Raw genomic sequence first — 60,948 nt, 5'->3', positions numbered from 1 at the left:
CGTGAATATTAGTTTTTCAAAAGACTGGAGTACATGTAAAAGAAGCCCAAATGAACAAGCTGTAGAAAGTCCGGTGGTTTTGAAATTTTACAGCTTTGAGTTATCAGTGAAGTGCCACCACTCCATCACCCCAACCTTCCTACAATACCTCTGGATCCAAGATATGTGCAGTTCTCTGTTCTTCAAGTTGAACAACATACAACGTACAACTGTTTTTAAATTTGTTGTAATTATGCTTTTATTTATTACTTTGCTTGTATTGAGTATTAATAAGTTTCTTGTGATGTATGGGGTAAAGGAAAGGATAGAAGAGCTGCAGGTAAGCACCTACACCGTATACCATCCTTTTAGTCTTTATTTATGGCATATTATAAATACTCCCACCAGGACACTGAAATGCTCAAGCACAGGCACAAGCTGCCATGACTCACTAGAAGGAGATGCCTGAAGGCTATTGACTTGTGAAAATTTGTGTTGATGTTTAAGTTGTTGGTACTGGAGTGCTTTCTCAAATTGTACTCCTTCGTCACATTTACCAATACATATGCATTTACCAATACATATACACATTTACCAATAAATATGTCAGTGCTAAGGCTGTCTTTAGAAAACTCTATCCATATTTCATGTGTTGTCCTACTTGAGTAAGCTGTGCACATCAGGGGTGCTCCACCCTACTAGGGGTGAAGTCTTTGCCTTTTTGAGTAGTTGCCTTGACAGGACTGTGAGGCTGAAAGACAGTGGAAAGCCCCTTGTCATTTGTCTACTCCTTGTTCTCTGAAGCCTGTGTTTCACAAATGAGGTGTCTTGGGAGCACCTAATTAAGCTTGGTTACCAAGGTAAGTGCTAACCAGTGGAAGTTAGTCTGGCTGTAAGGAACAGCCTCTGTTCGCTCCTCACTAAATCAAAGAAGGCAGCAAATTCAGGTGCTGTTGTAGAGGACATATATATAAAGCTGGTTGTGCTGGAGTTTTTGAAAGCCTCTGCTGTCATCATAGGCTTGGAGCACTGAAGTTTATGAATGTTACTTAATGTGCCTAGAGGACAAAAAATTGTAATGCTCTTGCACAACAGCTGTGACTCAATAAATATGTACACAGGTATTTAAATATTTAGTGTGGAATCCACAGAATAATTATTACAATACTTTAATTTTCATTTAGTCATATTACTAATATGTAATAGTATTTATAGAACACATTGAACATTATTTTTTTGAAAACTGAATTTGAGAACCTAAATTTTATCAACTTAGTGATGCAAAAAATAAGAACAAATAATGTATAGTTTTATTACAGTGTACATAAAATCCTGATACTAATGATCACAAAATACATAAACAATTAAGCTCAATTTGTTCCTTAGCCTGTGACAAGTATTATTAATATTATGTGGAAGAATTGGCAAAAAGTTCTGCCCCTGCATTCAAGACTGACCGATCTAAAAGTTGTTTAATGACTTGATATAATATTTGGATGGTATTCTTGACAAAACAGTTGCGCTGGATTCTAATATTATTTGATATTACCAGAACATGTGTTTGACAGCTTGACATGGTTATCTGTATTACACTATGATGTGGCTAACATTATATTGTCATACAGTGCAGCTACAATTTTTCCAATTTTTGTGAACTGCATAGCTAATTCTTAAAATACATTGTACACTATGTAGCTTAGCTTACAAACACAACTTGTAACAGAAAACTTTAACTCATTTTGTTTGAGACTCCGAAGTTTTGCCCACCAAGTTGCAATCGCAGTAAGCACTTAATAATGTTATGACTCAAGTTTAACAAACATAAAAGAAATGATAAATAAAAATCACCAGCCATTGCTTTGAAATGCTGCACCTATAGCCATTTTTTTGGGCAGAATTTCTACTCATACTCAAAAAATCAATAAAGATCTGTAGTTAATAGTAAAGGGCTACTATTAATACTTTTAAACTTGTAATGGCAGTACAAATGACCAAATATACTTCTCCAAGTTGGTCTTTTAAGCTTAATTGATTATGTCCACACGTTATGTTATGTAGCAACAATATGAAGCATGTGAAAGGTCCAGTTCATTTTTGCAGAGGAGAGTTCATAAAATAATAAAACAAAAACAGGACAGCTGGTCATTTTAAAGTGGGTGATGAGGTAGGTGGCTATGTTGCAGTAAGTGACTAGTATTTTATGTTGACATGGAATTGATGTTAAAAGCCTGTGAACATATCCATGTGTTTAGCCTGTACTTTATATAGTCATTACATGATGAGATTTTGAATTCTTTTCAAAACCCATCTCGTGCTTCTCATCCTTCCCGCTGTTTGGCACAGCAAATACCATTGTTTAACAATAATATGCATAAAACACCATCACCACAACCTGTAAACAAAATTTTATTTGATACATTTTATAACAGTCACTGCCATTTTTGTAATGACAACATATAGATAGCTTTACCACAAAACATTCTTGTTCCAGACATTTTGTTTCTGTAGACTATGCATCATTGCAAGTAGGCATGCTAGTTTCATTTTACACTTTTTGAGTAATGACAAGTGACTAGTGAGTTGTGATTTTAAAAATCCAAAATTCAACTGTTACTTTTGAATGATTACATTGCTCTTGTACATACCCTGTGCATCTTTTTTCTGGATGGCTCGGTAAATAATTCTATTCATACAGATACTCTTGTATCTGAATGAAGCATATTAATCTGAAAAACCTTACGTGGTCAATTTGTACCAGTATTTAGGGTTAGATGATCATGTTATGTATCTTAACTATACTTGCTTGAACAATGGAGGATGCAATTTATAGTTTCCTTTACTATTTTATATGGTCTTTCTTAAAGATATCACAGAATCCAAATGACCATGCCATCGTCAGTGAGTGAGTGATTTAACCATTCATTCGAGGCTGACTTTCGGTCACTTTATGGATCATCATTCTCCATGCTTTGCGATCTTTGACCGCTTCTTTCAATTCTTTCATGGGTATGTTCGTGTCGACCTTGATTATGTCCAGGCAGTATGTTCTTTGACGCCCTCTTCTTCTCGTCCCACTGACTATGCCAAGCATTAATGTTGTTTCCAAGGAAATAGCTTGCATGATATGACCAAAGTAGGGGGTGCGGTGGCGCAGTGGGTTGGACCGCAGTCCTGCTCTCCGGTGAGTCTGGGGTTCGAGTCCCGCTTGGGGTGCCTTGTGACGGACTGGCGTCCCGTCCTGGGTGTGTCCCCCTCCCCCTCTGGCCTTACGCCCTGTGTTGCCGGGTAGGCTCCGGTTCCCCGTGACCCCGTAAGGGACAAGCGGTTCTGACAATGTGTGTGTGTGTGTGTGTGATATGACCAAAGTATGAGAACCACTGCTTGGTGATTTTGCCCTCCAACGATATCTTTGTTTTGACTCGCTCTAGGATCGCAGCAATATAAATATATATAATGACCTGCCATTAATTGTGAACAAAGAATATGACTGTACTACAAGTCAAGTATTTTTGGAATACCTGACAAAATGTGATGTGTATAATATTACAGTATCCTAAAAAATGTAATAAACTAATGAATTAATATATAATATTTTGTTCATGGGGGGGTGCGGGGGTGCAGTGGGTTAAGCCGGGTCCTGCTCTCTGGTGGGTCTGGGGTTCGAGTCCTGCTTGGGGGTGCCTTGTGATGGACTGGCATCCTGTCTTAGGTGTGTCCCCTCCAGCCTCGTGCCGTGTTGCCGAGTTAGGCTCCAGCTCGCCGTGACCCCGCTTGGGACAAGCAGTTTCAGCCAGTGTGTGTATGTGTATTCTGTGCACCTTGTATAGTTAACATGTTAGTTTTCACAATTTAAATGTTGCTGGTCCAGGGGTGGTATTGCATACAGCATCTCAAGATAAAAGAACAGCCTTTTCACATACAAATGGAACTCCTATTTTATCACAAGTACCATCTTTATCAAGGAACACAAAGACAAAACAATCAGTACACATAATCCCAAATATTAAGAATTGGACCATTTTTATGCTATTAATACCCAGGTTACATAGTGGTGATTTCTTATTTCCTTTAAAGTTAATATATTATGTATGCATAAACTAGTTCTTTGCTAACATTTTTTCAGTTCTGTTGTCAGACTTTGTCATATCTCTGAAGGTAAAACTGCTTTATAATTGCAGAATAATCAGAAGACAGTGAACTAGATGTAACAAGATGAACAACATGTAGGGGATTCTGTCTTTTTGAAACCTCTGTTTCAAGTAACACTTCACATAGCTGACATTCTACACCACTGAATCTGCTCTGAATCTCTCACTGAATTGCACATCCAAATTTTTCTCAGAAATGTACTGTGACCTGGTGTCATGGTCATTGTCTTTTACGTCTATAGGTTAAGAATAATAATTTCATTAGTCATAACTATTCGGTGTGGTAAACGTATTGGAAAATTTGCTGCAACTAAACTAAATTAAAATGTAATAATGAAGGAATAAAGCATTCTCCTGTAGTTCTTACATTAATACTTTGTTACATTGTGGCAGCAGAGGGGCGCGGTGGCGCAGTGGGTTGGACCGCAGTCCTGCTCTCCGGTGGGTCTGGGGTTCAAGTCCCGCTTGGGGTGCCTTGCGACGGACTGGCGTCCCGTCCTGGGTGTGTCCCCTCCCTCTCTCCAGCCTTACGCCCTGTGTTGCCGGGTAGGCTCCGGTTCCCCGTGACCCCGTATAGGACAAGCGGTTCTGAAAATGTGTGTGTGTGTGTACATTGTGGCATCACTCCAAGCAGAAACTACCATACATATGTGTTATGACCATTTCTCTCGAGTTACCATGAATTCTTACAAAATACAAAAATACGATACACAGATAGTTCACAGGATTATTGTCAGTTCTCTTCTTTCTGCCTCATGAACATTAATTCTGGTTGCTATACAATAATGCATTCAAAGTTTGTGAAACTGATGAGCTAAATAAAGTAGAAAAATTAAGGCATTGTTTTCATCTATAGAAACACATAATGGAATTAAGAAAATTTAAACATTTGGCAAAGATCTCAGATTTTTTCATCTGCTTCTGTCAAGCTAGTTGATGATGTGTAGCTTGATTCGAGTTACAGAAAGTCTTGGTGGAGTGTTTGGAACATTATAGTCTAAATTACTACGCAACATGAAAAGGCAAGGAAAACGCTTTCTAACACTGAACTGTCTTGTACTTGCAACAGTGCTTCACATTCAGAATGTCCTCCAGGAAACCTACACACTTGTCTCTCTATAATGACATGGGGAGGGGTGTGGAGAGGGCGTTGCTTTGCATACATGCACATACACATACAAAGCAACGCCCTCTCCACACCCCTCACCATGTCATTTTAGAGAGACAAAGTATTATTTAAAGTATTACATTAATAATTTAAATCAGAGGTTAGGTACTAGTGTAGCTGAAATAAAAGCCCTAGATTGGAGCCAGCTGTCAGGCTTGGTTCCAAAAAGTCTCATAAGAGCTGAAACAAAGGATGAGACTCCAAGTGTCTGAATTTTCTCACTGGGAAGTGTGCAGACAAGGTCTTGCAGGTTACTTATATGTAAAAGTGGTAATGTCAAACCTATATTGATTTGGTTTGTTCAGATCCAGTTTTTTTGTCCCTGAAAATTCAGACATGATCCCAAACTGAATCGTTCCTTTCCTTGCAAATTTGCCATATGTACACAAAGCACCTAGGAAATGAGATAGCCAATTGCTGTAGAATTTTCTGCTACTGTTCATGTAAACTAAGCCCTTGCAAACAGTTTCAGGAGCAGTGTCTTGTTACCTCAGTTGGCATCCCAGAACTTCAAATACAGAGTGGGGGATCTTCTACTATCCATTGTATGTAGTCATCCAGTGACTGTCAGATTGCCAAGGATGTCTCAGAGTGAGGTCTCCAAACAGCAGGACCCCCGGCAGATGTAGTAGCGGTGCATCTCTGTGGAGTTCCCACAGCCCTCAGGCTGGTGTACGATGAGGACAGGGAAGAAGTGGGCATCCCAGTAGGTGGGGGGGTTTTCGTTGAGTGCCAGCTGGCTAGAATAAGAGTGGCAGCACTGCTCATCTAGGCAGCAATGATCTGTCAGTGTGCTGCTTTGGCTTCTCCACAGGCCCATGGTGCACCGTGACCCATGCATACGGCACAGTGAGAATCGGGATGTATCAAGGGACAGTTGAGAGGCATGCGGAGAGAAGATTGATGAGCAGCTGGAGCTGACTGCCTGCTCTCTCCTGCTCTGGAACTGGGAACAATGCTCACAGTCCTGGATCAGTGTCCCATAGCTGCGGGTTACATAGCTCTCCCGCAGGAAGCAGCTGGAGGAACCAATCCTCCCTGAACCAGAGCCTGAGCCACCGAGGTCCATCAGCATGGCTTCAGAGTAGCTCGGTATCAGTTGGCGGTTGGATCGAATGTGCCACTCCAGCTCTGTGCTGTCTACTGTTTCTGCCCGAAGAAGGCTGTACCTACCATTTTGTCTGGGCAGTTCATCCCCAGAGAGAGAAGGACTACTGTTAGTGTATTCCAGACCAAAGAGCTTCTCTACATGGTAATGTACATACGCTGTGCGATACTCAGTGAAGACTCGAAGAGGCCAGGACAACATGAGCAGTGCAGCCAGCCAGAAAGCCACATGGGACACATACCAGGGTAGCCGTTCAGGGTCCACATAAGCTATCAGGTGTTCCTTGAAGTCCACATTCTTGAGCTGCATCCCCTCCCGTGCCTCCATATAGTCATCTAGGCCCTCAATTTCAGAGAAGAATCTGGCTCGCTGGTTGAGGTAAGCATTCTCTGGAGCAGTACCAGCAAAGCTGAAGCACTTGGTGAAGCACAGTCGGGTCGCTGGGTGCCCCTCAAGGCCTCGCAGGTCCCGTGATACATCCTTAACTCCACAGTGGCCGTAGTCAAACTCTCCTTCAGCCACATGTGTATTGACACGCTCATGGTACACTTGTGTGGTGGTGTAGGCATCTCCGTTGCGGTAACGTGTGACCTGCCTCGTTCTCCGGACAAAGTGGTAGCTGATGGCCTTCCACCAGACACATGGCTGGGCTTGCCGCATGCGCAACACCCGCTCGTACACGCTGTCCACATCAACCTTACACTGTAGCTCGCTTCGTGCTTGGCAGTGCCAGCACTCCACTAGGTACACAACATAGAGCATCAGCAGGAAGGCCAGTGGTATGTAGACATAGCCATCAGAGCAAGGGCTCTCGTGGTAGATCATAGAACGGCCCCTCATGCCGCCACTGCGGGGGGAGGACATAGATGCTGTTAGGGATGAGGTGGCAGAAGAATCGAAGCTGAGCTTGCTCTCTCGAGTGAGGTGGCACCAGGCCACAGCTCCTAGGCACCCATACATGAGTAGTGAGAGGAGCAGGCAGCGCCAGTGGGTCTCGCGGCACATGGAGGCACTGAGGGACTGCTTTATGGGCCACTGCTGTGGGAAAACACAGAAAGGCAGGGGTTCCCTTATTGCTTACTGTGGTTAACACCCAGTCATTTCTCAGAATCACATTTGAACTGGAGGGTGAGTTAATAAAAACCATAAAAGTTACATTCAATTCAATTTATTTTTATAGAGTGCTCTTCTCACGCAGTGACACAGAGCACTTTAACACAGGCATAAGGCAAGAAAAACAAATACAGATAAGAAACAAAGAAGACAGTTAACTAATGACTACCATAATATAGTACTTTTATAGAGCTACTATATAAGTATGAGCGGGGGGTGCGGTGGCGCAGTGGGTTGGACCACAGTCCTGCTGTCCGGTGGGTCTGGGGTTCGAGTCCCGCTTGGGGTACCTTGCGATGGACTGGTGTCCCATCCTGGGTATGTCCCCTCCCCCTCCGGCCTTACGCCCTGTGTTACCGGGTAGGCTCCGGTTCCCCGTGACCCCGTATGGGACAAGCTATTCTGAAAATGTGTGTGTGTGTGTGTGTGTGTGTATAAGTATGCCTAGTGGCCATGGAGGAAAGGAACAAAAACTCCTAATTGAAAGTTGAGGGAGAAAAAAAAACATCTGGGGGTCCAAGTGCCAGTGATTGCTCACCCCTCCTGGGCATTCTAGATTTTGATAACATGATTGCAAAACCCTGAGAACACATCAACGCACTTAAAATAACTGCATTTTTGAAGTTCATTACATTTATGTACAATTAATATTTTTTTTCTATATTTACATTTATTCATTTAGCAGACACTTTTTTCCATCCTGAAATACATCTCATAGAAAATACTGTGTGTGCAGAAAGAGAGGCTTAGATGCAGTTGCATGATTCTTATGTACATCTAGTTTGCTTCTTTCCACCATATGAACCAATGTACATCACATGAGTAGCTGCATAAAACTTTATCTGAATATCGACGATTCCTAATCACTTTCTTAGTAATAATTTTTAATATACAACCCCAATTCCAAAAAAAGGGACAGTATGGAAAGTGCTAATAAAAACAAAAATGAGTGATTATCAAATTTACTTTGACTTGTATTCAAACAAAAACAGTATAAAGACAAGGTATTTTCCTGTTTTACCTAATCAGCTGCATTGTTTTTTTGTAGGTATACGTTTATTCTGAAATTGATGTCTGCAGCACATTCCAAAAAAGTTGGGACAATTAAGTGTTTACCACTGTGTAACGTCACCTTGTCTTTTAATAACATTAAGTGTTTGGGCACTGAAGACCTCAGCTGGTTAAGTTTAGCAAGCGTAATTTTCCACCATTCCTCCACTATACAGATTTTCAGCTGCGCAACTGTAGAGGGACTATGTTGCCGCATTTTGTGCTTCATAATGCGCTGCACATTCTCAGTTGGAGACAGGTCAGGACTGCAGGCAGACCAATGTACCCGCAGTCTCTGCTTACGCAGACATGAGCTTGTAATCTGGACAGAATGCGGTTTGGCATCATCCTGCTTGGAAATGCAGGGACATCCCTGGAGAAGATAGCATCTGGATGGCAACATATGTTGCTCCAAAATTTGTACATTATCTTTCTACATTAATGGTGCATTCACAGAAATACAAGTTACCCATGCCAGGGGCACTGACACACCCCCATACCATGACAGATGCTGACTTTTGTACCTGATGCTGTTTACAGCTTGGATGGTCCTTTGCTTTTTGGCCCAGAGAACACGACGGCTGTTTTTTTTCCAAAAATCATTTGAAATGTCAACTCATCGGACCACAAAACACGGTTCCACTGTACTACTATTCATCTCATATGAGACCGAGCCTAGAGAAGTCAGCGGTATTTCTGAACCATGTTGCTGTATGGCTTTTGCCTTGCATAGTAAAGCCTTAACTTGCATCTGCGGATGCAGTGGTATATGGTGGTGACTGACTGCAGTATTCCCGAGCCCATGTCATGATACCCATTACAGACACATGACAGTTTTTTAAAACAGTGACATCTGAGGGATCGGAAATCATATGCATTCGGAAGTGGTTTTTGGCCTTGCCCTTTAACGCACCAAGATTTGACCAGATTCCTTGATTCCTTTCATTATATTGTGCACTGTAGAGGGTGAAATGTCCAAAATCCTACCTATTTGTCTTTGGGGAAAGTTTTTTCAAAGTGCTGGATTATTTGTGACACATCTGTTGAGAAATTGGTGAGCTTTGACCCATCCTTGCACTTAAAGTACTAGGCCTTTTTTGGAGGCTCCTTATATACTGTAACATGACATCACCTGTTTCACATCACCTTGTTATTTCAACTTGACACATAGTTATTAATCCTAAATTCCCCAGCCCAACTTTTTTGGATCATGTCGCAGACATCAATTTCAGGATAAACGTATACTTCTCACGCAGTTACACAAAGCTCTTAAACACAGGCATCAGGCAAAGAAATAAATATATCAGACAAAGAACCAAAGACAGTTAAGCTGCATTGTTTTTTCAAGACAGTAGTCATTAGGTAAAACATGACATACTTTATACTGTTTTTGTTTCAATCGGTGCTGTGGAGTTGAAGTTGGAAGCAACTATTGGGTTACTTGAGTTGGAGTCAGTAAAAATGTACCCACTCCGACTAAACATAATTTTGTCGAAGTCGGTACATTTTATGTACATATCTATGTAAATTACTAAATATAATTTATGCCGACATATAAGTCGATCCGGTGTATAAGTCGATCCCCAAAAATTAGAGTAATATAGGTTTGGGCCTATATTCAACGAATAAGTCAACCCACAAAATAACATTCAACGTTTTGGCAGAGCTGTGGAGTCGGAAGCAATTTTTGGGTTACTGGAGTCAGAGTCAGAGGTTTTGTGTACCAACTCCACAGCTCTGGTTTCAATAAAAGTCAAAGTAAATTTACAAATCACTCCTTTTTGCTTTATTAGCATTTTCCATACTGTCCCAACTTTTTTGGAACTGGGGTTGAAAACATTTACATTACATTACAGAAGTTATTGAATGACCTGATTTACAGAGATTACAATTCATTGCTTATTAATTAGTAACAAGTATCCATTATTTTACAGGACAAACATTTTTATAACTTCAACTAATTCCATTTAAGGCAAAAATGTCATCAAATGTCATTAGTCAAAATGCCCTCAAACAGTTTCGTGCTAAGTCTTGGTCAAAAGCCCTCAGAGATTCCTATTCTCATGACTACGTCTGCACCTCAACCAGCAGCACCTGGTCCAATTAAGCACCTGACTTCAATCGGAGCTCTCAGCTATAAAAACAATTCTCAGCCTCTTCCCAATTGCAGAATCTCATTTGAGACAACTGTCCCATCTGTGCTCTCCAACCTACCTTGCCTTGCTTTTTCCATTTCCTGTTCCTCATCGTTCCCCAGTCCTGCTCCATGTCTCTTCGGTAACGACCACCCACCTTGTCCCCCGACCATGACTTCTGATCCTCGCCCTTGTCCAGTTCACCGATTGACCAACCATTCGCCCGAGAACAAGTCTAATGACAATCCTGCACTTGGGTCCAGCCTCCTCTGAATCCTCTGTTTTCTATGACACCTATGTTTGACATTATTAAATATTTTACATTTTACTTGTTTTTAAAATGCAAAGAAAATTAAGTGTGGACCACACTACTGGGCAGTGAAACCTTAGTGTACTATAATGATAATAACATTCTGTGATGAAAAGTCACATCCAGCATGTTTACTTTTATCTACGGCTGGAGCCTCCAGATAATGTGTAATTTACCCCTTATGTGAGCCAGATCCTCAGCCCCACACCCCACACTGTCCAATACATCACTTAGTGTTGCCACATCCATGACAACAGATGGGACGAGCACACCTGCAGCGCATCAGGGAGACAAGGCATAAAGGGCTGCTCAGATGCACCAGCTTGCGGAACCTCATTTGAGCCACCACAATCCCAGCAAATACTCATCGTACTTCTTGACTCCCTGTTCCTCAGTTGCCCTGTTTCCTGTCTCCTTGTACCCCTTGGATCGATACTTCTGGCTCCCTGATTTTCAGTACTTTATAACGGACTTCATCTGTGTGGTTTGCACTTGTTACTACGGCTGCGCCTCGGTGACTTCTGCCTGTCTCGATTTCCACTCTGCCTGCCCTTTTGGATTTTAACGTTGCAATAAACACCAGCAACTGGGTCCGACAACTCCACTCCGTGTGTTTAACCATCACAAGTATCACAGACAACCACAGTAAAAGAACAGCTAGTAACCAGTATCAAATAGTTGAATTCAGAGGATTATTTTGTTAGATCCATTAAAAAATAGAAGGTAGTAGTAAGTATAGAAAGCTAACAGTGAATTTATGACTATGTGTCCAACTACCATTTAATTCTCTATAAAAAAAATCTAATTTTGTAGATATTCAAAACATCTCAACAACAATATATTTCTGGCACTGAGAGAATCCATAATGTCCCAGTGCTTTGCTGGCTGTACCTGATTTTCATATGTGATACTGACTTTAACAGGACACTAGAAAAACTACTTCCTGCTTAGTCTAGGCCTGATTCTGCACACAAGTCAATAAAATGACTATGATCAATGATTGATAAAGTATTGTAGAGATATTTTTAAAGTATAAACTGCTTCTAAGGAAAAAGAGGAGGATGTAATGTAAACAACTGATCAACTGCATAAAAGGAACTGGTAATTTTACTAATTTAGCTGATTCTATTCTCCAAAGCAACTTAAAATTATTTACTCATTTGTACAGCTGAGCAATTTTATTGGAGCAAGGTAGGGTATATACTACAGCTAGAGGTGAGATTCAAACCTCTGACCTTTAGGTCTAAAGGCAGCAGCTCTAATTATAACACTACCAGCTGCCCTATTACAGATCAAAGTGAGCACAGCTCTGCAAGTTATCTTATAAAATACTAAATGCTAATGCTAATGCAAATGCTAAATTCCATAAACAAGATTGGATTCCATTGCTATAAGTAGACAATAAAGGAAGATGCCTTTACCAGATGTCATTTTTATCCCTAAGGTGTTTATAATGGTGGAACCAGTTAGCATGTCTACAAGTCACATTAAATTTGGTCACTTGAACAAGACATACAAATGCAACTTTTGAATTTTCACTTGACTGCTAGACAAGCAAAATAAACTTAGATGTACTCCTTAATTTATGAACTACCTAAATAAGATGTTCTTGCCGAGTGGTATTTACCAGTTAAGTGTCCCGAGGGACCAGGTGACTAAGGATTTAGAATGAAGTGACAACATACACTAGTGTTTAAAAGTTTGGACTCGCCCAGAAATTTTCCTGTTTTTGAAAGAATTAATACTTTTGTTTTAAACAAGGTACCATGTGGCATGCTGAGGTGGCCAGGGAAGGGGGCGGAGAGAGGGACAAAGTCACCACAGCAGGGGCTAATCATGGGGCTGGGGCTATTTCTTCCCCTGTCTCTAATAGTGGGATGGAGGAGGAGAACATGCACATGAGCACGAGCCTGCCTACGCCTACAAGTACGCGGACAGTGTCAGGGTGACCGGTCCACGGCCCCTGTCCCAAACAGCCCCGGAGAAGCCCCATCCTACCTGCTCCCTGTTCCCTCTTTTTCTCCCCTTCCTTCCCCGTGATGGGGTAACCACAAATAAACCAGACGAGCACCACATCTGCAGTCTCTGGCATTTCGTCTGTTACATACCGTTAAACTGATTTAAAAATATAGCCAAAATATCATTACTACTGTTGCAAATGACTACTACTGCATAATGTGTCAGACTGCCAAAAAAACTTTTGGTTTCATTCAAAGATGTACCCAACTGCCTTGAGAGAAGAGGGCGAACTGGACCTAACCAGGGTAGAAAAAGAAGAAGACCCAACTGCATAAGTGGACAAGTATTATCAAAGTCTCTAGTTTGAAGAACAGATGCCTTATGGGTCCTCAGTTAGCTGCTTCCTTAGACACACACACACTGTCAAAACCGCTTGTTCCAAACTGGGTCACGGAAAACCAGAGCCTAACCTGACAACACAGGGCGCAAGGATGGAGGGGGAGAACACACATCCAGGACAGGGTGCCAGTACATTGCAAGGCACTCCAAGCAGGACTCAAAGCCCAGACCCACCAGAGGGCAAGACCCACTTCCTTAAACAGCACTCGCAAAATACCAGTGTCATCTGTAAGAGTGAAAAGACAACTCTGGGATGCTGACATTAGAATAAGAGTTTCATAGAAAAAGTCATATCTGAAATTGGCAAATAAGAGGAAAAGGTTAAAATGGGCAAAAGAATGCAAACATTGGATGGTGGATTACTGGAAAAGAGCTTTATGGACAGATGAATCAAATTTTTATGTGTTTGGATCTCGAGGGAAAACGTATGTGAGATGCAGAGCAAATTAACAAATGCTGGAGGAGTGCTTGATGCCTTCTGTCAAGCATGGTGAAGGAAATGTAATGGTATGGGGCTGCTTTGGTGCTGGCAAGGTGAGACATTTACACAGAGTGCAAGGAATAATGAATTACAAAGGTTACTGCTCTATTTTAAATCATGCCATCCTCTGTGGTCAGGGCCTGATTGGTGCTAATTTCATCATGCAGCAGGACAACTATCCAAAGTATTCTTCTATGCAAAACTTACTTGGCGAAGAAACAGGAAACCAGAGTACTGCCTTAGAAGGACTGGCCGGCACAACTGAGGATTATTTGATGAATGCAAAGTGTAATGCAATTTTATTTCTATGAAAAAAAAAAAATTAATGACATTTTCAATGTATTGACTATCATTTGTGATCAATGCTACCTTGGTGAATAAAAGTATCTATTTCTATGAAAAAAAAAAATCAGGTGCATAGCTTCACTATGCTGCATATCTTTATGTAGAACTACGTGTAGGCGGTGAGCCCCGACCCACTCGGCCCAGATATCAGGTCGGTCACTGCTTCATCCACGTCCATAGGCTCGTGCTGCACGGCGATGTCGGGTGCGCGAGAAGTCGATGGTTGCGGCTCCGAGGCCGACTGAGTCGATTTTGCAGCCTCCTGCGCCACCTTCTCCCAGGCAAACTGCTCACGCTTTCGCTGAGCCGGTGTCTTGGCTGGTGTCTTTCGAGTCCCGGAGGCCTCGGCTTTCTCCCTAAGTGCAGCTCATTGGTCGCGAAAATACTTTGCGTCGTGTTTCTTGGGCATTTTTGAAATTTTTAATTTGATGATCCGCCTTTGGGCCCCCTACCTCGGTCTAAATTTAGGTTTTCCTGCCGGCACGATACGCGTCTGACAGCGCGGTTCTCTCGCTACGAACTGAGGTTCTGACGTCAACGCTAGTATGACATGTGGTTCAAACGTGGTGATATCTAGCGCAACGCATGGCAACTCCTTTAACATCCATGGCGTGTGCTTGTGCACGCACACAGACAGAGACAGACACAAAGGGTAATTTCCAGAAGGAAACTGAAGTTAACAGAGAAAACTGTGCCCAGGCTGAGCTGGGTTTGAACAAAGAGACCCAAACCGTGAGGCACCACTGTGCCACCTTGCTGCATAAGGACAATAGAAGAGAAGAACAAAATTTTAACAGAAAATAATAGTATGATAATGATAAGGGAAAAAAGGGGAGTAGAACAAAGAAGTATACAAATGTTTTATGTGTAAGTGATTTTCAACAGTTTTAAGCATGGGTTTAAAAGCTGCCAGGGCAGTTCTGTTCTAGACTTGGTTGTGACTGACATTTTCTTTGCATTTAATTGATAAGGTAGGCAATTTTACATTTGGTGGAACAAAAGATAAACCTTTCCTGGCTCAAAAACACATTATCTTTTTTCCCATTTAAATTAATGACGATGAAGAATTTTCACACACATACATTGGCTGAAGCCACTTGTCCCAAGCGAGGTTGCGGTGAGCCGGCAATAAAGGATGTAAGGCTGGAGGGGGAGGGGACACACCCAGGACAGGATGACAGTCTGTCACAACGCTTCCCAATGAAGAATTCTTTTCATGTGAATTCACTTTAGAAGCAGATCTTCAAGAGTGAATTAAACTCATTACGCAGAGAAAGTCTGTACAGATAAACCTCTACTTATGTATATTTGACTTACGTAAATCCGGATTTAGGTAAAAAATTCGTGGCATACACATTATTATATTGATAAAACTTTTATTTTACGTAGCCAGACAAGGCAGGAAGTTGCATCTTCCCAGTTCTTGCGAACGCATCTCCTCTCGTTAGTGTAATGCTTTTCTTACATATTTTCTACCCTTTTCATTTACAATGCTTGGTGGTAAACATCTGATTGAAGAAAAACAAGAACCATCTCGCAAGTGTACAGCTATTGATTTGGAGATGAAATTAAACATACAGTAATAAGGAAGTATGAAGGCGGACAAAGATTATAGTCCATAGCACAGGAACAAGGTTTAGCCGTATCGAAGGGAATATGATAGTGAAGGATGCTGCTCATATAAAGGAGCCCGTTAAGGGAACAGCTAGCATGAAAACAACAATACTGATGAAGAAACATCAAGGTGCAATACTGAGATGAAAAAATGATAAATTATGCAAAATCAGCATGTTCTTGTGTGCCAGCATACTACTAGATATAAGGTAATCACGCAGAGTATAATACTGTACACAGTAGTATAAGACCGTATGCAGTAGTTCATTTTTTTTAATCAAATTTATGCTTTATAGAAATGTAAAAATTTATTTAATTGACTAGGCCTGTGTCTTATTACAGTATTTAATATGTCTGAGATTTACTAGAGAATAATATTGTGTAGCGGGTGCGGTGGCGCAGTGGGTTGGGCCGCAGTCCTGCTGTCCGGTGGGTCTGGGGTTCGAGTCCCGCTTGGGGTACCTTGCGACGGACTGGCGTCCTGTCCTGGGTGTGTCCCCTCCCCCTCCGGCCTTACGCCCTGTGTTGCCGGGTAGGCTCCGTGACCCCGTATGGGACAAGCGGTTCTGAAAATGTGTGTGTGTGTGTGTGTGTGTGTAATATTGTGTAATTTTTTTATACCTGTGTTTGCAACAAACATGAAGGAAATGAAAAGGCTTGGCTCTGTAACGGGGTGGGGGGGATCCGACATACGTAAATTTTGACTTACGTAAGGGGGTTGAAGAATGGTCTATTTGCGTAAGTCTACTTCTGCTCGCCTGGTGGTCCCACGCACAAAAAGTAAAGAACAGAGGTTCACGGTTCTGGCTCCGTTATGGTTGAATGACCTCTCCCCCTCTCACTCAGAACTGCAGAAACTGTGTAAATTCAAGAAGAGTCTGAAAACACAACTTTTCTGGACTCACTTCACCCAAGATCTCTCCAGCTCATGTATGGTGTAAATGTTCATGCACCATTTAAACAATGATTAAAGCTTAAGCTTTCAAATGCACAGCTGTACATGTACCCCCTATGGCGCAGTCTAGCAATATTTGGGAGAAGTATTTTCAAAGTACAGGCTGTAGTGACTCTATACCCTAGGCCTCCGTATTACTTGTAATCTCTCTGTGGGGGCAATCATGCCAGTCTCTGTCTCCAAAGGAACTGCAAAAGCTCTGGAGCAGGAAAGTGGCCACTTACACACTCTGTGTGTTGAGAAATGAAGCAATTGGTGCTATCAGACCTTGTGTTTTGTGGCTCCCTGGCTGTACCGTGCCAGAATGAAGGACTGCCCCATACACTCTTTTGCACAGACAGCACATCTCCGAAATCTCTATTGCTGGCAAGAGGACAGGGTTTGTCAACCATCTAAGGGCCTGCAAACTGTTATCCCACGCTGGTCAGCTTCATCCCAACTCCCACTTTCGTCTATAAACACTGATTGGGAGAGTTTGAAGCTCCAGACAGAACTAATACTTAAGGGTGAAGGGCTAATATAGCAAGAATGATTATGAGAAATGTGGCATAACGACATGACGATGACAAACATCATCAGTGATACTGGACAGCTCCGAACTGGTCTTTAGAAAATCCAAACTGCAGCTGTAGCAGTTAAGTACACTGGCCAGAAATCCTCCCAACATCACCTGTAAAAAGGTATTCCTTTGATGGCCAAGGCATAAATAGCTGGAAACAACAGGTAGTTGTTGTTTTGCAGTTGTTAGCAACAAACATTTATATGACTAATTTATCTGCTACTGTTCTCCAAAGCAACTAACAATGATTTGCCTTGTTCTCCAGCCAGATAATTTCCCCAGAGAAATTTCAGAGTATCGTGCTCATGGGTACTACAGCAGGGGGAGGAATTGAAATGTGGGCCTTTTGATTGGAAGACAGTTCCCAAACCACTGGTCTGCCATTTACCCCAAGTAGCACAAAATCATACCCAAGAGATATTGAGTTGGGAAGTCAGTAGAGAAGAGAATAGAAAAGGAAAAGCTTGGTGCAGTGTGGTTTACTCCCCATGGTAACAGGCAAAGTGGTGAGGAGACTAATGAACCCCTGAGCACTGTGTTGCTTCAAAAGGGTTGACTTTGTTAACATTTGAGCTCTTTTAACAGCTCTACTCATAACTTCTTTTACGATTTACTGCTGTCATATCACTGCATAGTGGTTGCACTTCCAAGTTAGTTAAATAAATACTACTAATAAGTAAGCACTAACACTGTTAATAATACTAAAACAAAACAAGTCATGTGAGCTGGTGGATGGTGCAACCCAGGGCAGGAGGCGGAAGCGGCAAGATATTCAGCTCTGCCGGACCCACCCCTGTCCTAAGAAAATAATGATGCTCAGCTGCCCAATAAACCAATTTTTTGAAAAATTCTGCTGTTCAGTACTCTGGTCTTACCTATGTGACCACCTAAGCCCCACAACCGGCCAAAGTAGTTACCAGTCAAGTGTTTCCCTGTGTCCAATTGCCTGGAATTGTAGCAATCTCCACATGCTACACAGTAAATTACCAATAAGCACTGATCACCTCACAGACATTAAATTTTATGTTGGATTTTAATCTTTAAATAAAAAAAGTTCCTAGAGTAGATCTGTTAACCCTCTACTGGTTAAAATCTGACTGCTCTACTACAAGTGGAGATGGGATTTGAACCTGCAACACTCATATCATACTCATATATTTTCTCCTCAAGCATTAAAGTAACCAACCACTTGTCCCAAGCAAGGTCGCAGCAAACTGGAGCCTACCCAGCAACACAAGGCACAAGGCCAAAGGGGGAGGGGCCACACCCAGGATGGGACACCAGTCCGTGGCAAGGCACCCCAAGCAGGGCTGGAACCCCAGACCTGCCACACAGCAGGTACTGGCCAAACCCGCCACGCCACCACTTTAAAGTAACTACATCTGAAATCCCAAAACAATTAAAAATTAATGTTTGTAAAATCGTGTGGGGGCGCGGTGGCGCAGTGGGTTGGACCACAGTCCTACTCTCTGGTGGGTCTGGGGTTCGAGTCCCGCTTGGGGTGCCTTGCGACGGACTGGCATCCTGTCCTGGGTGTGTCTCCTCCCCCTCCGGCCTTACGCCCTGTGTTGCCGGGTAGGCTCCGGTTCCCTTGTGACCCTGTATGGGACAAGCGGTTCTGAAAGTGTGTGTGTGTTTGTAAAATCTTTTGCCTACTACCTATGCCTTCTGCTTGCCCACATATTTTCTCAGTCAATCAATTGCATAGTATGGACTATAGACAACATGCAAAAACAACAGTAGACTGCTTCAGTAATTTATCACTATAAACATGAATGTAATGTGCTTTTAGCAGCAGTGGAATTACCAGCTCAAATACATGTGGTTTAACGTTAGTTTTATTCTGAATTAAAATATTAGCTTCCAAAACAAAATCTTTAAGAGGGATTTTTTTAAAGAAATAGCACTTTGCACTTTCATTAAAATATTCCTTCACTGATTTATGGAGGCAATTTGCTGCAACAGGTAATCAGCTTTGAAGATGCAGATACAGTGTTGACTGGTAGCTGCAGTGTACACACAGGACAGCGAAGGGTGACCAAGAAGACACTTTACATCGGTAATACATAAAACTTCCTGAAACCCCATCCACCTATTCAGTCTCAGACAGAACTTCCATCAACAGTTACAAAAATTAATGTAACCAAAGAATGTCTTTGATTAACCCACTACAATAGACACACACACACACACACACACACTTTCTGAACCGCTTGTCCCATACGCGGTCGTGGGGAACCGGAGCCTACCCGGCAACAGAGGGCGTAGGGGACACAGCCAGGACGGGATGCCAGTCTGTTGCAAGGCACCCCAAGCGGGACTCGAACCCCAGACCCACCGGAGAGGAGGACCCAGTCCAACCCACTGTGCCACTGCACCACCGCACCCCCTACAATACATTTCCTCCATAAAAAGTAGGGTGTTACAGTCATGTACATGCAGTACATCCTCAGGCAGAACTGCAGTAATTGCGACAATAAGACAGAGTGAAAGCAGAGCTCAGCATACACTCAGCAATCTCTGGAGCACAAAAACAAATTAAAATGGTCTGTGTGCAGCCATCAGCATTCAGCGTCCCTGAGAAGATGGGCTATCACTTCTATATTCCATTTCATTTTCTGTGAGCTGCAGTAGGATGAAAGGCTGTTCTGTGAAACTTCAGTGAAAAACATCACACCAAGATGAATGTGTGTTTCACTAAAAAAGGTACAGGTGCACAGCAGTATGCTCTTCGTAAAACTGCACTAATATCACTTTCTCAAACAGCCAAACCCTAACACTGTTTGAGTAAAGAGAATAAGCAGACTTCAAAATGCACAGTTACTGTATTAGGATTCTGCTGTAACCAGATTTTCCTTGCAGCTTTAAATAGCAAACAAAAATACTATACATTGTTCTGATAAACTGGTTTTGATTTTAAAGTAAAACAGAACTATAAATTACATTTAAACATTTATCTGATGCTTTTCTCCAAAGCAACTTACAGTATTAAGCTACTTACAATTATGTACCCATTATGTACCAAGGTGGGTAATTTTACTGGAGCAATTTAGGGTAAGATCCATGCTCAAGGGTACTACAAGTGGCGGTGGGATTTGAACCTGCACTTGCACCTTCACCATTCATTCATGCATCATACTCATATAATTTTCTCCTTAAGCTTTAAAGTAACTACATATGAAATCCCAAAAGAATTTAAAATTAACTTTTGTATAGGTAGTTGGAAGAAGATTTTACCTTTTGCTTGCCCACATATTTTCTTGATAAATCAATTGCACGGTATGGACTATGGACAACATGCGAAAACTTTACAGTAGACTGCCTCAGCAATTTATCAGTATAAATATAAACCACTAAATATTTGAGAAAAAATGTGAAAGGTGCCCCATTAGTTACTGATCAATTACTTTCTAATACAAAATGCTACAAAACATTTTCTGTACCGAAGCAAAAAATACAGTAGGCCTACATGTAATTCTGGAAATTTTGTTAAAAAAAAAAATCTTCTGGTTGAAGCACATCAGAAAGTGTCATGTTACACCCAAATAGAGTTGTGCTTCAGCTCTGGCACAGTGGCCAGTGCTTTTCCTACTTCCTGGTCATTTCAATCAGCATAATCTTTCAGCATAAGTCTTTTATTTGAATAAAGTTTTCTCTTTATGATTGTCATCATTGTCATATAGCTGCATGGCAAACACTTGTATGCTAAGCATTATAATTAAGTTGATTGCACACTGTGTACAATTATACTCCTGAAATGAAGGATAAACAGAGGGTCTTGTCTAAGGCTTCTGATGGCACTAAGGAATCTGCTGCTCATTATTACTAGTTATCATTACGTAGCCTTTATTTCCTCTGTCCCAGGTAGCAGATAGGGTTAGAGAAGCAGCAGCAATATGCCCATTTTTACAGCAGAGTGCATGAATGTAGTGTAGGTAGGAGGTTCTCGGTTCTGGCTCCATTGTGGTGGAATGACCTTCCCCTGTCACTCAGAACTGTGGAAACTCTGTCTATATTCAAGAAGGGTCTGAAAACTCACCTCTTCCGGATCCACTTCGCCCAAGATCTCTCCAGCTCATTTACGGTGTAATTGTTCACGCATCATAACTTCATGACTATCCCCTGATACAACCCTTATTCAGCCACTAGGCCGGCACTGTACTTGCTTATTTGTGTATTTTAGAATATCAAAAAAACAAAAAAAAAAAAAAAATGGTGGGAGGGTATCAGGATTTGTCTGTCCTGTGTTTTATGCACCTACTTAAACAATGCATCTCAGTGCAGCAAGTGGTAGGTAACAAACTAGGTTTACTTGAGACTTTCATATCTGCAGCTATGTCTCTTTCTCTTAATGTAATGCATAAGTTGTACTTCTGTTGAGATGTATGTCGCTGTGAACAAAAGCATCTGCTAAATTAATAAATGTAAATGTAGGTACATTACTCCAAGATACCCCAGCACGGCATGTGCCTTGAACCAGAACCACTAGACTACCAGCTACAGCTAGGTTAAGCCTGCTTAGGGTGGTAAAGACGATGCCCATGGCTGCAAGTGGTCAAGCTTCTGTGGTGATCCCTCGTGTGCTAAGGTAGCATCCTTCCCAGCAGAGCTTTCTTGGAGATTCTTTCCCTTGGAGACAACATGTCCATGAAACACAACCCAGGAAGGAAGTGCAGCAAGACAACCAGCAACAGCAAGTTTCTGCACCAACTGCTTTTGTTAAATAATCTGTCTGTGGACATTATGAGCAGAATCCAGATCCTTATAGAATGTGGAGTGAAACCGAGTGAAACGGCGTCGCTCGCGCCTGTACCTGCGGTTCGGCACCCGCCGCGCACACCGGCTTGCTCACGCCTCTTCAGCCTCACCTCCTCCGAGGCGTCCATGGTGCCCGCAGCGTCCGCGGCTCCGTCTTCCGCGGCAGTGCCACTGTCCAGCTCGGGAGACAACATGCCGTCAGGACTCGTCCCTCCGTCCACTGTGCAGCCCGTGTGACGCGGCTCCGGAGCCCAGGAAATCGGGACGCCGCTAAGCAGGTGGCTGCAGAGAGGGGGGCGGGGACGCTGGGACTGCAGAGGCAGTCAGACACGGTCAAGGGCGAAGGAAACCCCGCCAGCAGCCTGGACAGCACTGGACAGAGGAAGCGTGGTAGACCACCACATGACAGCAAGGTACACCATCACATCACAGTGTGGTACACTACCACATGACAGGAAGGTACACCACATCGCACTGTGGTACATCACCACGTCACAACAGCGGACACTACATTATAGCAGCGTGGTACACTACCACATGACAGCAAGGTACACCACATCACAGCGCTACACGCTACCACATCACAGCGTACTACACCACCACATGACAGCACAGTACACCATCAGATCGCAGCGTGGTACACTACCACATCACAGCACGGTACCTCACATCGCAGCACTATACACTACCACAGCACATGATGATGGTAAGGTACAATACCACAGCAAAGCACGGCATACTACCACATCACAGTGCTGTCCACCACATCACAACATGACAACATGAAAAAAAACAACAGAGTGCAACAAGCTGACACACAATAACTGCCCAAAAACAAACAAACACAAACACACACTTTCAGAGCTACTTGTCCCATACAGGGTCACGGGGAACCGGAGCCTACCCAGTAACACAGGGCGTAAGGCCGGAGGGGGAGGGGACACACCCAGGACGGGACACCAGTCCATCACAAGGTACCCCCAGCGGGACTTGAACCCCAGACCCACCAGAGAGCAGGACTGTGGTCCAACCCACTGCACCACCGCACCCCTTGCCCAAAAACACAAAGGTTCAAAAGAGTATATAATTTGTACTCTGTATTCAGCAAAGGGAGGTGTGTGATGGTGCAGTGGGTTGGACCGGGTCCCGCTCTCCGATGGGTCTGGGGTTCAAGTCTCGCTTCGGGTGCCTTGCGACGGACTGGCATCCTGTCCTGGGTGTGTCCCCTCCCCCTCCAGCCTTATGCCCTGTGTTGCCGAGCTAGGCTCCGGCTCCCCGCGACCCCGTATGGGACAAGCGATTCAGACAGTGTGTGTGTGTGTGTGTGTGTGTGTGTGTGTGTGTGTGTGTGTGTATTCAGCAATAAAGAACAATACAATTACGAAGCACTTTCAGGATTAAATATAATTCACTGAAAAATGATGCTCAACCCAGAATCTGCCAAATTTCAACATGGAAGCGATAGAATAGGTCCTCTACACCTCTGTACTGCATGTCTCCAGTGGCCTAGATTACCATGTGTACACTTAATGTGGTATTCAGGGTGTCAGCACCTGAATGCAGAACAGCAAACAAGCCACATGAGAAATGGTGTCTATGGTTTAAAAAAAAAAAAAAACAGTAGCTGAACAGGGATCCCATAAGATGGCGCATCTTGTTGCCCGTGTAATCGCTGCAGTAGAGGAAATGTGTTGGAAATGAGACATGGAAGTGTATAAAACATAATACTACTACTACTAATAATAATAAAAATTGCATATTGCTCTTTACACTTTTGTTCCATTCATGCAAGTTTCTCAGTGTTTTACAATGAGCCTGAATCAGGTTTCTTTTGTAGTTTTTCCTTGTGCTTTACACCATCTCCACAGCATCATGCTGCCACCACCACACTGTCCTTCACTGTAAGGATAATCTTTCTTTTTGATACTTTGTGTTATGAATAGAAGGATAAGTGCTAGCTTCATCATACTTTTAACACCTTTTCCCCCACATCTTAGCTGTGTTATCTGGGTGCTGTCTGACACACTCTACAGGACTGTTGAGATTGTTCTTCTTGAGGAACGATTAGTATCATCCCCTCACCCCCAAGACTGGTGTTACATGTAGCCCTTCATGTATTTTCTTACATTAATCAATTTAGTAAACTCTTTTCAAGGAAGTGCTTGGGTGGTTTTATGCACCTTACATTTCTATTACTGAGCCAGCAGTGCTAACTGGGATATCAATAATTAGATATTTGTAACTGGGTACAGCTGACAGCGTCTACCTCCTGGGTTGTGTTTTTCAGCCTGGGTTTCAATCTTGTAGTGTTTTTATGGAGTTTGTGTGTCCTCTGTCTTTGCATGGGTTGCCTCTCACATTTTAAAGGTGTGTGTTTCAGATGAACTGACTTATCTACACTGCCCTGTGTGTGTCTGTGTGAGTGAGAGTGTGCCCAGACGCTGCCTTGTGCACTGGGCTTCATACCCACTGGATCCCAGGTGGGCTAATGGTTCCTGATAACAGTTGGATGGACAATTTATATTTATCCCTGATTTTTACTGAATCATTATAATGTGTATTTACTGATTTTTTTAAACTACATTTTTTTAAAAAAGGTTAGTGTCAATGTTATCATCATGACATAGTACCTACTCACTATCATTTCTAGAATTATAACTCACAAAATCCCTTTTTTCTCATAACGCCCTCTAAAAATAGTGCATTACCTATTGGAATAATTTAGAGACTGATTTAAAATTAAGTGAACTAATGAAAAAAACTAAAAATGAAGTGTAGATATTTCGCATTCCCTGCTTCGGCGAATAAAGGTCACCCTTAACATGCAGAGCGGAAGTTAATTTTTCTGCCGGAAGTAGTTCCTGCGTGGCGGAAATGAACTGTCCATGTGTTTTGTCGTCCTTCTAAATCCTGCTTGCAAATTTAAGTTCTAATATTACGGTTGAAAAACTGCTACAGGAAGGTGTACAAGAAGAAAAATAGAAAAGTAAATAAGTAATACTTTGTGTTTTTTTTAAATGTATTTTGAAATAGGGAACTATAAAGTACTTTGCAGGCTGAAGAAGTATCGCGAGACGGTATTCGGTAAACAACCATGTACGCAATAGTTCCGCATTTAACACGGAGACTGTCGTAAGTTATTTAAACATGTATGCTCCGTGTTTATTGTAGCACGCTGAATGTTGTGTAGAGCAGTCGCAGTTTACGATCAAAATCGCATAAACCTGGTTCACCGTCTACCGGCTTATAATAATTGCACACAACAGTTATTAAGTTAATAAACGTCTGCAAATGCAAATACATAATTGCTCAAAATTACGTAAGGTACGCAGCAGCACGCGTGTGGCACTGAGTGCACATGTAGTACAGGGAGGAAGTGCTTGATGCTGACCTCGTGTCATCAGAGGGGAGAGGGGTCCTCTAGGCTCACTTGACACGTAATTAGAATTGCTTCAATCGAATGTGCGTCAGATTAAGCGAGGTGGCACGGTAATTATATATATTAAACTATATAATTTATATATAAACTATATATAAAAATTACTAGTTTTATATATATAAACTATAGTTTATTCTGCCTTGCACCGGGCAACGGTTCAACTCGCTTTTGCTGTTCACGTGTTGTGCGCTTGTCGTGTTTACAGAGTAGACAGTAAAAATTACCCTGTTCTGTAAATGGGTAAATTTGTGTATTTTAACATTCATTCATTGTGTTGCTTTGGAGAAAAAAAAGCTAGCTAGCTAGCTAGTTCAAAGAAGAAGTGTAAATGTCAGATGTGACTGCACAGTCAGTGTGTTTGTGGCCCCCAACGCGTATTGCTCTGCAGGTGCCATGCTGAAGCGTCCCTCGTCCAGTGACTCGGAGGCTGACCTCCTGCGGGCTCAAGAGTGCTTCCTGGCAGCTGGTGTCCCTTCGGCGGTCCGTGTGCTGCGGAGGCCGGAGAAGCGCAGAGGGGAACCTAGTGGATGTGCTGGAGAGGAGAAGGCGGAGGAAGAGGAGGAGGTCATGGTTAGTTGCAGAGATGTTGTAACAATCACAGGTGTGCTCACTGTCTTTGTAGAGATTTCTTTTAAAAACTCCAGTTAAATAGTTAAAGGAAAGCAAAAGTAAAGGTGGTCCTTATTTAAGACAAGTTCTGTTCTGACAAAACTTTCATAGTTGAAAATCACCGTGTAAAACTGTAAGGATATGTAAACAATTATTACACACGAATGCTATCTTGTATATTAGGACTTTGTTGTATTTTTTTCAATAATTTCACTCGCACACTTATTTTCATTAACTACTTATCCTGCTCAGTTGTTGCAGTAGTCTGGAGCCTATCCCAGAATCACTGGGAACAAGGCTAGGGGGTTATACCTTTAATAGGACACCAGTCCACTGCAGGGTAGCTACACACACAAGCACTCACAAACTCACTGTGATCAGTTTAGTGTCATCAGTTCACTTGACCTGCATGTCTTCGGAACGTGGGAAGAGACCGGAACATCTGCAGAAAATCCACACAGACACAGGGAGAACATTGAAAAATTCTACACAGACTGCACTGGGTTTGAAACCGTGCTTGAACAGTGCAAGCTCTGTGAGGCAGTAGTGCTACCTGCTGCACCACTGTGCACCACCCTAATTTGTGGTGTCCTGGTTTGAATTTCACCTTCTACTGTCATACCCTTGACCAAGGTACTTACTGTGAAGTGATAAAGAATAAACACATTGGTGTATAAATATGTAAAATATTGTAAAGCTGCTTATGCTATCATTTCTTACCTTGGACAAAGGAATCAGCTAAGTAAGGTTAAGGGTTAGTGCTTTTGAACTGAAATGGACTTATGGCCTTCACGTCTGTGGTATTCACTGTAAGGGAGGGTGCAGAAGTGACCCTCTTGACATGTCTTTGGACTCTGAGAGGAAACCCACGGCATCACAGGGAAAACATGCAGATTCCACATGGATTCGAACCCATGTCTGAACCCACAGCCAAGGAGCTGTGAGGCACCAATTTTACCTGCTGTATCACCATGGTGTCTCAGTGAAATAAAAGTTACTATGAGTAATTACTAAACTGTGGATTAATTCCTGCCCCAGAGCACTCAGAGCAAATTCCCAGTTTGACACCTGGCCCGTCCAAGAAGTCTTGCTTTAGAGCTGAACAGGTGTGTTTTGTGGATGAGGACCCTGAAGCAGAGCTGGAAAGAAAGGACACACATGTGACCGCAGTCCTGTCCAGGATTATTGTGAGTATATTTGAACACACAGCCTTCATGTACCAAGATTATCTTGTACTGTACACTGTTTTACTGATAAATAACCTTTTTTTGCTTTACGTAATTTATAATTGCATTTAAGTACAGCTCTTAAAACCAAATAACTCACTGGTTTAATTGACCTACAGCTGTTTTATTTGTTAATTATCAGTTTAATCAGTTTTTGGGAATGAGAAAACTATGTTACCAGTGTGGCTTTTTTTTTTTTTTTTTTTTTTTTTTAATTTTAATTTTCCATTTTTGGGTAATTGATGCTGACAGTACTTTGATTAGTTTGGTGACCTTGCTAACGCTTATTGTAGTGGTTTGCCGTCTCCTTCTTTGTGTAGGAGCATGACACAAGCGCAGTTCCTGTTTCCTTCCCAGCTTTCACTGGAGCTGCTTTTCCCAAAGTTTTCCATCGGTCAGAGGTCGAGGACCAGGTAAAAATCTCAGCAGCCGTGTACATATGCATTATCTTAGACCAGCAGGTTTAACACTTAATCATGCCACACATGGCTTTTGCATGTTTTCTCACTTTTCTGGCTGAATAAACACTGACTCATTAACTTGCACACACTGTGGAATTCTGTAACCTGGTTTGTTTCTAAATCCGAAGTCATTTTTATCACTAATTCAAGGTCAGTGACAGGTAAATAATATAAACATTGCTCTGTTTATCCATGACATTGGTTCTGCATAAACTTGACATAAATCTTAAATAAATAAATACCTTGCAACACTTCCATCCATCGTCTGTTTGTCTAAGGCAGGGTTGTGGTGAGAACACAGTCTATTCCGGAGGCCAAGGGTTTGACACAGGGTACACTCTGCAAGGATGATGGCGGGTACATCATGGAAAAGACCAGTTCATCACAGAGTAGCCATTCACACAAATACTCACACATACTATAAGCAGTTTAGTGTTGCTAATTCACCTGAATTGTATGTCTTTGGTAGGAGCCCAATGCAGACATGTGGAGAACATGCAAACTCCACACATACTGAGTGGGGATTGAAACCACATGCTCTCGCAGCAGTCAGGCACTGTGAGGTAACAGTGCTACTAACTGTGTCACTGTGCCACCCTGGTGGAAAAATTTTAAGAATAAACTGGAGAACTGTATATCTTTGAAAAAAATGTAACATGAATGTTCATAACATGCCGAACTGGTGTAATAAATTAAAATCTTATCTATTATTGGTCACATGAGGTTATATTTAGTTACTGTTAGGTCTAAGTGACAATATGACAAGGATTAGCCGTGTCCTGTTGTGTAAAAATTGTACAGTGAAAGAAGGCTGACTTTTCCACATTAGTACTCAGCTTTTATGTGTCAATATTACAGGGACAATATTTTCAATACTCCAGTTCTATTCAACTCATTGAAATTGAAAATGACTTGCTCACAGTGGCTTGACAGACGGAAAATGGCATCAGGACCCTTTTTAATAGAATATAAGGTACAATGCAAACACCTCTACCCTGTATGTAGAAGACCGGGGATTGGTCATTAGTGGGTATGATTGCTTCTGCAGCCTTCATGCCAAGTTAAAATGCATGGAATGAATAATCAGTTCTTTTTTGGCAGCCATTAAGTCTGAAATTTAAATAGTTATCTTTAACTACAACTGGTTCCAACAAGCTGCAATAGCTTCGGTTGCAACGTGTTGTAATTGTGAGACCTAGAAATGCAGTTTCTCTGCAGGGGATAACCGTGGCACAGAAGTGCAGGAAGAGCATTTTTGCTCAGAAGATTGCTGCTCAGAAGATTGCTGCTCAGAGAGCACGAGGGAAGGGCCTAACTGGTGGTGATCCTGTGCAGCCTACACTTGTCCCTCAGGGGACATCCTGTGCACCATTGGCATCCATGGAGACCGCATCACTGCCTTCTGGAAGTGAAGGTGAGTGTCTGACCATACTGTATTGGGTTGCACTATACTCAAAGGCATGAGTGCACTGTTCCTCGGTGAAGGTAGTGTTGCTGAAGAACAGGGCACTGGACTCATAGATGTAAACATTTACCTTACACGAGTAGCTGCGTACAAGTTTATCCATTGTCAAACAGTTGTGATTTCAAAGTTATAGAGCATGATCATTTACACATTACGTGAACTTAAGAGATCATGGGAGAAGTGAGTCCGAAAGAGGCGAGTTTCAAAACCCTTTTTAAATGTATACAGAGGTTCATCAGTTCTGAGTGAGAAGGGGAAGTCATTCCACCATACTGGAGCCAGAACCCATAACCTTTGTGCTTTTGTTTTTGGACCTTTTATGGGTGGGACCACCAAGTGAGCAGAGGTGGAGGAGCATAGCAGTGTGGTTGGGTATAGCAGATGATCAGATCTTGTAGATATCTGGGATCAGTTCCTTTTATGTTTTTATAGGCCATAACCAGAATGTTGAATTTGATCTGGGCAGTTATAGGAAGTCAGTGTATAGTGGCGAGGAGGAGAAACACGTGGGAATGCTTCGGCAGGTGAAACACAATTTGTGCAACAAAATTCTGTATCAGCTGTAGAGGTTTGATGGCAGTAACTGGAAGTCCAGATAGGACAGAGTCACTGTCCTGTGTCACTGCATCAGAAGAGCGCCCTATACAGTTGAATTGAATTGGCGGAGTTGCAGTAGTCCAGGCAGGATATCACTATGGCCTGGCCTGGACAAGTAGTTGTGCAGAGTCTGCTGTTAGATAGGGACAGATCCTGCGAATGTTATGGATGTATTGGCAGGATGTATCTGCAGGTCCAAGTTGTGACTTTGATACGCTGAGAAAAAGAAAGAATTGAGTCAATCATCACTTGTAGACTCTTAGCCGAGGAGGTAGGCAAAATCAGTGAGTTGTCCAGTTTGATAGAGTTCATGACGGGAAGACGGGCCAGCTGGCTAGTGAAGGATCTTTGTATTGGAGAGGCTGAGTTGTAAGTGGTGATCAGACGTGCAGGCAGAGATGTCCGAAAGGCAGGCAGCAATGCGCGCGGAAATGTCTGATGATACAGGTGGAAAGAAGAAGAAGAGCTCGGTATCATCAGCGTTGCAGTGGTAGTTGAATCCATGAGAGGCGATCACATGGCTGAGGGAAAAGGTGTAGATTGAGAAGCATGACAACGTGCGTGCATGTGTTGCAGCCAATGTTGTTTCTTTCCTGCCCAAGTTGTGAAAGTGGCTGTATGTAAATTACTATACAGGAAGAGTCTAGTCTGACACAGAAATACAGGAAGGGACATGTGATTCCATGTGTACTGGGGTGTGCGTCACTTTGCAGAAATACATCTGCTAAATGTACTTTTTAAATGTGCTCTTTTAGACTGTGATCCATTTCTCAAGTACAACATATAACCATCATCACTTTTTATTTGTGAGTGCAGAACATGCCGTATCAGAGACTTCCAGGCTGGTCACGGGGCTCGGACTTAGTGGGCACAATGGTTCCCTGGAAGCCAAGAAGATCCATGAAGAGAATGAGGCCAAGCTTCATGGCATGTCCCAGAGTGAGATTCTGGAGGAGCAGAGAAGACTGCTGTCTCAGCTGGGTACACTGAACTTGAGCCTTACCAGCTGTTGTTTCTTCAGTTGTGTGTCTGTGTTTTATTGTGACTTAACTGCCATCCAATTACTTGTACACTCGTGCAGGTACTTTGTGTTTAGGGACTCTCAGCTGTCCCTAAGAGCTGCTGAATTACTCCCAGCATTTAAGAAGGGTCTCAAACCCATCTCTGTCAGACTCAGTTGCCTCTTGAGCTCCGGATCCCCGTCACTGGCTGCTATATAATTGAGTCCACCATCATGTGCTATGATCATCTGTGTATTTTCTTACTTCCTAACTGTATAAATGGACAAATAAATGATTTGATTATCTTTTGTGTAAAGCTATTATATGCTTTAACATAGTACAGTTAGAATTTGTAACCGTAATGTTGAGATGTTTATAGACCTAGTGATGGTTGGTTAGTGTGAAGTGTTTCAGAAAATGGTACCATTTCTCTGTCAAGGAGCCAGTCCCTGGTGAGGAGAATGCAGCTCAGTTTTCCCTGCATATTTTAAGAACCAGCATCTCAAGCACACAATTATGGCCATTTCAGTCTATTTCATTTAAAAGTAATTTATTGGTGTGGACGATTTGTATCACGGTAAGCCAAAATAAATGCAAAACTTCACGTTTCAGAACCCCGATTGGTGGACTTTGTCAAATCTCGCAAACCTCATGGTGGCTGCCAACCTTCAGCAGCTCCACTTCCTGCTAAGGAGGAGCAACAGCACTGCTTCAGTGAGCACATTTCTCAGGAGGTGGAGATGGAAGATGTAGAAGCCAATGTGGCCCCTGCACCTCCCATTACAGGTAAGAGAGAAATAGTGTTCTTACCTGGCATCAGTGACTTATGGTGTAGTTCTAATCAGTAGCATTTCCATAATTATTACTTCAATATATTTTTATAGATTGCTCTTCTCACGCAGTGATGCAGAGCTCTTTAACACAAGCGTAAGGCAAGTTGTGTTTGTTTATTTGATGTACAGGCGATCTTTCGCTTACGATGGGGTTCTTCTGTTCCAAAGACCTTATCATTAGTCAAGGTTTCAAGTAGTTTCAAGTAGTCGTTTGAAGTAGTCTTTGCTACTTAAATCTCCTTTAAGTTATAAAACTATAATCATATATTTTTAAAATTTAATCTAAATATAAAAAACTAGGATGCATGAATGCAACATTGTTTAATAGGGTTAGTGTAACATACAGGTATAACATACAGTACATTATTATAAAATGAAATTCAGTATAGGTAATTATAAATATTATAGTTAGTACTGTACATTATTCAGTAATGATAAAAGAGTATTCACTTGTTCATTTACTAACCATTCTAAACGAAAATTAACTTGAATGGAATTGCACACAAAATGACACTGACTGAGATCAAACAAAACCGATATGGGTGCCTTATGGCAGTACAGCCAGCCAGTGCTGGTGTACATGAGATGCAGTGGTTACTATTAGATATTATGACCAAATGTCAGGACTTCTTGGGTTTTCTTGAGCTGCAAATGTAGTAACTCAAGGACTTCCTGTACAATTAAGAATAAACAAGTGAAATTCATCGCAGGCAATGAACTTTACAAACATGATTGTGGAAGCACAGTTTGTCCAATATCAAAATTATTGTTAGAGATCAGTGCCTCTAAGTGTTGGGGAGCAGATTCTTTGATATCTTGTAGTCAAGGACTCATTTTTTTTCTGGTTTTCTAAAAACTTAATGCAAAGATAGAAACAAAAACTGATATAGGTACAGCTGAGATATCATCATCCATATTACATTAGAAAACATCAGTTAACAAGAACCCTTGAAACAATGAATGCTATGAACTGAGATCTTGAAGAAATGCCACTGGAACAAAAGGAATTGCCATATGCAGTATGTACATATATATTTTTACTACAAATGTGAGCTGGAAGCAAAATAAGTACAGTTTGGTTGTATTCATGTATATTCATTATTTGTTGTAACAGAGGATGAGCTGCCAGTCAAACCTGAGAAGGGGTGGTTGCACATGGACAAGTTGGAGCCAGAGAAGCTGGAATGGATGAGAGACCTGCCTGCCTCACGAAAACGGAGCACCAAGAAGGTTAGAGGAGCAGAATGAGAGCAATACTGATGGCTCTAATAGAATGGATGAGTGTTTTCTGAGAAGTGCTCTGAGGTGTACATACATCTCTTTCTGTTGGCAGGCCATGCAGGCACGTTTCAACTTTGATGGGGTCCTCATCTCTCCAACGGAGGACCTGCCAACACATCTGGGTCTACATCACCATGGCGACGAACCTGAGGTCAGTGGAATACATCTTCTTCATGCTTCTCAGAGGACACAATGATTTGGTGATTATTAGTGTAATGTACATTCTTTCTGTGTAAAAACCCAAATATCTATTGTAAAATTGTGGGTAGTCTCTACAGTGCCACTCATACTCATCCGTACCCTTATCCAGCTGGCTGGGTACTCGCTGCAGGAACTCTTCCTCCTGTCGCGCAGTCAGGTCACTCAGCAGCGGTGCCTGGCCCTAACAACCCTTGGCCACATCCTCACCAAGGTAACTGCAATTGTAATCTTACATGTAAACTTGTCTTCCTCTCACATACAGAGTGGTGATATAGATGTGGCTATCGCAGCATGTGCTGGTTTTTCAGATGGAGCATTTATGCTATAAACATTTAATGTAGGTAAGAATGAAAAGAAAGGCAATGTAGATAAAAAGAAGAAAAGAAAAATACAGTGACTGGAGACTGTCAGCAATTTGATAATCCCTGATGAATAAATAATTAAGCTGTAACACAAGCCATTATGAACAGTGTGCTTCCTCAACTCACGCTGTTTCCAAAGACTTTTCCTCACCTGTGCCTTGTGTGACCCCTCCCACCCCACAGGCTCGTGCCAGTGACTTTGCCTCCTCTGTGCGGGGCTCTGTGTTTGCCACACTCCTGGATGCCGGCCTGCTTTTTCTGCTGCGCTTTTCCCTGGATGACAAGTACGAGGGGTTAATGGCAGCTGCAGTGCAGGCCCTTCGTGCCCTGCTGGTGACTGTAGACGATGAGGTGAGAGCATCATGGAGGTGTCAGTGTTCACACTGTGTAATTAAATATCATAAACAGCATGTTTGGGCTTTCATTGTTGTATTCCAAAGTGGTCTGTTGGTTCTGTAGTTAATGTATCCCACATAGTCTTAAAAAGAAGTACCTGCCAGTCTACTTCGTCAGATATTCATGCTTAGCTGGAGATGTCGGATGATCCAGATCATTCCTGCTTGTTAGGTCCTGTAGTGTTATCGTGAAAAAAAGCCCAAAAGCCTTAATCTAGGCACAGAAGTGTTCCTTGTAGACAGCTTTTCATTACAGAAGATGCTTGTATGTTTCAGAACCAGACAGATTATACCATGATCGGTTTCTGAGGGAAATCTGTTGATTAGTTTATTATTCACCTTAGTTAATTTTTACGCTTTTCATATCACATTTCAGTGTTGTGAGAATAATATTCTATTGTCTGTAGTTTTTACATGGTAAACCTGTATATGGAAGCATCTGCAGGTGCTCTCTACTAAGAGCTTAATTCTCCCAGCCTGAGCCGTTTTATCACACACACACACACAGTTTCTGAACCGCTTGTCCCATACGGGGTCGCGGAGAACCGGAGCCTACCCAGCAACACAGGGCGTAAGGCAGTAAATTTAATTTTTTTCGATATCATGTTTCATAATTGCCATCTAGAAAGCAATTCAACATTCAGGGCTACTTTTATTCTGTGTGTCATGTCTGTTATTTTGCCTTATGTATTGCGCAGGAGTGTCTAGACAACACTTTCTCGTGGTTCCTCGGGATGGCTACCTTCCCCCTGTTACCCTTTGCCCAGGAAGAAGATAAAGAGGATGATGAAGGACTGGAGGATGCCTTGAAGGAAACTGCCAAAGAGAAGGAGGAGAAAAAGTCAGATCATGATGTGGCACGAAATGATGTAATCAAGGTGATTATTTGAGTCAACCAGTATTTACTTCACCTTTGTTGTTCTTTTCTGCATTGTTATCTTTATCCCTCCTACAGCATCTGATGCTCCTCTCCACCTGCCTCTTTCATAGTGTATTCCTGCTGAAACTGTTAAGACTTAACTAACAAGTAACTCCTCTTTCTAGGGCTTGTTGAGGATGAAGCTCTTGCCCAGGCTTCGCTACATCCTGGAAGTGTTGCGTCCTCCGCCCCGCACTGTCCTTGATATTCTGGAGATCCTTATCCGAATCGCCCGCCACTCACCCACTTCTGCCATCCAGGTGTGGCGTGTTTGTGTTGCTGAACCTCCCACGGTTTGAGACAGCAAGAATTACTGTGGAAACTTGAACGCACTGAGTTTTAAACATTATGGGACACCACATTCTATTATATAGTACTAGTCAAAAGTCTTTTTCCCCCATGAGGTATTCAATTTGATCAGGAGATGAGCCACCATGTCTGCCAGAGATGTAGCACACTTGTGAGTGTGAGTAGGGCACAGGTTACCCTGGTGGACTCATACACACTGCTACTGAAAATTTAAACCTATATCCTGGCAGAGACAGACCTTTGCAAAGCATGGGAAACAGTACAAAATTTTACTAATACTAGTGTAAATGAAAGAGTACATCATGGTGAGGTGGAGTCACATCATCCTTAATGATCTGGTGATGGATGAATTGTTGTTGCATGATGAATTTGGATTTACATTAGTTTTCTGATAAATCAACATTTACCTTAGTTTTGTTATTTTTTGAAGCCCTCCTTCATCGCTGACCTTTACAAACAGGTGTGATTCTTGTCTTTGTGAATCCCAAGGTACTGGACTGCCCCCGGCTTATGAACACTGTCATGTCAGAGTTTCTGCCTTGTTCCTGGAGCCCTCCCGTATCTCCTACACCTGACCGGCTGCATGGGTTTCCTGTAGCTGCAGCAATGAAGCTGGTTCGCATACTGGCCACTGCTGGGAGGCACACCTGTGCAAGGCTGGTAAGTGGACTTTAGTTACCATACCTTAAATCATATGTGTCAAACTCAAGGCCCGTGGGCCACATCCGGCCCGGCGTGTAATTATATCCGGCCCGCGAGATCATTTTGTATATTATTGTTATTAATGGCCCGGCGATATGAAGCGCTGGTAACACAATAAACTACAGATCCCATAATGCAGCGCTTCAGCTGCCTTGCCGAACATTTCCCGCGTTAATCAAGTCTAGCTTATGATGCTGCAAGTTATTGCGAAGCTAGCCCTCACGATGCCGAAGAGAAAAGTTGATTCTGAAAACAGAGCCTTTAAAAACCGATGGGAGGCTGAGTATATGTTTACTGACATTGCTGGTAAACCCGTGTGTCTCATTTGTGGAGCTAATGTGACTGTAATTAAAGAATTTAATCTAAGACGGCACTATGAGACAAAACATCAGGATAACCTGAAAGACCTGAATGCAGAGCAGAAGATACAGAAAGCAGAAGAGTTAAAGAAGAATCTGACACTTCAGCAGATGTTTTTTACCCGTGCAAAATCACAAAGTGAAGCTGCTGTGAAAGCAAGTTTTATCGTGGCAGAGGAGATCGCCAAATCAGCCAGGCCATTTACCGAGGGAGAATTTCTGAAGGGCTGCATGATCAAGGTGTTTGACGTCTTATGTCCAGACAAAAAGCAGATGCTGGCAAATGTAAGCCTGAGTAGAAATACGATTGCTGATCGAGTTTGTGAGATGGCCACTGATTTAAGAACACAGTTGAGTGAAAGAAGCAAAGACTTTATTGCATACTCTCTTGCTGTGGATGAAAGTACTGACATGACTGATACTGCACAGCTGGCCATCTTCATCCGTGGAGTGGACTCCAATTTGCGCGTTACAGAGGAAATAATGGACATTAAATCCATGCACGGGACAACGACTGGAAAAGACATTTTTGAAAATGTATGTCAAAGTATAACCGACATGAAACTGCCCTGGGACAAACTTATTGCACTTACAACTGATGGAGCACCATCTATGTGTAGTGAAAAAAGTGGACTAGTGGGAAGGATGCGAGTAAAGATGCAGGAGAAGAACTGTACTGGTGAGTTAACGGCATATCACTGCATCATACACCAGGAAGCACTATGTGGCAAAGTCCTGAAGATGGACAATGTAATGAGCACTGTAACACAAACTGTAAACTTTATCCGAGCTAAAGGTTTAAATCACCGGCAATTTCAGTCCTTTATGTGGGAGATAGATTCAGAGTTTGCTGACATTCCTTATCATACAGAGGTGCATTGGCTAAGTCGGGGAAAAGTTCTCAACAGAGTTTTTGAGCTCAGCAACGAAATCTGTCAGTTCATAGACAGTAAAGGAAAAGACTCCACCAATTTTAGGGATGAAAAGTGGAAATGCGAGTTGGCATTTCTGGCTGACATAACAGCTCATCTCAACGCCTTAAACCTCCAGCTCCAGGGACGTGACCGCATGATCACTGACATGTATGACGCAGTGAAGGCATTTCAAGTGAAGCTGTTTTTATGGGAGACACAAATGCACCAGTGCAACTTGCCCCACTTTCCCTGTTGCCAAGTAATGTTGAACCAAGTCGGCACAACGGTGTTCCCAAATACGCACTTTGCTGATAAACTGAGCGCACTGCGCACTGAGTTCGCATGGCGCTTTGGTGACTTTGAAGAACAAAAAAGAATTTTGAGTTTCTTCGCAACCCATTTGCCGTCGATGTGGAAACTGCACCTGTGCAGATTCAGATGGAGCTGATTGAGCTGCAGTGTAATGGCACACTGAAGGCAAAGTACGACACTGCAGGGCCCGCACAGTTTATTCACTCCATTCCCGCAGAAATGCCCCAGCTCCGTCTACATGCGGCTCGAACCTTGTGCATGTTTGGTAGCACATATCTGTGTGAGAAGCTCTTCTCAGTGATGAAGACTAACAAAACAGCACACAGGAGTCGTCTCACTGATGAGCACCTGCAGTCCATCCTGAGAATCTCCACAACACAGAACCTCACACCAAACATAAACGAACTTGTTGCCAAAAAAAGATGCCAGGCGTCCAGCTCTGATAAAATGACATAAGAGCAAAGACAACTGAATGATTTGATTTGTTATTGCTGAAAAGCACAAATTTTATTTATATTTCCAGGTTTTGTTATGCAGCATGTTCATATTTTGAATTTGTATAATTTTGACAGGATATATTTTTATGGAGAGCAAAATCTTTTGGGATATTTAAAATTTAAGTTTATTTTTTATATAAAATGACATAAGAGTAAAGAAATTCGAATGTTTGTTCTTTTAACGTTTACTTTATTTCTAACTTGTATAATTTAGACAGGATATATTTTTATGGAGAGCAAAATATTATAAATTATTTAAGGTTTGAGTTGATTTATTCCGGAATAATATTCCTGTCTGTTTTTATTCATATTTATGTTCAAAAAAGTTAAGTTTTAAAAGTTTAGTTTTAGTGTGTTCAATAAATGTTTATCCTGTTCGGCCCGCGACCTAAAGTGTGCTTTGGATTTTGGCCCCCTGTGCAATTGAGTTTGACACCCCTGCCTTAAATAGTATAATGGGGTCCTGTAAAGCCAAAAAAAAAACACTGCAGCAGCTTATGAAAATATCCTTTTTTTTTTTTTCCCCCTACATTGAGCTTTTAACAATGCCATTTTTGTCCATTTTGCCATTTTGTCCATTTTAATCACACCACAGATACTTTGTATAAGACATTTTGGGGCAGAGACACACTTGGTGTCTCAAACTCAGACGTTTTTTTTTTGTCGCTGAGTGTATCAGTGTAGGCGGCGCGGTGGCGCAGTGGGTTGGGGCGGGTCCTGCTCTCTGGTGGGTCTGAGGTTCGAGTCCCACTTGGGGTGCCTTGCGACGGACTGGCGTCCTGTCCTGGGTGCGTCCCCTCCCCCTCCGGCCTTATGCCCTGTGTTACCGGGTAGGCTCGGGTTCCCTGCGACCCCATATGGGACTAGCGGTTTGGAAGGTGTGTGTGTGTGTGTGTGTGTGTGTATATATATATCAGTGTATTCTCTTGCTAAATCTACTGTATTAACCTCTGCATTTCCATGGAAAAATGACTGCTAGTATAAATAATGCCTTAATCTCACCATCAGAAAAAGTTAATCTAACATGACATATTTGTTAGTAACACTACACAGCACCTCTCACAGCACAGTGTAAGACATAAGCAAGGATCTGATGAACTTTTTTCCTTTATATCATGAAGCTCTATGAGCCAAATAATCTTTGTCTCCTTAGGGTGTGTACCTCCCATACATGCTTTACTTTCAAAATAAACTAGACCTTCCTAACCCAGTAGTGGGCAAACATTATTCATAATTAATAATTACCTAACAAAAGTCTAACATTAAAAGACAAGCTAGAAATAATAATTTTGTTGCAAGCATTGCAAAATATTTGTGTTGTGATTATCCTGCATAAAAATATGTTTTAGTTTGGTATTTTAATGAATTCTAGGTGATATATTTTTAGTTCAGGAACTGATCATTCTGTTTTCTCTTAAGATAGCATGTGTTCATTGAATTCACCTCTTTCTTGACATGTTACAATAACCCTGAATTTTTCCACTGTTCATTGAAGCCATAGATTAGTGGTCATATCTTAATGCTCTAAGTGTCAAACTCAGAATCACCAAGCTGCTGTCTCCCCAATGGCAGTATGTTACCATGTGGCTATAGTGTTATGAAGCTGTGTTTGAGTGCCTCACAGAGCAGTGCTGTGCAAGTGTGGCTCTGACATGTGCTCACGTTCAGTTGAACAGCCTGGGAGCCCGGGAACGCATTTCCTGCTTCGTTGCCCAGGAACCCCAAGATCTGTTGCTGGAGCCAGGAGAGGCTTTGCGCATCAGCACTGAGGCCCTGCGCCTATGGGCGGTGGCTGCCGGCTATGGACAGGCCTGTGATCTCTACAGGTCAGATCAGAGGTCTCCCTGCACAAGTGCTGTGTGCTTCACCAAACTGTACTCTCCGTTTCAGTAAAATAAACAACTGATTCCATAAGAGGAATATCATATTTATGCTTATGCACAACATTATGTTGCGATTTGAAATAATAAACATCCTTCAGACCTTTTGTCACATCATTCAACTGTATGAGATTCAAGTGAGAGTTAACTGAGACGTGTGCCATTTACCTCATTCCTATCAGAGACCTGTATCCGATCCTGGTGCAGACCCTGCAGTCACATCCCATGAGGTGGCCACCTGGACATGTTTTGCGACCTCTAGAGCTACAGAGGGTGCAGGCTTTGCACACACTCCTCACCAATGTGACACACACGGCTGGTTGTCACCAAGAGCTGCAGGCTAGCCTAACCAGGTGGGCCTCATTCACTCCTGTCCGAAGTGTCTCGGTCTCCTTATAAGGTTAACTTCTCTGGTGTCACTTTCACTACAAACTTCTTCATTGGTCTCTCAAGCATTTAAATAGTACTGTTCATAAGTAATCTTTTTGTACCAGTGAAAACATTTGTGATTTTTAACTTTCAGTGTGTTCAATATTTAATCACTTAAAATGCTGAAAGAGTGTAAATCAGTAACAATGACTTGCTTGTCTTGTCTGAGGTACTAACCTTTGAACCACAGCCCCCAGGAAACTGAATGCCCTCCTCCTCCTTCAGTAGAATGGGGTCATGTCACTGGTCTGCAACCCCCCTTGCTGGCCTCCCTGAAGGCCTGTGTAAAATTGCTGGATGAGCCTGGCCAGAAAGAGAATATATTGAGTCTTCTCCCATCTCACTTGCTGTACCTGGGGGCTTTCTACTCCCAGCTCAGTGCTCAGGTTAGTGGGAGGAGTCTTCAGACCCAGAGCCATCTCTATTGAACTGAGGTTGTTTTGAAGTGCATTTGGTGTTGTGTATCTACTTAGTAAATACACAATAGAAAGAACAATATCGTCTCTTTCAGTGGTGTAACATAAAATCTTTTGATGACAGAATTAAAATGTGAGAATGTTGTGGAACATTTCTGTTTTGTACAAGGAACCTCTGTGGGCCATGTGATGTGTCTGATGTGACACTTTAATGGACAGTAATGTTCTCTTTTTTTTGGGGGGGGGACTCAGAGCTCTTTCCAACCAGTTGACTGTCTCCAGGAGCTAGAAGTACTCACCTCAGAGGTCCTGATTCCTCTGCTGTCGCATCAGGCCATCTGCGACTTGATTGGCAATCTCAAGTAAGAGTGATGTGAAGTTAATATAAACTTTTACACACATAATTAAGCTCATAGGGTGACAAGTTGTTATTGAAATTGGATGGATGGATAACAAATCTGAATACAGTCTTCCCCTGTCTTCTGAGGATAATCCATTCCTGAATAACCCTTCAGATGAACTCTCATGAATCGAAGACATAATTACCAGTAGTTTCAAAGAAAACAATTATTTCTATGTTTCTGTTCCATTTATGCTAAAATACCACCAGATGCCATTAAAATGAGCACAGCTAACTTCAGTAGTTATCATATGTTAACCTAGCACTACATAACAAGGCAGTTTGCCTTAATTTGTTACTCTGTAATACTGTAGGTCTATCTGGACTTGTTCAACTCTTTCATCGCTGTAACATACTGTACACAAACACTCAAAAACAAAACGTGCGTATATATGGTACTCAAAGTTTGTTTTAATTGAACCTTTATTGTAAGAAATAGAGAACAGTAAAGAGAAATCGGTGAAAATAACGCACAGGAATTGACACTCAGTAGACATGGTTTAGGCATATGGGGCCATGATCACAGACTGTAACAGGTGCAACTAGCAAAAAAAAGGGGTCATGGAGATTGACAGCTGACAAGAAGACTGCATGGTGGCTCTATTCTCATGCCACTCAGCTGCTGAGAGGTGCGCAATGCCCAACTTCACACACACAAACACACACTCAGTTTTTGTAAAAACAAAGAATTATTTTCTAAACTTATTACTTGAAATTAAACCATTTGTACTGTCAAGCTCTTTTAAATTGAATGCTCGTATCATGGGCTATGGCTTGATATAGCAAAAATATACATACTTTAATACCACTATGACAATCAGATATTACTTACTCAGATATTTTAAAGCTGAATGTATGTAAATAGAAGGGGGTGTGGTGGCGCAGTGGGTTGGACCGGGTCCTGCTCTCCAGGGGGTCTGGGGTTCGAGTCCTGCTTGGGGTGCCTTGCGACGGACTGGCATCCCGTCCTGGGTATGTCCCCTCCCCCTCCGGCCCTCCGCCCTGTGTTGCCGGGTAGGCTCCAGTTCCCCGCGACCCCGTATGGGACAAGCGGTTTGGAAAGCGTGTATGTAAATACATTAACACTTACAGTACAGCATTATAAATAGTGTATAATATTGACAAACTGCAACTGTTAAGGGCAATTTTATCCATTCTTGCTACTTGACTCAGTTTAGAGGTTATTTGTAGTAAATCTTCTCTTGACTGTTTTGTACAGCAATAAACAGTAGTAGGGAAGGTGGACTGTTGTGGTGGGCCAAAACAAGACAGGGGAAGCAACACTTACAATTTTATTTTGCGCAGATTTTATATGGCAGAGACCCTGGGTTATATTCATTGAGAGCTACAGGGTCTAGCATTTCCCATTCTGTAAAAGCTGATGCTTGGATGTTCTGAAGATCAAAGATAGGCTGTTTCATTTGCATCGTTGCATTTTAAAATGACTAGAACATTAGTGGTGTGAGTTAAGGATCGCTTTCTCAGTATTCATTTTGTCATTTTTAGGACATCATGACATGTCTTAATGGATGGATGTGTCTGTACTGCCCCTACAGGTCTTGCTCAGCTCTCTGTAACCCGCTCTCCTGCTCAGACCCAGAGATGGTGCCCAGTCTGCCTTCACTGACCTGGTCTGGTGGCAAACCTGCTCTCAGCCTATCTGGTTCCAATTCTCCCTTCCCCTTTCTCATTGCACTATGCTACCTTCTCGAAGTGCTCTCCAGCATACACAAAGGCATTGCCCATAAGGTAAGGTTTTGCACAAAGACGGTTTTTCGTTGCCTGACACTGGATATGCCCACACAAAATCAGGAAGTGTGTACATTGATCATAATTTAGATTTTTTTCTAATTCCAAAGTCACTTTTACCAACAAGTCATCAATCACTAAAAGGTCATACAACTATCCTCTTTCTAGCAAGTTAGTTTTACAAGTTTTATTGCAATTCTGTAAAAAAAAAAAAAAAAAGTTTAAAAAAGCCAGAAGAAATTCCTTGAAACACTTTTGTTTATCCATAATCAATAACTGTCCAGTACAAGGTTGTAGTGGTCTGCTGTATCCTAGAAACATTTGGCATGAGGCAGGGTGCAGCTCTCTAACTTCTGCATTGCAGTGTAGCATTGTTGTTTTCTTACTTTTTATTAATATTAAACACATTAAGTCATTTAAAATTACTGTAAATAAAATGCACCATCTCCACAACCGTCCATTCATTGCAGTTGACGGATTAATTACATAAGCCTGTATGATGTTTGTGCATTATATATATATATATATATATATATATATATATGGGGTCAGTTGGTTGCGTAGTAGTTACAGCGGCTGCCTTTGGACACAAAGGTAGCAGGTTGAGATTCCCACCTCCAGCTTAGTACCCTTTGGAGAAAAGCTTCAGCTAAATGCAAATTTTTTTTTTTTTTTTTTTTGTGCGCAACATCTACAACCACTTGTCCTGAGCATGGTCACGACAAGCTGGAGCCTACCCAGCAATACAGGGTGCAAAGGTTGAAGCGGTAGGGGACACACCCTGGACAGGACATCAGTCTGCTGCAAGACACCCCAATCAGGGCTCGAACCCCAGACTCACCACACACCGGGCCCAGGCCAAACCCACCATGCCACCGCAACCCCCTTCAGCTAAATTAATAAATATAAATATAGTAGAGTTAATATATAAATAGATAATTAGCATCCATTGAAAAAGTAATTTCTTAGTGTTTTCCAAACCCTTGGCTATGCTTCTGCTCATTCAGCTTGGTAGTACTGTATTTGATTGGAAGGCTAATGTGGCAATCCTATGGACTGCTGTAATGTGAGCATCACTTAATAAATCAAAGTACAGATCTAGGTTAGCGTTCATGGTGGAAAACAATTTCACCTATGCATATGTGCTGCCAAAAACGCATATTGTCTTCTTGAAGATTTTGGAGAGCTCTGACAAAGGAGGCTGTTCTCTAAGAAACTGTATGGAGTTTTAAGTTCATTTATCAAGGACTTGCATGCTGGGAAGTGAGACAGGTTGTTCTTTCAAAGTTTTCTTTTCCAGTCTTCCTTTCACAGTGAATGCTTTCACACTATCATATATTACTGTAATCAGATCATCTTGAGATTAAGGACCTTCAGTTCCTCTGTTATTCCACAAGGAAGGAGAACTCCATCAGCCATTAGTTATATGCATTTTGTGGAACATCCATGCCCTGCCCTGGTCAGTAAATGTTTTGATTTCTGGCCTCAGCTCAAGAACCCATTTCAGAACATCTTTGCTTAGCCAGCGCACCTCTGGGAAGTAAAGGGCATTTCCATCTCCATATTTAGCATCAGTATTGTCCAGAAATGCATGAAACTGATAATGCTGCAAGCCCCTTGAATTAATAAAATTAACACATTTAACAGCTGACATGATGTTCTCAAATCTCACAATTGCTACATTTGTGGGTGAATGTGGTGCAGCGCAATTGCTGGGGGTGTGTTTTCTTCCTTCAGCTTCTTTTGAACAGTATTGCTTCCCAGTCATTGATGGAGCACTGTCATGCAGTTTCACTTATCAATTCTTTGGTGACCTCAGAGTTGTCATTTACTCCTCTAACAAAGATAGCCAGTTGCACATTGCTGTTAGTGTCCACGCTGTTGTCACGCCCGGGTAAGTACAGAATTATCCCCCCCCCCCCAAAAAAAAAAAAAAAAAAAAAAGCTGATCAAAGAGGTTGTATGATAACTCATTCATCCAATCGGAAACCATGTTTGCAGAAAAAATAACATTACCAAACAAGATCCTTTTCTTGAGAAAAGTATCCCAGCCACTTCAAGCATGCAGTCTTTGATGAACTCCCCATCTTTGAACGACTTGGCAGCTTTGGCTGTCCTTTCATTAACCATGGAACTAGTGAAGACTGCTTCATAAAATTCTTTCCTATCTCTCTGGAGTTAGTTTTGCTGGATAGAAGAGACTGCTTCATTTTATTGTTTGCCTCGCTATTTTGCATGTGTTAGAATGCTTTGTTGTATAATGATGCCTAAAGTTGTATTCTTTCATAACTGCTATTCTGTCTTTTCAAATTAAGCAGTTGGGTATTTTTTGTCAGGTATAATGGGAATGGCAACAGTCCATTTTTCTTGAAATTGTTTCTGTTCAAAATCAAGCATTTTTTTGGCTTGGAAAGGGTCTTGATGGGGAAAACTAGCTGTTAATGTCCAAAAGATCTGATATTGAGAAGGTTTTACTTACTTGCTTGGTTTTAACAGCAGAACAGTAATTGGCACTGAAAGCATATATGGTAATGCACTTTATTGAATGTGGCTGTGGTTTCAAGTGAACGAGTTTATTTGCATTTCGCAGTGCATTGACGTTGTGCATTGTAACAAGGCTGTGTTACAACATCCTGTGGGTTGGTATTGGCCCATGGGCAGGCAATATGAGACCCCTAATCTATACAGTCAGTAAAAGCTTATTAAAAACAGATGTCCCTCGATGTCCCTTTATTTAGTTGTGGGTTAGTTTCTGTAAAACTCTTCTGTTCATGTTGCAACAGTGAAGAAAAATAATTTTTAATACTTTTCATTTTATCGTTAAGTTAGAACTATATTATAATTAAAACTAAACTGACAGGAAATAAAAAGCACTACAAATCACGACTGAATGCAGATTTTTGACTGATTACTTCTATAGAAATATACAACTTTTCTCATATTCATCTGTGATGCTTCAGAACACCAGACTTGATGTTAAGTACTAGAATGTCCTTATTCTGGTTCTGCTCTGTCTGAGTGTGTTTTGCTTCCAACTTTTGGCACCAAGTGGAAATGCGGTTCATTTTAGCTCCACAAGAAACAGAAATTTTGCATTTATATTTACATTTATTTGCTTAGCAGATGGGGGGTGCGGTGGCGCAGTGGGTTGGACCGGGTCCTGCTCTCTGGTGGGTCTGGGGTTGTAGTCCTGCTTGGGGTGCCTTGCGACGGATTGACGTCCTGTCCTGGGTGTGTCCCGTCCTGGGTGTGTCCCCTCCCCCTTCAGCCTTATGCCCTGTGTTGCCAGGTTAGGCTCTGACTCCCCATGACCCCATATGGGACAAGTGGTTCAGACTGTGTGTGTGTTTAGCAGATGTTTTTTTTTTCAAAGCAATGCACATTTTGAAGAACAATACAATGAGTGTGTTACATCAACGGGAAGGGAGACTTTGATGCATACACGTGATTCTAAGCATGGTTAATTTGCTACATTTCACCATGTGTATATCACACAAGTAGCTACATAAAGGTTTATTCATTCATCAACAATTTCTAATCACAAAATTCTAACAATTACATTACATGAGTAGCTGCATAAAGGTTTATCCGTTATTCAAAACTTATAATCAAAAGTTACGGAGCATAAACAATTACACATTAACATGCACTTAAAAGATGAAGAGAGAAGTGAGTTTCGAAGAGGTTGGTTTTAAGACATTTCTTAAATGTGGAAAGATTTAGCAGTTTTGAGTTAGGGGGGAGGAGGCACGGTGGCGCAGTGGGTTGGATTGGGTCCTGCTCTCCAGTGGGTCTGGGGTTCGAGTCCCGCTTGGGGTGCCTTGCGACGGACTGGCGTCCCCTCCCCCTCCGGCCTTACGCCCTGTGTTGCTGGGTAGGCTCCGGTTCCCTGCGACCCCCTATGGGACAAGCGGTTCAGAAAATTGTGTGTGTGTGTGTGTGTGTGTGTGTGTGTGTGTGTGTGTGTGTGTGTGTGTGTTAGAGGGGGAGGTCATTCCACCACATTTTAGCCAGAATCGAAAACCTTTGTTTTTTTAATTGTTGACATTTTATGCATGGGACCACAAAGCAGGCAGAGGAGAAGTGTAGCAGTCTGGTTGGGGTGTGGTAAATGATCAGGTCTTATAGACATCAGGGAGCAGTTCCATTTATGCTTTTCTAGGTCACAACCAAAGTCTTGAATTTTATCCGGGCAGCTAAAATTCATTTATATTTACATGACGCTTTTCTCCAAGCAACTTACAGTGTTAAGATACAATTATTTACCCATTTATACAGCTGAGTAATTTTACTGGAGCAGTTTAAAGTAAGTACTTTGCTTAAGGTTGCTACAACCTGAGGTGGGATTCAAACTTGCGACCTTTGGGTCCAAAGCCAGCAGCAGCTCTAACCAATATGCGACCAGCTATCTGTAGCCCTATGTGAAACAAAAAACAAATGTTTTCAGCTTTATGCTGTGTACACATTTTTTTTAAAAAATGACTTTTTTTAATATAATTGAAAAAAAGATTCTACTTATAAAGAAGTAAAGAATATAGAGCCTGGGTGTTTAAATCTCTTGGATAATACAAGATTTACAGTGAAAATGGGACAGTGCATTCCAGCTTATTGAAAAACCTTTTTATTACCCCCTTTGGGGATGGGCCCGTTTCATTTGGAAGCCTTCATCAGTGTGCCTGTATGTTGCAGAAGAAATTGCTACATACACTTCTAAGATCACACACACACATCTTCAGAACCGCTTGTCCCATACGGGGTCGCGGGGAACCAGAGCCTACCCGGCAACACAGGGCGTAAGGCCGGAGGGGGAGGGGACACACCCAGGACGGGATGCCAGTCCGTCGCAAGGCACCCCAAGCAGGACTCGAACCCCAGACCCACCGGAGAGCAGGACTGTGGTCCAACCCACTGCGCCACCGCACCCCTACTTCTAAGATCATTTAAGGGAAAATGACATAATGTTCATTGACCAACAATATAATGAATAACCGATAAAGATCCTTTCAAGCCATCTGATTGTCCAATAGTTGCTGGTAACCACACAATTCACAGAGCCTCTCTATTTGTTGATTTCTGCATTAAAGATATGTGTATGGATTACTCTCATACCTGAAAGACACTCACAATTTCGTACTATTGGTACTACTGACATTTTATGTACTATGGACATTACTAGTTTATATACTAACATCCCACATGTATCTGGTTTACAAGTATTGGAATATTATTTGAACAGGTGTGTTACTGTCAGCACCCACTACTTTTTTATTATACTTAATGAACCATATTTTGACAAAGAATAATTTTCTTTTTGAGAAGGAATATTACCTCCAGATTCAGGGAACTATTATGGGTTTACTAGGCACACCTAGGTAACTATGCCAGCCTGTTCATAGGGAATTTTGAAACACCTTTGTCTGTAACAACAATCTTTACCATAAGCTGATATATATATATAATATGCTGAAGGTTTTTCTTGTATAGAAACCATTCTTATCATTCTGATAAAATTGTGACTTTATGTATTTTTCCTTTTGTGTAATTTTTTTTTGTTCATTTTTGACATTTTGCTGTATCTTTTATCCTCTCCCCAGTTTTCTCACCTGCTCCTGTCCAGCGCCCTGATGATGTACCTGCAGGCATGTTGCCAGGCCATGCCCACCGTCTCCCTCTTCAGTGCCTGGCCACTGTGGCATGAGCAGCACCTTCTGTACCTTCTGGTGAAACTGGCACTCAGGCTGGTATGGCCATCCTCACAAACCACCGCCACCTTTGGTTCTACAGTCCTGTTGTCAGTGTAAAGGATTCTGTTACTTGTCTAATAAAATAAAACTCAGGGGCTCCAGGTACTGTGGTTAGAGCTGCTGCCGCCTTGAGTTCAAAAGACCCGAGGTCAAATCTTGTGCTCTACTACTCTAGCAAGCAAGCATGCATACAAGACATAGTTTGTTTAGAATCATTAGTGTCTCATCTTTTACCCGTCCTTTCTCTTGAAACTGTATGTAGTAGAATTATTTATCTTTAAATCAGGTGTTTGATTATGTGTGAAACTGGTGTCTTTCAGGTCCCAGTCAGCTCAGAGGTGGAGAAACAAATATCCTTGTATCACAGGGTTGCTGCTACCATGGTTCCCTGGCTTTTGCCAGGCAGTGAATATCTGGCCCGTGACCTTTTGTCCACTGTGATCTTTAACTTGGACTTGATCACGTGAGTTTTTCACCTTCCCGTTTTGGCCCCAAGGTCATTGCATGTCTTTTTTTTTTTTTATTTTTTTATTTTTTATTTATTCAGGTACAGATATTTAATTTTCATGTAGAGATTATAAAGCACTTTATTAATACAGGTACAATGTTGCTAGACCTGCAGAGGGATTCATTTCAACTTCAAATGTTCTGTTACCACTGCAGGTGGTCCCCAGTTTACTATGGTTCGACTTATTTTTTTGATCTTTATGATGGCGAGCTGGCAATAGGCATTCAGTGGAAACCATACTTCAAATTTAGATTTTTTTTCTCCTGGGAAAGCGATATATGGTGTGATACTTTCTTGCGATGCTGAGCAACGGCAGCGATCCACATCTCCCAGTCTGTCACGCAGAGGTGTGTATTAGATGTATTAAATGCATTTTCAACTGACGATATTTTCAAGTTATGATGGGTTTCGGGGAATGTAACACCATCGTAAATTGGGGACCACCTGTATTCAGTTTTACAGCATGTTTTCCTGGGGTTCCCCAGGTTGGCTGTTAGTACTGCAGCATTTGGAGCTGTGGTAGGAGTTTTTTTTAAACAAGCGCAGGCCATTCCTGACATCTTTAACTTGAAATCAAAAGCTGAAAAAGAAAAATAAGTGTGTTTGTCATGTTTCTTTGGTTATCATTTCTGGTATCTGTGAAAGATGAAAAGCTAAATAGCTCAGTACACTTTATTAGATTTGTTCGTTAATGATGTTTTACATTGTTTCTTGTGGAAAAAATATGCCTGCTATACGTTGTTTTGATACACACCACACTTTTTTTTTTAATCCATATTGGCATATATGCCAGGGATCCTTCTGTACAGATCTTAAACTAAATTACGAGATCTGTGATTTTTTTTTTTTTCTGTCAGTTATCACGTTTTGACACTGAGTTGAACAAACACCTGCTTACATGTAACTGAGTGAGTTTGCGTCTGGACAGATGCAGCCTCAAGAAATGAAATTAACGATGTATAGTCTACTAGAAGAAAAAGGGGGATATTCAGGATGTCTCGGGCACCAGTGGAAAATTATATGCTGTTCTCCAGCTTGTCCGCATCTGCCTAGGTGACTCTATCTCCCTCCTGGCCTGTGTTACCTGCATCAGTTGTAGCACACAGACCGTTGTAGTCCACAACACTTTCCTGTTAACATGTAGCACTGAAAGTTAGAGGCAACAGTTACATCATACCATGAATGCCGGGTGATACTGCACCATGCTTTTAGCTGCTTCCTTACATTTTCATTGTATAGTCTGCTTCTCATTTCTTGGTTGGAGTTTGGATTTGATCAGAGAGTCTTGCTATTTAGTTTCCTCCACTGCAGCTCTGATCCAAAGGCTCTTAGATGAGCTTTGCCTCAGCAGTGTGATTTCAGCTAATCTTTGGCAATTTCTGGCCTGTTTAAGCTATATGATTGAAATGTTTTGTTTTCTCACACACACAGGTAAAACCTTTATTGCCTGACCACTGCATTACAAGCTATGAATGCAGTGTAAATATAAATATATTTCTTAATGTGAAAAATATGCGTTTTGGAAGTCAATAGTATACCCAAAATTCTGTTTGTATGCTTCTGAATAACTTTATATAGATGAACTTAGACATCAAATGAAACAATTTAGGAAAGACACTCATATTTTCTGGGGGCAACGTGGTGCTATGAGCTTGTGTCACATTGGTTCGTATCCAGTTTAGACTGGGTGGAGTTTGCATGTTTTCACTGTGTCTGCTTGGGTTTTCTCCCAGAGTCACAAGGCGAGTTTCAGGTGAATTAGGGAAGGTGTGTGTGATCACCTTTGTTCAGCACACTGTCATGGTATTTACAGCTCATGTCTGTGTTGGTGGTCAGTAACAAGATGAGGAGCAGTCCACATGTTGTGGGATGTATCTGTCAACATTTACATTTATTCGTTTAGCAGATGCTTTTCTCCAAAGCGACGTACATCTCATAGAAAATACAATTTGTGCATTACCTTAGGAGAAGGAGACATAGCTGCAGATGTGACTCACATTTGGTATCAAATAGGCATTTGTATGTATTTTTATTTTGTCATATGAAATTACTTTTTACTGGATAAATTACTGATAAAAAATGTTAAAAGTCAAGGTAAAGATACAAAGTTTCTTTGTTTGCAATAGGTATATCCAGGGTTGTACGTAAACTTAACTGTAAATAAATGAAGGGACATCTGTTTCATTAAGCTTTTATTGCTTTTGTGATGAGGAACACTGCTCATACTTATGTGACAGCTTGATTTAGTGGCATTCAGTGGGAGGTTGTAACATGAATTGTTAAAAAAAAAAAAAAAAAAAGAAAAAATTCAGATGTTTTAAACAATTTTTAATCTTAATATAATTACATTTATTTATTTAGATGCTTCTCTCCAAAGCTACTTCCAATGAACTCTATGTAGTATCAGCCCACACACGTTATTCACCAAGGTGACTTACACTGCTAGATAACACTTACAATGGGTCACTCATCCATACATCAGTGGAGCACACTCTCTCTGTGTCACTCACACACTATGGAGAAGCTGAACAGCATGTCTTTGGACTGTGGGAGGAAACTGGAGCACCCGGAGGAAACCCATGCAGACACAGGGAGAACGTGCAAATTCCACACAAACTGAGCAGGAATCGAACCTCTCGCACCACCTGGACGCTGTGAGACAGCAGCGCTACTAGCCAGCGGCTTTATAATTAAAATATTAGAAGTTATCAACTGCCATGTAGTGTTGTCAGGTCAGTGATGTATTCAGCCTTAGGCTGCTTGCTTCCAGGATACAGCAGACCCACTGCGACACTGCACTGGACAGGTGGTTATGATAATAGATGGATAGGAGTGTGTTTTTTTTTTTTTTTTTTTTCTTTGCATCATTTTCAGATTTTTTTTTCTTTTTACTAAATCTAACCAGATTGCAATTTAGTGGTAAGAGTGACTATGGAAAAGTTGAGAACAAATGTGTCAGCTAAATCCGTGTTGATAATCAATGTCAGCATGCTAAATAAATCAAACCTTTGGTTTATCCCTTATTTTACTAGGGAGGGGCGCTGTGGTGGACCAGAGGCAGCTGATCTGTCTGAGCTGCAGCTGCAGGAGGGTGGCTCTTTTGGACACTTTCCTGTGGGTCCCCTGATGCGCGACGCTTGTGCTCAACTGCCTTCCATACGGGGATGCTACCTGACCCACCTGGCCTCCCTGGAGCCCACCATCCTTTATTCTCGTGATAGGCACCTTATGCGTACTCCTTGGGTCCGCTCATGGATGCTTCCAGAAGTCCAGGGTCCTATTTTGCCTTCTGACTGGCCTTTCCTGCCAATCATCAGCCTGTACGAGCGTGTGGGCATACCGGGGGGAGGAGACATGCAGGTGGAGGCCCTCCCCCAGGCCTCAGTGAAGTCTGTTGTGCACTCTCTGCAATGGCTGCTGATTCTGGAGAGGTGGCGCGATGGTGTGCTGCAGGCAGTGACCCCGGCAGCCAAGCTAGCCCGCCTGTCCTGCCTCTTCTTGTGCTCCAGTGACCTGTTCCTAGAGCGGCCTGTGCAGCAACTAACCTGGGCTCTCCTGCGCAGCCTCTGTGTCCCAGCTCGGCTGGCTGCACTTGACCTAGGGGTGCCCTTGCCTGGCCTGGCCTCCTTCCATGACTTGTATGCGTCTCTCCTCAGCCAGTTTGAGGCCGTGTCCTTTGGGGATCACCTGTTCTGCTGCTTCGTGCTACTTCCCTTGCAGCAGCGCTTCAGCGTCTCCTTGAGGCTTGCCTTGTTTGGTGAGCATGTCGGGTTGCTGCGCTCCCTGGGGTTGCCACTGCAACAGGTGAGCTCAAGCTGCAACTGCTCTTTCTTCTCGTTTTTCATCCTTACTGTGGCCCCCTAGCAATGGTGCCTCCTTTAACCACCAAAGCCTTCTCCTTCCCTATGCAGAAGGAAGGTGGTATTGGGTGCACCCATAGTTCTTTTTGTTACAAAGCATGAAAGAAAGGGTGAGACACGTGATCACATTAACTGTAAACCAGGAATATCAAGCAGCAGCTGCAGTGCACACGCTCTAGTCCTCTAGTTGTTAATTTCAATAGCATAAACATTTCTGACCCTCATCAGCCATGCTTGAGCGAGAATCCCAGGTGCAAGTGTGAGCATGTTCTCGTGCCACTCTGAGATCCCTGCAGTTTTTAATGCACCTTGGAAAACTCCAGATTACTACCTTTAATGAATTTCACATGCACTGGATTAAATTAGTTATTTCAGAACCTTGCCAGAGGGTGTCCTGCCAACTCCCAGAGTTCTGAGAAAATACTCCGTCATGGTATTATAATCCGGTCTCCTCCTTGTCTCTGATTTGCATTATGCCCTAGCTATGAACTGAAGTTGCTGTTTGCACAGCAAACATGAGAGCGTGAAGAGGCCTTCCTTAAAGGGACAGCTGGTACTGCAGTCATATTGCATTGTGAAGCCAAACTGTTATTTGACTTCTCCATACCCAGTTGACATTGATCTGTTTATGCCTGTGTTAAAGCACTGTGTCACTGCGTGAGAAGAGCACTCTCTAAAAATAAATTGAGTTGAATTAAATCTCCTGCTCTGGGGTCTTTGTATTATTTAAGGGTGGGAGGTAGTGATGCATTGTTACATTAGCAACTCTGAGCCCACAATAATCCTTTAATGCCCTCGTTACACTTCTGGGCTGATTTCTCATGTTAAATGAACTAATGCAGATGATTTGCAAGCTGTAGAAAATAAGATGCTGAACTGCAGTACACATGGAATGAGGCAACAGAGTCTGAAACAAAAAATATTGTGGTTTAGTTTGGTTTGCTGAGCTAGGAGGCGTTAAAGCAGCTGGAATGGAAAACATGCTGATGTGTGTTTCTCTCTGGCTCTTCCTTCTTCAGCTGCCAGTGCCTCTGGAGCAGTTCACCTACCCACCGGAGGACTCCCTTACCCTGCTGCGGCTCTATTTCCAGGTCTTGGTGACTGGGGCATTGCGCTGCGCCTGGTGCCCAGTACTCTATGTGGTAGCCCTAGCCCACCTAAATGCCTTCATCTTCTCTCAGGATGTTGTATCACAGGTACACACTGGCAGTCTGTACTGCTTCCTTGTGGAAAAGCACTGTTAGCAAGTGCAAAGTGTCGAATCTGCTCTGCGCATCACTCTAAATAATGCATGAGCATTGAATAGATTGATTTGCTCTCAATACTCTGAACATGGCAGCTTACCATGTTTGCTATCCAGTCTAATTTAGTGAAATTAAATTAAAGTGAAACTCATTTTTTAAGATTTAAACTTGCAAAAACTTGGTCCTTAGTATCATGCCTCAACTGGTAGCACTTACACCTTGGCCAGAACTGCTTTGCTATCTTTGTTTAATTCCATGAAATAAACTCCCCATTTTTGTTCTTCTGGAATTGTTTTATTGATGTACTGAGGTCATTATGCATACAGACTCAGATCTCTCAACACAGAAAAACAGCATAATATTTCAGGATGTAATGGGGCAGCTGATAATGTGGTTACAGCTTCTGCCTTTGGATCTAAAAGTTCTGTATTAAGTAAGTAGAATAACATTGTAAGTCACTTTGGAGAAAAGGATCAGCTAAATGAATAAATGTAGACTTTCTGGTCCAAACCCCCCTGCCTATTGCTACTGTAGTGTCCCCGAGCAGAAGACATTTCAAAGAGAATAGTATACCTGTATCAACATGTAGTGTAGTGGTTAAAGCCATCATCTTACAACTGAAAGACCTGGTTTGAGTCCCACTTCTGACTGTTGTACCCTTGATCAAGGCACTTTCCTTGAATTGATACTGTAAATATTACCCAACTGTATTGTATTGTTCTCTGAGATGTACGTCACTTTGGAGAAAACCATCTGCTGAATGAATATATGTAAATAGTTTGTAAATAATTGTTATAGCTTGGTCTACAAACCTGTCATTGCAAGCTGCTGCTGCTAATAATAATAATAATAATAACAACAACAACAACAACAACAGATTCCAGATAGCTTAGATTTGCTCCTTGAATGAATTGGCAGTCTTGTGTCAAGCATCACTGTCTACAACATTTGCTATGGGCATGTAGGTGAATTACTGAAAAAATAGTCCATTAATTAATAATCTTTTGACTGTTACTGTATTGGCTGAGGGTCTGTTTACTGTAGATGTTCTGTGTATCAGTTGTCTTTTTAATTCACTTATCCACCTGAGGAGACAATTTCCCAGTCATTTCAGATTACTGTTATACTCCCAAGAAGTTGTAATCTTTAGTGTGGTGAAGTAAAAACAAAAAGGCTCTGCTCTGCATTTGAATATTTGTCTCATACTCAATCGATCGATCAATCAACTAGTGTGATGACTCTCCTCCTCAGGAAGTGGATGCTGCACGACGGAGCATGCTTCGCAAGACCTACTACCTGACAGATGAAGTATGTCACCTGCCTCCCCATGTGAGTACTGTATCCCACCCAGTCATGTCCAGTTGCCATTAAAGTTTCTCCCTGTTGCAGGTATTAAAGGACCACCTGCTACTGTTCAAAGTGCCCCATCTGCAGAAGGAGCTTGGCTTTGACGCCTATGAGCACCTGCCCCCTATTCGAGCCCGGAGGTTGGAGAGTGTGGTGGGCATGGAGGAAGGGGAATCACTGAAAACATGAAATAATTTTGATAATGTCATTTGTGCTGTCTGCATATGTACAGACAGGTTGGATGCTGGCCTCATTTTGGCAACTGTAAGTGAGGAAGAAATGAGCCAACAAACTTCTCTGATACCAATGTGTAGTGTAAGAGTAAAAATGTTTCCCTGTGTTTTCTTTTGTGCAACTGGGCAGACCTACTTTGTCATTTTGTTCACAGTCTTTAAAAATATAGCACTTTTTTGTTTTTAGAAATGTGTGTCTGACTGTGTGGTAGGCTAACTTAAGAAGGGTGTCACAAATCAGAAGTAAATGGAAGAAAAATTTCAATGGTCTCAGTGCCTCTCTTTTTCGGACTGCATAAAGAACAGTGTGCAGGCTTGGGTTTTTTTGTATTACAGTTATAAAGTTAATATAAATTAAGATGATGGATAAGATACTTTGTCACTGTACACAATACAATGAAATTCTGCTTGGCAACCCCCAGAAGAGCAGCAGCCAAAAGAACACTTGAGACAAACAAAGAAATAAGTAAATATATATTCGATTGAACTTTGGAGTCCTCAGTCCTTAGCATCCATTGGCAGTGGAAGTGGGGGAGTAATGGAGGCGGCATTGGGCAGGGAGGGTGTGATGGAGGCCACAGCTCTGGGAAAGATGTTGTTTCCCAGTCTGTCAGTCTGTTGATGCAGGATTTTATTGTCCTGAACCCTTTGCCAGATGGCAAAGGTTCAAATGGAGTGACTGGGGTGTGTGGGTTCCTTTCTGATACTGTCAGCCTTCTTCCTCAGTCGACTAGCATAGATAGTTTCCAAGTTGGGGAGCTCCATCCTGACAATGCTCTGGGCTTCCTTCACCATGTGATGCAGATTCTTTTGCTTGGAGGATGTACAGCTGGCATACCCACAACGTGCAGTTAGTCAGGATGCTCTCAATGGCAGCCCTGTAAAAATTTTGCTGGAGTTTCTGTGGGAGCTGGGCCTGTTTCAGTTTCCTGAGGAAGAAGAGTCTTTCTTGGGCCTTTCTGACCAGGTGTGAGGTGTTGCAGGTCCATGTCAGCTGCTTTAACACATAGACTCCAAGGAACTTTAGGCTTTCCACTGCTTCTCCATGTGTGCAGAGTGAGAGGTGGTCTATCTCCTTTGTTCTCCTGAAGTCCAGAACCATCTCCTTTGGCTTAGAGGTGTTAAGGACCAGGTTGTTGTCCTTACATCACTCAACCAGATGTTCCACCTCAAGCCTGTAGGTCGTCTCCTTATTGTCTGACATCAGCCCAACTGTCGTGGTGTCGTCTGTGAATTTATTTATGGAGTTGGAGGTGTGGAGGGGGGTGCAGTTGTGGGTAAAGAGTGTGACGAGCATGGTGCCCAGCACGCAGCCCTGTGGGGTTCTTATGTTTAGAATGAAGGTGGAGGAGGTGTGGTTACCAGTTCTGACTTTCTGTGGTCAGTTTGTGAGGAGGTCCATAACCCATGAACACAGAGAAGAACCTAGGCCCAGGTTGTGTAGTTTGCTGACCAGTGTGTGAGGGATGACAGTGTTAAATGTAGAACTAAAGTCTACAAATAGCATAATAGCAAACAGGGATGGAGGGATGTTACTGTTTGGAAGGGGAGTCACCTTCCATAAAAGTGTCAGGTAACTGTCCTTCTGGGGTTCTTTCTCTCTGTCTTTGCATCACTAGCTAGAGAACTTGCTTCAGACTCACTGGACCTCTTTCTCACTAAAAACCTGTCCAATGAGATTTGTTTTTGCCTTCGTTTTAACACATGCCTAAAATAAGACACGGCATTGTCACTGTACAAGTTGTTGACCCGGTTTACTATTTCTTTGTGAGGGTGATATTTTTCCATAAAACTTTGCACTCTCCCTATTTTGCAACCGTTTCCTTGATTAGTGAAGTAGGAATATCCTCCCTTCACTCCTCATACGCACCCTTTGTTTTATGGGAAAAAAGACGCGTCACGTTTCCAACGGGTTTTAGCCTGAAAGGTTCATTGGTTCAAGTTCCGAAATTTCATTTGAGTTCCGAGGCATTTTTTTTCTCGAACAACTCGTTCAAATTCTGAATTGTTCGAGTTCAGAAGCATTCGAGTTCTGAGGTTCCACTGTATTTGGTTGCTTTAAGTGTATCAGAGCGATGTGGAGAGCTATTGTAATGGCATCCTCTGTGGAGCAGCTTGCGCAGTAGGCAAACTGGTGGTTAGCCAGATCAGGTGGGATAGTGCTTCTGATGTGTGAAAGCACGAGTTTCTTGAAGCATTTCATAACTATGTGTGTTAAGGCCACTGGGTGACAGTTGTTCAAACACTTCACAGTTGGATTCTTGGGCACTGGAATGATGATGGAGAATTTAAGGCATGTTGGAACGGCAGCTTGTTGTAATGAGAGGTTGAATATTTAGCAAACATCTCTGTAAGCTGGTCGGCACATGTTTGCAGTACCTGGCCAGGTACTGGACCCGCCACCTTGCCTGCATTAACTGTCTTCAGGGTGGACCTCACCTGATGGTGCTGTAGAACCAGTGCCGACTCTCTGGCAGGTGGGTTGATGAGTGGAGCAGACCCTTTGCTCAGAGTGTCGAAGCAGGCAAAGAACTCGTTCAGAACGTCAGGCAGTTTGGCATCATCACTGGGCAGCAGATTGATGGTCTTATAGTCAGTCAGTGCCTTGATGTTGTTCCACATGCTGCAGGGGTGGTTGTTGTCGAATTGATTCTCAGTGTGCTGTCTGTACTTGTCCTTTGCATCCTCAGTGCCTGTCTTGAGTTTCCCCTGTGCTTCACTGTAGGCTTGTTTGTCAGCTGTATATTCCTCAAGGTCTGTTTCCTCTGCAGTCAAATCCCAGTCTGTGTCACCAAAGCAGTCTTGCAGCATTCAGGTAGCTTCCTCAGGCCACAGTTGTACTGTCCTGATAACTGGTTTTGTTCTGCAGATCTGTGGTTTGTAAGCTGGGGTCAGAGCTAGGACAATCAGACCATATTTCCCTAGGTGTGAAGATGGGGTTGCTTTAAATGCTTCTGGGATGTTCATGTAAACCTGGTCCAGGATATTATTCTTTCTTGTTGGGAAATTCACATTTTTATGAAATTTAGGCATGACTAATTTAAGATCTGTGTGATTAAAGTCCCCTGCTACAATGATCACACCATCCGGGTTAACAAATAGCCGTCAGCTGTTTGTTAATTGCGTCATATCTTCCAATGCTAACTTAGCCTCAGCTTGTGAGGGAATGTATAATGCTGTAATTATTATTGTGATTCCCTTAGGAGAAAGAACAGTTTGCACCAGATCGTTAGGAGCTCCATGTCTGGGCAGCAATATTTATCCACCGTGTCCGTGGTTGTTGACATACACACATCTGCTCTTCCTGGAGTCCCTTGTCCAATCCGCTCTGTAAACGGAGCAGCCGGCTAACTCAATAGCAGCGCCTGGGATGTTTTGGTTCAGCCAGGTCTCTGTGATGATTGACACACACAGTGGGATCTAGTTCTCACTCTGATCTCGTCCATCTTGTTGGTAATAGACCTATAGTTGGCAAGGAACAGACTTGGAAGCACTGGTCTGTACAGGTCAACCTTCCGCTGATCACGCAGCCCAGCTCGCTTCCCTTGCTTCTGTTTCCTCTCCCACTGCCACTTGCGCTGCTTCGCTGGTGGGATGGTAATTCCGCTGGGCTCCAGGGTGCTTAGGATCTCCGAGGAGAGGAAAGTAGTGTCAAATCTGAAAGCTGTGTGATGGCCTCTGATGAAAAGTAACCGAGATAGACTATATGTGTTGAGCTGCTGCTTTACTGAGGGAGAGCCGAGCTGCTGCATCTGAGCTTGCCGCCATCTTAAAAACATTCTGAAATTATTAATGATAAAAAATTGAAAGGGCAAAAGTATAGAACAACCTACATAGAATCCAATTTTACCAAAGTACCCTGTTACATAGATGCAGATTTTGTGGATATTTGCTTTCATTTAATACAAATTCACTAAGTGTTGTGAGCTTTATTTAGCTTTGTACAAGGGTGCAGCTTCAAGAACACGTCTCTGATATGATGATACTCCAGTTGGGAGCTTGGGCATTACTCTGCTCTGGGAGGAAGGCCTAATAGATCTGCAAGCTGACACTGCGGGAACCCTGCGGGACATGCATGACATTAGAAAAATTTAAGCAAAAACGATGCAAAACCATGTGTAGCATGCAAGGGAGTGCCAGGTTTATGCAATCCTAGGTGAATTCATTGAAGATAGTTGGGTTTACACAGATTTACTTTACTTTTGTATAAACTATAATTAAATAATAGGCAGCAAACAAAATATACATGACTTTTAACCCAGAAACCAACTATAAATCTAAGAATACAAAGGACAGTCTGAAGAGATTTAGAGGTGAAAGTTAAGTTTGAAGGTGTGTTAGTTTATTTGCATATTTAATGACTTTAAAAATAGCTTACATTTACATTTATTTAGCAGACGCTTTACTTGTTGCCATGTTTTCCCTGAATTGTGGTGGTATTAGTCATAGAGCTTTATTTCTGTGGGTAGCTGGTAGGGTTTTAGACAATATCAGGCATGCCTCTCTGGCATTTCCTAGGCAATTATTGTCTGAAATTGAAAGTCAAAGGGCTCACTAAGGCTTTGCAAAAGTCGGGTGAGTTTTGCGAGTGTTGACTGACGACATGGTACCCAACGTGGGGCTTGAGTAGTAATACTGTGGTTGAAATTCCGTGTGCGCAAGTAGAAATACTCTGTTTCTTTCCTGAACTTACAGATGGATATGGAAAGTATTTTCCTTTAACCTTGGAGCAGCGTTAGGGCACCTTAGAGCAGGTGCTGAAATTTAATTTATTTTTATTTTTTATAGAGCGCTTTTCACGCAGTGACAGAGAGCTTTAACACAGGCATATAGCAAGAAAAACTGATACAAAGAAGACAGTCAACTAATGGCTACCACAATGAAGAACTTATTATAGGGCTATAAGTATACCTACTGGCCACCGGGGAAAAACAAAAACTCCCAACTGAAGGTTGAGGGAGGGGAAAAAAAACCTCTGGGGGTCCACGGGCCAGTGGTCGCCCACCCCTCCTGAGCATTCTAGAGAGTAAGAATTTGTAAGCCAGTGTTTAACAAGTAATTATAATGTTGGTAAATGGCATCTTGGAGCCCCAGCTCGGCATAGAACTTCTCGATAATCATGACAGATGGACATCATCCTCTGTCAGCACAGGATTTGTCTGTCACCACTGGCCA

The 60,948-nt window shown here is 42.2% G+C and overlaps 2 protein-coding genes across 7 annotated transcripts; one reads left to right on the top strand and one right to left on the bottom strand.

Annotated features, from left to right (window-relative positions):
• Positions 1-5,881: 5,881 nt before the first annotated feature.
• LOC108919441 (transmembrane protein 151B) lies at positions 5,882-22,275 on the bottom strand. The gene is made up of 2 exons (XM_018727404.1): positions 22,192-22,275; positions 5,882-7,441 (listed from the first exon to the last, which is right to left on the bottom strand). The coding sequence occupies exons 1-2, from the start codon at positions 22,273-22,275 to the stop codon at positions 5,882-5,884; spliced, it is 1,644 nt and encodes a 547-aa protein (XP_018582920.1).
• Positions 22,276-24,956: 2,681 nt separating this feature from the next.
• On the top strand, positions 24,957-56,205 carry rpap1 (RNA polymerase II associated protein 1). Of its 6 annotated transcripts, none has more exons than XM_018727705.2 (25): positions 24,957-25,067; positions 25,909-26,121; positions 27,168-27,316; positions 27,676-27,768; positions 29,035-29,230; positions 30,695-30,859; positions 31,492-31,665; positions 32,827-32,942; positions 33,046-33,144; positions 33,304-33,405; positions 33,740-33,907; positions 34,650-34,829; positions 34,996-35,130; positions 35,669-35,839; positions 39,632-39,789; positions 40,026-40,196; positions 40,463-40,658; positions 40,941-41,050; positions 42,645-42,837; positions 48,432-48,578; positions 48,902-49,044; positions 52,122-52,893; positions 53,969-54,145; positions 55,445-55,501; positions 55,583-56,205. In XM_018727705.2, the coding sequence occupies exons 2-25, from the start codon at positions 25,914-25,916 to the stop codon at positions 55,727-55,729; spliced, it is 4,227 nt and encodes a 1,408-aa protein (XP_018583221.2). In that variant the 5' UTR covers positions 24,957-25,067; positions 25,909-25,913; the 3' UTR covers positions 55,730-56,205. The 6 variants fall into 6 exon arrangements, with proteins under 6 accessions (XP_018583221.2, XP_018583223.2, XP_018583224.2 ...); XM_018727707.2 differs by lacking the exon at positions 24,957-25,067 and adding an exon at positions 25,164-25,213; XM_018727708.2 differs by lacking the exon at positions 24,957-25,067 and adding an exon at positions 25,220-25,405.
• Positions 56,206-60,948: the final 4,743 nt, after the last annotated feature.

Source organism: Scleropages formosus, chromosome 15, assembly GCF_900964775.1.
Source record: "Scleropages formosus chromosome 15, fSclFor1.1, whole genome shotgun sequence".
Taxonomy (NCBI): Eukaryota; Metazoa; Chordata; class Actinopteri; order Osteoglossiformes; family Osteoglossidae; genus Scleropages; species Scleropages formosus.
The sequence above is the reverse complement of the archived record's forward strand: the minus strand, read 5'-3'. Positions and strand labels throughout refer to the sequence as shown.

Excerpts from the sequence above, each read along its gene's own strand:
- rpap1 (XM_018727705.2), top strand. The coding sequence starts at position 25,914 with ATGCTGAAGCGTCCCTCGTCCAGTGACTCGGAGGCTGACCTCCTGCGG. Across the intron at positions 40,659-40,940 it reads ACTCCCAGCTCAGTGCTCAG|AGCTCTTTCCAACCAGTTGA; the intron begins GTTAGTGGGAGG and ends GGGGGGACTCAG. Across the intron at positions 41,051-42,644 it reads GACTTGATTGGCAATCTCAA|GTCTTGCTCAGCTCTCTGTA; the intron begins GTAAGAGTGATG and ends CTGCCCCTACAG.
- LOC108919441 (XM_018727404.1), bottom strand. The coding sequence starts at position 22,275 with ATGTTGTCTCCCGAGCTGGACAGTGGCACTGCCGCGGAAGACGGAGCC. Across the intron at positions 7,442-22,191 it reads CCATGGACGCCTCGGAGGAG|CAGTGGCCCATAAAGCAGTC; the intron begins GTGAGGCTGAAG and ends GTTTTCCCACAG.